Source organism: Chiloscyllium punctatum, chromosome 10 (assembly GCF_047496795.1).
Source record: "Chiloscyllium punctatum isolate Juve2018m chromosome 10, sChiPun1.3, whole genome shotgun sequence".
Classification (NCBI taxonomy): Eukaryota; Metazoa; Chordata; class Chondrichthyes; order Orectolobiformes; family Hemiscylliidae; genus Chiloscyllium; species Chiloscyllium punctatum.
In genome coordinates, this window is record NC_092748.1 from 11,396,459 (window position 1) to 11,465,310 (window position 68,852).

The window sequence follows — 68,852 nt, forward strand, 5'->3', positions numbered from 1 at the left end:
TCTTCTTATTCTTGTTGTAACTCAAAATGGGTCGACAAAACACTTCACTGTATCTTCAAGATTAATGTGACAATAAAGCATGCATAACATTAATTTTTTTTCAAGGAAGTAGCTAATGAATACAGCAGGTAAGGGAAGCACCGCAATTATATAAATAGAAAGATAATGAGGCCATTCTGCCCCTCAAATGTTTTCTGCAATTTAGTCAGATGTTGATATTTGCTATGGGAAGGATGTTATTAAACTGGAAACAGTGGAAAACAGATTTATAAGGATGTTACTGACAGTGGAGTTGTTCAGGTACAAAGAGAGGCTGGATAGGCCAGGATCTTTTTTTCCTGGAGCATAGGAGCCTGAGGGGTGACCTTACAGAGATTCATAAGAACATGACGGGCAGAGATAGAGTGAATAGTCGATATCACTTCCCCAGGGAAGGGGAGTCAAAAACTAGAGGGGATAGGTTTAAGGTGAGAGGGGAAACGTTTTCACTCAAATAGTGGTGCTCATGTGGAACTAGCTGCCAGAGGAAGTGGTGGAGGCAATTACAAGTGCACCATTTAAAAGACATTTAGAAGGTACATGAATAGGAAGAGTTTAGTAAGTTATGGGCTAACGCAGGCAATTGGGACTAGTTCAGTTGAGGAAACCTGGTTGGCATGAAGGAGTTGGACCAAACGGTTTGTTTCCATGTTGTATGACTCTATGACTATATGGTCCCTACCTTGATCCCATCTCCATTTACGCCTCTACTAACAAAAACCTATCCATTGCTGTTCTGAAATTTTCAGTTGATCCCTCAATCTCAACAGTAGTTTTTCAGGTGACAGAGTTCCGGATTTTCACCCTTCCTCTTGGGAAGGAATGTTCCCTGACATTGGCCCTAAATGGTTTTATTTTAAGATTCTGCCCCGGAAGCAGAAGGAGCCACTTCTGTCTCTCTCCACACTACCTAATCTATGAGCACTTCAATGAAGCTCCCTCCCTATTCTCCTACACTGAAGCGAGTACTCTGCCTCTATTACCCAATGCAGTCCTTCAGAAATCCAGGGCTTTGGTACATCAGTGTTGTTAAGGGTAGCAATTTATCGCCTTTCAGCTTGTCCTGAGATTCCAACCATTCTTGGCCACCAGCAATGCAACCTCATCAGATCCTACCAATTACACTGCGATTGCCTCCTCCAGTTAAAGACAGAGGATAACAAGCACATGGCTAGACCAACTATAAGAAACGAATCGTAGCTGCAACATTGTGGACCTGTAGCAGAGCTGGTTGGGGTTTAAATATAGGAAGTCTATTAGCTGTTCCCCACAGCATGGGATCCCAGGCTGATAAGATTCAAAGAGTTTGGTGTTTTGGAATGGCACAGGAATCCTGATGAAAAACTGATGCCTGAAACATCGACTCTCCTGTTCCTCAGATGCTGCCCGACCAGCTCTGCCTTTCCAGCATCACACTCTTCAACTCTGATCTCCAGCCTTCACTGATTAGATCCCAATGCTGTCCATATTCTGCCCCCAAGTTTTCCACATAATTGGCCCTAATTCGCTACCCATTAATTCTGGGTGGGTAACTATCTCCGTTGGATTAGATTAGATTACCTACAGTGTGGAAACAGGCCCTTCGGCCCAGCACATCCACACTAACCCTCTGAAGAGATCCATTTCCCTCTGATTAATGCACCTTGCACTATGGGCAATTTAGCATGGCCAATTCACCTGACCTGCACAAGTTTGGACTGTGGGAGGAAACCGGAGCACCCGGAGGAAACCCACACAGACATATGGAGAATGTGCAAACTCCACAACAGACAGTCGCCAAAGGCTGGAATCGAACCCGGGTCCCTGGTGCTGTGAGACTGTAGTGCTAACCACTGAGCCACCGTGCCGCTATGGGTGGGCTACTTACCCATCCCCAGCCAAGTCAGGAACATATGAAGTGGCCAACCACAACATATCATTTTCAAAAACTCTTCCACCTTCCACTGCCACAACAACTGGTAAGATTCAATCTTCAAGTTTCAGCACGGTGTGACAACCAAATTGCTTGCTCTACTCTGTTCAAATCCTCTGCCGTGTCTTAGTGACTACCAATCTAGCCTGTGAATCAGAAGCTGCAAAATTGACTGCAGACACCAAAAGATGTAGGAGCAAAAGTAGGTCATTTGGCCCATTGGGTCTGCTCTTCCATTTGGTCATGGCTGACATGTTTCTTATACCCATTCGCCTGCCTTCTCCTTGTAACCCTTGGTCCCCTTGCCAATCAAGAATCTAGCTGTCTCTTTCTTAAATAACTTAGTCTCCATAAACTTCTGTGGCAATGAGTTTCATAGATTCTCCACCCTGTGAGAGAACTTCCTCATCATCTTAGTTTTAAAGGGTTGTCCCTTCACTCTAGGGCTGTGTACTTGGAACCTAGCCTCTCCTATTCATGGAAACATCTTCTCCATGTCCACTCAATTGACCCCTCTCAGTATTCTGTAAATTTCAATGAAATCCCCCTTATCCTTCTAAACTCCATTGAGTACAGATTCAGAGGCCAAAAACTGCTCCTCATTTGACAAGGCCTTCAATCGCGGAATCATTTGTGTATACCTCCGCTGGACCCTCCCCAGTGCCAACAGGTCATTCCTTAGATATGGGCCCCAAAACTGCTCACAATATTCCAAATGCGGTTTGACCAGAGCCTTATACAGCCTCAGCACTACCTCTCTGTTCTTGCATTCTAGCCCACTTGAAATTTATCTCTCAGCCTCCAGCCCATAAGCCTCATTCCTGATGAAGGGCTTATACCCAAAATGTCGATTCTCCTGCTCCTCAGATGCTGTGCTTTCCCAGCAACAGATTCTCAACAGCCCACTTGAAATAAATGGTAACTTTTACCTTCCCAACCATCAGCTGAACCCTCCAAGTTAATCTTAAGAGGGTCCTGAACGAGGATTCCTAAGTCCCTTTATGCTTCAGACTTTTGAAGTCTTTCCCTGTTTAGAAGATAATTTACATCATGAATGTATAAGATTAACAGGTCAACACTGTTGTGCTGCACTGCCAGGGGTGCCATTTTCTGGATGGGATGTCCTCTTAGTTGGAACACAAAAAAACCTTCACGCCATTTCACCCAGGCATCCTGGCCAATAAATATCCAACATGACCCAACAAGATCAAGATCTCAAAGCCATTATTGTGACAGTGTGCACACAGCTCGAAGCAAATTGGCTGCTCTGTTTTCCAACAATACAGTGGCTGCAGTTAATTGATCTTGAGGAGCTCTGTGTACGGGAACCCTTACCCCTTACCGATTCAGGAGCATGAGCGTCACCATTGAGTTGGCTCCTATAGTCATGTCACCACAGGCATTCAGATTTTACACAGCTTAGTCCCACCCCAAGAAGCTGGTTTCGGATCCTGGTTAAGTTAGAAAGCATCCTGTAATTTATCGCAATCATGCAATGTCTGATGTCAGACATGCCTCCTCACTTCACTGACCTTAAAGACATGGACCCAATTTGATTTTGATTTGATTTATTGTAGTCACGTGTACCTAATCACAGTGAAAAGCTCTGTTCTGCGAGCAGTACAGGCAGATCATAGCAAACACAGGCAGACAGATCATAGGGTGTTTAGACAGATCGAGGCGTACAAAGTCCCACTGCACAGGAGGTGCACAAAAGCAAGGTAAGTATTAGATTTTGAAATTAGAGAGGTCCGTTCAGCTGTCTAATAACAGCAGAGGTGAAGCTGCTCTTGAACCTCAGTCCCTAAGTTGTGTTCAAGTTTCCAAATCTTCTGCCTGATGGAAGAGGTTGGAAGAGAGCATTACCGGGGTGAGAGGGGTCTTTGACAATGTTGGCAGTCTTACCACAGCAATGAGAAGTGTAGATGAAGTCCATGGAGTGGGAGGTTGGAAAACTCTTCCCACCCAAGTCATACTTTCTTCCAACCTCTTCTGTCAGACAGCAGGTACAGAACTGGGAGAAAGTGAGACAGAACATCTCTGGGACACATCCACCAAACAATCCCAACTGCCCTTTGGCTGACTGCTTCAACTCCCCCTCCCACTCCTCCAAGGACATGCAAGTCCTGGGCCTCCTCCATCGTCATTTCTTAACCATCCGACACCTCGAGGAAGAGCACCTCATCTTCCACCTTGGGACCCTCCAACCACACGGCATCAACGTTGACTTCACTAGTTTCCTCATCTCCCCTCCCCCCACCTCATCGCAGAACCAACCCTCCAACTTGGCACCACCCTCTTGACATGACCTACCTGTCCATCTTCCACCCCACTTATCCGCTCCACCCTCTGCTCTGACCTATCACCTTCACCCCCCCCCCTCCCCACCTGCATCTACCTATCGCCTTTCCAGCTACCTTCCCCCCAATCCCAGACCCCTCTATTTATCTCTCAAGTTCCTGAAGAAGGGCTTTTGCCCAAAACATCAATTCTCCTGCTCCTCGGATGCTGCCTGACCTGCTGTGCCAGCGCCATACTTTTCAACGAAGAAGATAGAGAAACTTGAACACAATCATGGGACTGAGGTTCAAGAACAGCTTCTTCCCTGCTGTTATTAGACTGCTGAATGGACCTCTCTAATTTCAATTCAGATGTTGACCTTGCTTTTGGGCACCTCCTGTGCAGTCTGGGCTGTGCACACAACTTCCTGCGGTTTCTTACAGTCCTGGGCAGAGCAGTGGCTGCACCAGGCCATTATGCGCCCAGATGATATGCTTTCCATGGTACATCTGTAGAAGTTGGTGAGGGCCCTTACGGACATGCTGAATTTCCTAAGCCTTATGAAGAAGAAGAGGCATTGTGCCTTCTTGACTGTTGCATCCACGTGGCAGGTTCAGGACTTTTTGGTGGTTATCATCACTACTAGGAATTTAACGCTGTCAACCCTCTCAATTCTGCTGTGCTCATGTAGTTAGGGGTGTGTCCTCCTCCTTTCTTTCTGAAGTCAATGATCAGCTCTTTAGTTTTGCTGACATTGAGAGAAAGAGAGATTGTTCTCATTGCACCATAACATCAAGCTCTCGATCTGCCTCTTTGACTCATCATCGTTTGATATCCGGACTACAACAGTGGTGTCATCAGCAAATTTGAAGATAGAGTTCATATGAAATTTGGCCACCCAGTTGTGAGTGTACTGGGAGCAGAGTAGGGGGCTGAGTATACATCCTTGCAGGGTGCCAGTGTTGAGGATTATCGTGGAGGAGGTGCTGTTGTCTATCGTCACTATTTGCATTCCAATGTCGGTCCCTGTCGTGATAATGAAGGGTGTTGGGAATTGTAGCAGATCAATGTCAAAAGGACCAGATGACTGAGTTACTTCAGAGCAGATGTCCGGGAATAGTCACCGTGCAAGTGTGTAGTAATCAGTTATGCAATAAAAGGCAAGTTCAATACCTGCCACATCGTAAATCACAGGCACTTCCAACCCACAGGCAAGCTCTTTATCTACTAGGTCTTTACCTTATCCTAAACCATGCCCTAATATAACAATTCGCCATCACCCAGCCTTCCCTCCCTCCCTCCTGCCTGGCATCCAAGCTTTAGTTCATAGGCTCCTCTGAGTGGGAGCTATTGAAAACCAGTGATGGGCACCTCCGCTAGTTAGATAGCTCCCATCTCCCACCCACTCCAACTTCCCAAATCGAAGGCAGTCAGGTTGATCTTAGCATCCCTGCTCCCGGGAATGACTGGCTCTACTCAAACTGTGAATCAAACTTAAGATGACCTGACCTGTCTAGGTTCATTAGGTGGTAAAGTGGGAGGAGGCTGGTAAGATAGTTGCATTGTGGTAATCTCACTGGAATAATCATTCAAAGGCACAGCTTAATGTCCTGTCGACATGGCTTAAAATCCTCTCACAACAACTGGAATCTACATCAAAGGAATAGATAAGGAATTGAAAGCTAGTCTTAGTAATGGTGGCTGTAACAACTCATGGATTGCTGTAAAGACCCATCTAGTTCACTAATGTCCTTTAGGGTAGGGAATCGGTTGTCCTTACTCCGTCTGGCCTACATGTGACTCCAAACCCACAGCAATGTGGTTGGCTCTTAACCACCCTCTGAAATGGCCTAACAAGTCACTGTGTTCAAGTGCAATTGCTATGTATAACAAATGCCAGCCTTGCCAGTGATGCCTACAGCCCATGAAAGTATAAATATAAAGAAACTTTAAGTACTAATACATTAGGTCACAATATTATTTAAAAGGGATTTTGCATGTCTATAAACTTGCAAACCTCAGTTTACATTTTCAGAAATCACTTGCCGAGGCTTTAGTAGCCCAACCAGATTGAGAAGTTAAACTCTTTTGACAGATGGCTAGATGAGATGGTTTGGGCCACTCTGTCTCAATCCCAGAAAGCATTGGTCCTTTTGTTAAATAACTGCACAGAGGCCTGTATCCCATCACCCAAGTCACCCTTCACTTACATGTGCACCGTACATGGGCTCTGACCAGCCAGCTCAAAGTCAGTCATACAGTCATAGAGGTGTACAGCATGGAAACAGACCCTTCAGTCCAACCCGTCCATGCCGACCAGATATCCCAACCCAATCTAGTCCCACCTGCCAGCACCCAGTCCATATCCCTCCAAACCCTTTCCATTCATGTACCCATCTGGATGCCTTTTAAATGTTGTAATTGTACCAACCTCCATCACTTCCTCTGGTAGCTCATTCCATACATGTACCACCCTCTGCATGAAAAAGTTGCCTCTTAGGTCTCTTTTATATCTTTCCCCTTTCACCCTAAATCTTTGCCCTTTAGTTCTGGACTCCCCAACCCCAGGGAAAAGACTTTGTCTATTTATCCTATCCTTGCCCCTCATAATTTTGTAAACCTCTATAAGGTCACCCCTCAACCTCTGATGCTCCAGAGAAAACAGCCCCAGCCTGTTCAGCCTCTCCCTGTAGCTCAGATCCTCCAATCCTGGCAACATCCTTGTCGATCTTTTCTGAATCCTTTCAAGTTTCACAACATCTTTCCGATAGGAAGGAGACCAGAATTGCATGCAACAGTGGCCTAACCAATGTCCTGTACAGGTGCAACATGACCTCTAAACTCCTGTATTCAATACTCTGACCCAATAAAGGAAAGCATACCAAACGCCTTTGTCACTATCCTATCTACCTGCGACTCCACTTTCAAGGAGCTGTGAACCTGCACTCCAAGGTCTCTTTGTGCAGCAACACATCTTAGGACCTTACCATTAAGTGTGTAAGTCCTCCTAAGACTTGCTTTCCCAAAATGTAGCATCTCACATTTATCTAAATTAATCTCCATCTGCCACTTCTCAACCCATTGGCCTATCTGATCAAGATCCTGTTATAATCTCCCTAGATTGAGGAGACCTGCTCAGTCTCCTGTTTATATTTTTTTCCTGTTTTTTTAAAATCCTTTTCATCAGTACAAATTACGAACAAACAATTAACAGTGAACAGCAGTTTATATGAAACAGCAATTTACAGAGGAAAGGGGCAGCAAAGCCAGGCCCCCAAACATCACCATACAACCAGTTCACAGGGAAAAGAGCACAAAGCTCAAATGCCACCTTATTATAATCAAAAGGGAAACAGTAAACACAATCACATACAGACAGTCTGATAGACTGAACAATAAAACAGTGCATATATCACAGATACCCCTGGTAACCCAGCAAGCCACCCGTTCTCCTGTTTCTATCTGTCAGCCAAGGCTCCCTGATTGCACCAGGTTAGCAATCTAATCAACGATCTCATAGGCAATAAGATCCACTTGGCCCTAGTTCTAATCACTACCTCTTTATATCGACTTGTGTCACTTTAAACCTTCTTCCAAATCTGTGATCCGAGAAATTCCTGTTCTAGATCGTTGTCCAGCCACTGGTTACAGGACAGGTGGAGGAATGAATTGAGCACAGTGTGATCCCACAGATTCTTGCAGTTTCACACCCACAAATCCTGGAAATTAGTAAAAAGCGATAGAACAAATGGCCAGTCAACAGGACCACAGTCGAAGGATAATGCCTTCAATTCAGTTCTGTTTACACTCTGCACTATTTAAAATGTGTTTTGAGAATTGTATTGCACAGTTGGTTTGTTTTTCTTTGAGGTTTATCTCTAACATGTAGAAATGAACACATACCAAGATTGCAGAGGAATGGAAGTTTGTTGGACTGCAAACAATGTCAATGTTCCAAGCTTGTTTAATAGGAGCAGAAATGAAATGCACTGTGTGAGCGCAAATATCTGAAATTGAGAATTTGGGCACTCAATCTGCAGATGTGTTCAATCTACAAGTAGGAGATGGTCTGAGATGGGAGGAGCTTGGTCCACACTGGCTTTTCGCCAGGACCAGTGTCTGAGAACAACATTGACTCCATCAAACTGCCCATCTTTCTCTGTGCTTGTGCAATAACAAATCTAAAATATGAGAAACACAAACCTTACTGGCACTACAAACCCTAATTGCCACACAAGTTCATTAAAACGCATACAACTGACCTTGTTGTCTTATCAAAATGGATTTGTAACGTGGAGATGTTCGTGGTTCAGGTCTGTTATGACAATGGCTGGCAATGAGTCCCATGCTCATAAGCTGAAATAGTTAGCACTTTTACTCATATTTTCATCATCCTCATCATCCAAATCCTGGGTAAAACAGTTCTGCTGGCTTCTCAACTGTTGATAGCCAAGTGATTTACATTCACGGTAATAAACACCCAAGTGAGAATTTGAGTCTGTATAAGTCAAGCAATTAGTGCATCAAAAAACACAAGAGAGAATGCAATTATATCCCAGATAATTTGTTCCTAAGTATTGGAGGAGTTATGTGCATGGGAGGGAGAAATTATTTGTGTATGTGTAGCCTGGGGAAAATCCTATGAGTTGAATTGGTTAAAGGAAACAACCTAGCTTTTGGGTGTGCAATTGGGTCAAACACTGCCAAGTGATATGGGCAAATGGGGCAAATACAACCAAGTGATATGGGTAAATGGGGCAAATGCTACCAAGTGATATGGGTAAATGCCAGCTCCCTTACGACACTTAGCTGGGAAGGGAGAGGTAACATCCTGTACACTGCTGGTGAAATACATTGAATTGCAATCTGAAAACATAATGAAACACCAGGCCAAAAAGAATCATAATAAATACAAGCTAACAAAAATCATTATTAAGGGTTTGTTGCTCAAGCAAATGTTATAATGAACTGTACAAGGGTGATGTGAAGATGAATATGGGGGTGGCACGGTGGCTCAGTGGTTAGCACTGCTTCCTCATAGTATTAGAAACCTGGGTTCGATTCCGACCTTGGGCCCTGCCTGCTTGCATGCATTTGTACATTCGCCCTGTGTCTGTGTGGGTTTCCTCCCACGATCCAAAGATGTACAGGTCAGGTGAATTGGTCATGTGAAATTGCCCGTGGTGTTAGGTGCATTAGTCAGAGGGAAATGATCATGTGATCTTGTTCAGCTAGATGGCCTGTTTCCATACTGTAGGGAATCTAATCTAAGAACATGTCTATTTGTCAGCAGTGAACTCACACTTACGGGTGAATATCCCTACTTCTGATCTTATGACAGACGAAATTTCATTGATGAAGCCTTTAAGGATAGTTGGACCGAAGATATTACCCTAAAGAATTTTTGCAGAGATGTCCTGGGAATGAGATGATAGTCCTCCAACAACCGCAACCATTTTCTCTACACTAAGTATGACAGGGCCGTGGACTTCAATGTTATCGGGGCTCCTTGATGCCACACTCAGCCGAATGCCACCTTGATGCAGAGGGCAGTCACTCTCACTTCACCTCTGGAATTCCGCTTGTGCCAATGTTTGGAATAAAAATGCAATGTAGTTTGCAGTTGAGTGCCCTCGGTAGAAACCAAAGTACTCATCAGTGATTAGATCATGGTAAGTAGATGCCATTTAGGTGTCTCAGGGAGAGAGACAAGATGATGAAAAACATCTAGCAAATGCACAGGAAGTATTGTTAATGAACCTGTCCAGGGATGTCCTCTCATATAGATGGGACGTGAACCCAGGTATCCTGGCTCAGTGGGAGGGACACTACCACAGCACCAGAACATATTTACATATTATTTTTAGCCTTGTTCGTGACACCATTCAGCTGATAATTGAAAGTTCTAAATTAGAGAAAGGTCAATTTTGATGGTATTAGGCAAGAACTTTCAAATGTTTTTTGGGTACGGATGTTCACAGGTAAAGGGACAGCTGGAAAATGGGAAGCCTTCAAAAATGAGATAACGTGAGTCCAGAGACAGTATATTCCAGTTAGGGTGAAAGGGAAGGCTGGTAGGTTTAGGGAATGCTGGATGACTATAGAAATAGAGGCTTTGGGCAAGAAGATGAAGCAAGCCTATGTCAGGTATAGACAGGATAGATCAAAAGAATCCTTAAAAAAGTATAAAGGTAGTAGGAGTGCACCCAGGAGGGAAATCAGGAGGGCAGAAAGGGGACATGAGATAGTCTTGGCAAATCGGGTTAAGGAGAATCTGAAGGGATTTTGTAAATACAATAAGGACAAAAGGGTAACCAGGGAGAGAATTGGGCCCCTCAAAGATCAGCAAGGCAGCCTATATGTTGAATCGCAGGAGATGGGGGAGAAACTGAATGAACATTTTGCATCAGTGTTTACTGTGGGGACATGGAAGATATAGAATGTGGGGAAAGAGACATCTTGAAAAATGTCCATATTACAGAGGAGGAGGTGCTGGATGTCCTAAACTGCATAAAGGTGGATAAACCCCAGGACCTTATCAGATGTACCCTAGAACTCTGTGAGAGGTTCGGAAAGTGATTGCTGGGGTCCTTGCTGAGATATTTATATCATCGATAGTCACAGGTGAGGTGCCGAAAGACTGGAGGTTAGTTCACATTTAAGAAAGGTGGTAAGGAAAAGCCAGGGAGCTATAGACCAGTGGCCTGATATCGGTGGTGGGCAAGTTGTTGAGGGAATCCTAAAGGATAGGATTTCCATGTATTTGAAAAGGTAAAGACTGATTAGGGGCAATTAACATGGCAAGGATTGATTAGGGATAGTTGACATGGCTTAATGCGTGGGAGAGCATCTCTCACTAACTTGATTCAATTTCTTTGAAGAAGTAACAAAGAGGATTGATGAGGACAGAGCGGTGAATGTGATCTATATGGACTTTAGTAAGGTATTCAACAACGTTTCTCATGGTAAACTGGTTAGCCAGGTTAGATCACATGGAATACAGGGAGAACTAGCCATTTGGACACAGAACTAGCTCAAAGGTAGAAGACAGAGGGTGGTGTTGGAAGGTTGTTTTTCAGACTGGAGGCCTGTGACCAGTGGAGTGCCACAAGAATCAGTGCTGGGTCCAATATGTTTCATCATGTATATAAATGATTTGGATGTGAGCATAAGAGGTATAATTATTAAGTTTGCAGATGACACCAAAATTGGAGGTGCAGTGGACAGCGAAGAAGGCTACCTCAGGTTACAATGGGATCTTGCTCAGATGGGCCAATGGGCCGAGGAGTGGCAGATGGAGTTTAATTTAGACAAATGTGAGGTGCTGCTTTTTGGAAAGGACTTATACACTTAATGGTAAGGTCCTAGGGAGTGTTGCTGAACAAAGAGGCCTTGAAGTGCAGGTTCATAGCTCCTTGAATGTGGAATCGCAGGTAGATAGGATAGTGAGAAAGGTGTTTGGTATGCTTTCCTTTATTGGTCAGAGGATTGAGTATAGGAGTTGGGAGGTCATGTTGCGACTACACAGGACATTGGTTAGGCCACTGTTGGAATAGTGTGTGCAATTCTGGTGAGCTATAGAGAGAGGCTGAATAGGCTGGGGCTGTTTTCCCTGGAGTGTTGGAGGCTGAGGGGTGACCTTATAGAGGTTTATAAAACCATGAGGGGCACAGATAGGGTAAATAGACAAAGTCTTTTCTCTGGGGTGGGAGAGTCCAAAACTCAACGGCATAGATTTAGGGTGAGAGGGGAAAGATTTAAAAGGGACCTAAGGGAAATCTTTTACATGCAGAGGGTGGTGTATGTATGGAATGAGCTGTCAGAGGAAGTGGTGGAGGCTGGCACAATTACAGCATTCAAAAAAGGCATCTGTGTGGGTATATGAATAGAAAGGATTTAGAGGGATATGGGCGAAGTGTTAGCAAATGGGAATAGATTAGTTTAAGGTATCTGGTTGGCATGGACAAGTTGGACTGAAGGGTCTGTTTCTGTAATGTACATCTTAATGACCGTCTGACTGTTGACTGGTGTGGTGCTGATTGACTAGATTGGATTTGTCCTGCTTTGTCTGGACAGGCCCTACATGGCCAAACATGGGGGATGTGATGGCCTCATGCTATTATCGCTGGACTGTTAATCGACCCAGGGGACCTGGGTTTGAATCCTGCCATGACAGCTGGTGTAATTTGAATTTAATTTTTAAAAATCTGGAATTAAGTGTCGAATGATAATCATGAATCCATTGTTGGTTGTTGGAAAAAACCCATTTGGTTCATTAGTATCCTTTTGTGAAGGAAACTACCATCCTTACTTGGTCTGGTCTAAATGTGACTCCAGCAAAATGGTTTGAATCTGAACTACCCTCTGGGCAATTAGAGATGACAATAAATGCTGGTCTAGCCAGTGATACCCTCGTCCTGAGAATGAATAAAAAAAAAATATCTACTTTTTCAATCCTAATGGCAATGCTATTGGTAACGTATGCCAGGGCTGGAACAGCTTGGCTAGAGGTGTGTTTTAGGAATGCAAACCTTCAACACACAATTGGGCTATTGTCAGGGCCACTGAGTTTGCTGTTTTGCGTGCAGTCAGCCCATGGAGGGGAGAACTGAGCTGTAATAATGGGGTCTTTAAGCAGAGCTGAATATCGTTGGAACCATTTCAGTCCAATGTGCCGTGATCCCCCATTATTGGCCAGCTGGAATGGTGATGTATGTTTCTGTGAGCATGGGCTTTCCAGATTGTTGCTTGCCCAGGCTGTGAGACAGCTCTCCCAATTTTAGCACCAATCTCCACACGTTCCTGAGCAGGCCATCGCAATGTTGGCTGAGCACGGTGGATCGTCATCCTGCCTGGACCTTAGCTCAATGCCCAAGGTTCCATCCAGTTCTATTCTGTCTTGACTTTGTAGCATTTTGACACAACTGAATGACTGTTTTCCCTGGAGCATTGGAGGCTGAGGGGTGACCTTAGAGAGGTTTATAAAATCATGAAGGGCATGGATAGGATAAATCGACAAGGTCTTTTCCCTGGGGTGGGGGAGTCCAGAGCTAGAGGGCATAGGTTTAGGGTGAGAAGGGAAAGATATAAAAGGGACCTAAGAGGCAACGTTTTCACGCAGAGGATGGTACGTGTATGGAATGAGCTGCCAGATGAAGTGGTGGAGGCTGGTACAATTGTAACATTTAAAAGGCATCTGGATGGATACAAATAGGAAAGATTTAGAGGGATATGGGCCAGGTGCTGGCAGATGAGACTAAATTGGGTTGGGATATCTGGTTGGCATGGATGAGTTGGACCGAAGGGTCTGTTTCCATGCTGAACATCTCTATGACCCTATGATTCTATGACTCACCGGGCCATTAAGTTTCAATTCTTTGTTGTGGGTCTGGAGTCACTTACAGGGCTATGGTTGGCAAATTTTCTTCCCCAAGGGACCTTGTGAGTCAATACTTCCATGGTGAATATTATAGATTGTTGTATTTTATTTAATTAACCAGATATGAATTCCTCAACATCTGCAGTGGGATTTGAACTCAAATGATTAGATTCTCTCCAGTGTGGAAACAGGTCCTTCGGCCCAACCAGTCTACACCAACCCTCTGAAGAGTAACCCACCCAGACCCATTTCCTTCTGAATAATTGACCTAACAGTGTGGGCAATTTAGCCTGGCCAAATCACCTAACCTGCACATCTTTGGACTGTGGGAGGGAACCGGAGCACCCGGAGGAAACCCACGCAGACACGGGGAGAATGTGCAAACTCTACACAGTCACCCAAGGCTGGAATTGAACCTGGGACCCTGGTGCTGTGAGGCAGCAGTGCTATCCACTGAGCCATTGTGCCACCCTTTTCTAGGCTATTATTCCAAGCTGCTGGAACAGACAGGAGCATAAGTGCTATGTCACTGTACCTTCAGTCTGAGCCTGTGGTAGCTGGTGAGGGAACCAACACAAGGTTAAAAACCTCTTTCTTGTTCTCAATAACCAAGTTGCAGATGCATCTGTCCACAACAGCGTTTGTTACCACAGGCCTTGAAGACTCTCGTCAATCTCTTATATGTCTTTATTATGGAAAGCCTGCTGCTTTCTAATTACTTCAAAGCTTCCGTCGACACACAAAACCTTGCATTTACAAAGCAGTTTCAATGCAGTGAATCTTCCCAAGTGTTTCACGGGAGAGATATCAGATAAAAGTTGTCACCAAGCCACATTTTGAGAAATTGGCTAAGAATGTTGAGGAAGAGTATTCTAGAGCTCAGGCCTGGATGGCTGAAGGAACAGCCACCAAAGATGGTTATTTTAAGCAACCTGGTTGGACATGTTAAATACATCTCCGTGGCTGTGGGGGTGGAGGGTGGAATTTGAACTCAAACTTGCTGACGCCTCCCAGTGGTAGGAAAGGAGAGATGGCAGAATAAGAATGGTAGGCAATTTAATTGCTCATTCAATCACATGGGCATCGTGTTACTGATTGCTTGTTGATTAATGCATGTTCTATCACTCTCTCCCACCAAGTTTACATCAACCTCATCAGCACATTTCCTCTTGATCGCTTTGCCTCTGAATTATAATTTATGTGACTTGCCTTTATGCTTCAAAGATTTGAAGTACTTCACACACTCTGAGGTGGCTTTTCATTGGGATCCAACAAACAGTGGTCTGGTGCCATGACCTGCACATAAATAGCATGTTCTGAATAGAGTGGTGCTGGAAGAGCACAGCAGTTCAGGCAGCATCCGAGGAGCAGTAAAATCGACATTTCGGGCAAAAGCCCTTCATCAGGAATAAAGGCAGAGAGCCTGAAGCGTGGAGAGATAAGCTAGAGGAGGGTGGGGGTGGGGAGAAAGTAGCATAGAATACAATGGGTGAGTGGGGGAGGGGATGAAGGTGATAGGTCAGGGAGGAGAGGGGAAGGTGGGTAAAGGAACCATCCCACATATAGCAACATGTGTCCTAAAAGCACAAGGGTCCTCCACAACGTTGAGTCACATTAAGATTTTCATTTTGATAATTCGTAAAATTTGACCATTGTTGGCAAAGCCAACATTTATTGACCGTCTCTGATTTACCTTGAGAAGTTGAGATTGTGGACCATCTGCCTGAACCACAAACATTCATGCGGTCTAGGTGCACCCACAGTGATGCTGGGGAGCTGTTTCAGAAATTTGACTCAGTCACAGTGAACGAATAGCAAAGCTCAGATGGCGCACAACTTAGAGGGAAACTTGTAGGGGGTGGCCCCCAGTGTCTATTACCTTTCTCCTTCTATATGGAGGTCTCAGGTTCAGAAGGTGCTTTGGTGAAGCCTTGCCAAGTCGCCATAGTCTGTTTTTTCCGTGATTGTAGCCATCCATGTGTGGTGGAAGAAGCTGATCATGTGACCTCCCCTTGTCCTGGATAGTGTTGAGCTTCCTGAGTGCTGTGCTCTCTATATGGCAGAAATATTTTGGGGAAGACTCTGGAAAAGTCATTTGTCACAGAACTCCAAGTATCAGATCCGCTCTGCAGCCACAGTATTTGACCGGCCAGTCTCATTAGGTTTTTAGTCAATAGTGGCCACCAAGTTATGAATCTTTGGAAATTCAGTGATGAACATCAAAGGGGAATGGTGAGATTCTCTCTTGCTGAAGTCTTGCCTGGCACTTGTCTGGCACTTGTCTGGCACTTGCCTGGCACTTGCCTGGCACTTGTCTGGCACTTGTCTGGCACTTGTCTGGCACAAATGTTATTTGTCACTCATCAGGTCAAGTCTGAATATTGTCCAGGTTTACTCATGCGGATACAGACTGCTTCAACACCCGAGGAGTTACGAATGGTGCTGAATATAGTATCCGGCCTTCCTTTCCCTGACCATATGATGATGGAAGGCCATTGATGAAGCAGCTGAAGATGGTTGGGACGAGGACACCATCCTGAGGAATTCCTGCAGACATATCCTGGAGCTGAGATGACTGACCTCCAACAACCATAACCAACTTTCTTTGTTCTAGATATGACTCTAATGAGCACAAACTTTTCCCACTTATTCCCATGAACTGTTTTGCTCAGACTTCTTGATTATTCAGGTTAAGGGCAGTCACTGCTGAGCACTGCTCTTTTATCCATGTAATGAAGTGAGGACCTGAGTATCTCTGGCTTAACCCAAAGTGAGTGCCCATGAGCAGGTTATTGCTAAGCAAGCATTGTTTATCACTATTGAAGACCCTTTTGATGATTGAGAGTAGATGGACTGGGCAGAAATCAGCTGGGACTGGATTTTTCCTTCTTTCTGTCATTATGACATGCCTGAGCAACTGTCCACATTGTCAGGTAAATTCTAGTGTTATAGCTATACTGGAATAGTTTGACTAAAGGCTGGTTCAAGAGCATGTCTTCATTCTATTCTGGATGTGGTAGCCTATAGTTTTTCCTTGAGTCTGGTGGAGTGTGCTGGGGATAACAGAAATAGAACAGGAAATATTAGAAATATGCAGCAACATTTTTGAAGAAACAAAGATAGCATTTCCAGATCAATGATCTTCCATCAGAAGTCAGTATCTATTTAAAATTTGACCAGAAACTTTGACTTTGTTATACCCTTCAACAATGTAGCCTGAATATTTTTGCTGATTTTTCTGCTTTTACTTCAGATTTTTAGCTTCTGCAGTAGTTTACTTAAACCCACGACTGAGAGCTTGGTTAAAGAGTTTAAAATTGTGCCTTCAAAGAGCACAAAGAGTAAGCAGGGAGAACAATGCTCGATCATATCACATAGGAGTAGAAGTAGGCCATTCTGCCCATCAAGCCTGCTCTGTCATTCAGTGGGAGCATGGCTTTGAATGACTGTCCTCTTCCTGCCTTTTCCCTAGAATCCTTGAGTCCCTTACAGAGTAAAAATCTGTCCATCTCCACTTTGCATTTATTTAACAGCCTTAACAGCCCTCTGTGCTAAAGAATTCCACAAATTCACTACCTTCTGAGAAAAGAAATTCCTCCTCATCTCTGTCTTAAATGTGTGATCCTTTATTCTTAGAATTGTTACAGTGTGGAAACAGGCCATTAGGCCCAACAGGTCCACACTGACCCTCTGAAGAGTAACCCACACAGAGTCATTCCCCTACACCATAACTCTACATTTCCTATGATTTAATGCACCTAACCTACACACCCCTGAGCACTTTGGGCAATTTAGCATGGCTAATTCACTTCACCTGCACATCTTTGGACTGTGGAAGAAAACCAGAGGAAACCCACACAGAAACAGGGAGAATGTGCAAACTCCACACATATAGTTGCCTGAGGTTGGAATCAAACCTGGGTCCCTGGTGCTGTGAGGCAGCAGTGCTAACCACTGAACCACTATGTCACCCCATTTTTCTGAGATCATTCGCTCTACTCTGAGAGTCTCCCACCAGGGGGAAACAACTTTTCCACATGCACTGTCTTGAGTCCTCTAAGAATGTTATATGTTTCAGTAGGGTCTCCCCTCATTCTTCTACACACCAACGAGTACAGGCCTAATCTATTCAACCTCTCCTCATAAAATTGTCACTCTCCACTTGATATCTTCTTTGTACTGCGTCCAATGCCTAGTATATCTTTCCTTAGATAATGGGCCCAAAACTGTTCACAGTATTAAAAGCTGTTGTCTGACTAGTGCTGCATACAGTTTTAGCAAAACCTCCCTACATTTATACTCCATCCTTTTGAAATACATTCCATTTGCCTTCCTTATTGCCCACTGAACTTGAATATGAGCATTTTGTGATTCTTGGATGAGGATTCCCAAGTCCCTCTGTACTTTAGCTTTCTGCAATCTTTCTCCACTTAAATAAAATTCCACTCCTCTGTTTTTTCTGCCAAAGTGCATAACCTCATATTTTTCCTACGTTATATTCCATCTGTTAAGTTGTTGCCCACTACTCGGCAACTGATGATGCGGTCACGGAAATTAAAACTGGGGCATATACAAGTAGCCAGAATTGGAGGACACAGACACTGCTGGAGCTGAACAACTGGGGAACAGTTATCCTGTCATCATGAGTCATTATACTGTGTCCATTGGATAGAAGAATTCAAATGGGTGATGGCCACAGTGTGAACTGGCCGCCTCTGGGAATGGGATATATCAACAAGTGCTCAGCTTCAGAGGTCAATCCTCATCAGCCAGTTTTGGAGGTGACAGAACTCACCAAGAATCTGTGTTTTTTAACTGGTCCGGCAGCATCTGTGGAGAGAAAGCAGAGTTAACATTTCGGGTCCGGTGACCCTTGTTCAGAACTTGATTTTGCTGTATTCCTCCAGCAATCTCTGTTTTAGTTTCTGATTTCCAACATCACCACAGAGTCACAGAGTTATACAACAGAGAAACAGTCGTTTAGTCCAATCAGTCCACACTGACCATGTTCCCAACCTAAACTAGTCTTACCTGCCTACACTTGGCCCATATCCCTCCAAACATTTCCTATTCATGAACTTATCCAAATGACTTCTAAACCTTGTAACTGTACCTGCATCTACCACTGCTTCAGGCATTCATTCCACATACAAACCACCCACTGTGTAAAAAAAAAAGATTGCCCCTCATGTCCTTTTCAAACCTTTCTCCTCTCACCTTAAAAATATGCCCCTAGTTTTGAATGCCCCAACCCTACAGAAAGGACCCTTGCCTTCCACTGTATCTGTGCCCCTCATGATTTCATAAATCTCAATAAGGTCACCCCCTCAGCCCCTTATGCTCTAGTTAAAATAGTCCCAGTCATTCCAGTCGATTTTTATATCTCAAACTCCCCATTCCCAGCAACATCCTGGTAAGTCTTTTATGAACCATCTCCAGTTTAATATCCTTCCTATAACAGGGTGGTCAAAACTACACACACTACTCCAGAATAGGCCTCATCAATATCTTGTACAACATGACTTTCCCAACTCCTATACTCAAAGCTCTGAGCAATGAAGACAAATGTGCTAAATACCTTCTTAACCACCCTGTCTACCTGTGATGCAAAGTTTGGAGAATTATGTACCTGAAACTCCAGGTCTCTCTGTTCTACGACATTTTCTGGGATCCTACCTTTAATTGAATAAATCCTGTCTTTGTTTATTATACCAAAATGCAATACCTCAGATTTTTCCAAATTAAACTCCATCTGCCACTCCTTAGCCCATTGATCCAACTGATCAAGATCTCTTTGTAATCTTAGATAACTTTCTTCACTGTCTCCTATCCCACCTATTTTGGTATAATCTGCAAACTTATTAATCATGCCCTCTATATTCTCATCCTAATCATTTATATAAATGATAAGCAAAAGTGAACCCTGGACCAATTCCTGTGGAATACTGCTGGCCACAGGCCTCCAGTCTAAAAAAAACCCCTCCACCACCAACTTCTGCTTCCTACCATAAAGTGACAATTGACAAGCTCATCTTGCTTCTCCAAATACATGTAGGTCATATCTTTCTGAATCACCTCCAACAACTTATCCACCACTGGTGTCAGACTCACACGTCTATAATTTTGAGGCTTCTCCTTACAGTCTTTCTTAAACAATAGCAGAATATTAGCCACCCTCCAGTCCTCCAGTAATTCACCTGTGTTTATAGATGGAACAAATACCTCTGCTAGGTGCCCTGCAATTTCCTACCTAACTTCCCACAACATCTTGGGATACACTGGATCAGGTCCTGGAGATTTATCCGGGAACAACTGACAAGTGGGAGGCTTTGTAAAACCTCTAGCATTTCCACTTCTATAATGTGAACTATTTTCAAAACATCAATATTAATTCCCCCGAGTTCGCCAGCCTCCATTTCTTTCTCAACAGTAAAATCTGACGTGAAATATTCATTTAATATCTCTTCCACCTCCTGAGATACAACACAAAGATGGCCTTGTTGATCTTTACGGGGTCGGACTCTGTCTCTAGTTGTTCTCTTACTCCTAGTATATTTGTAGAAACTTATTGGATTATCCGTAACCTCAACTGCCAAAGCTATCTCATATACCTTCTGTGTCTTCCTGATTTCCTTTTTAAGAATATCCTTACACATTTTTATACTCTTCAAGAGATTCATTTGAACCCAATTGTCTGTATCTAATATATGGCTCTTTTTATTCTTTACTAGAATTTCAATATCCTTATTTATCCATTGTTCCCTATTATTATTGGGCTTGCCTTTCACTCCGACAGGAACATAATGCTTCTGAACTCCTGTCATCACACTTTTGAAAGCCTCCCACCTGTCAATTGTCCCTTTATCTATGACCAGTCTACTTCAATCAAATTTTGAAAGTTCTTGTTTCATGCCCTTAGAATTTGTTGTATTCCAATTAAGACCTTTAACTTTTATGGAAGACTTATCCTTTTCCGTAACTATTTTAAAACTAATAACATTAGATTAGATTTCCTACAGTTTTGAAATACCCCCTTTGGCCCAACAAGTCCACACACCAACTCTCTGAAGAGTAACCCACCCAGATCCATTCCCCTACATTTACCCCTGACTAATGCACCTAACACAATGTGCAATTTAGCATGGCCAATTCACCTAACCTACAGCTTTGGATTGTGGGAGGAAACCAGAGCACCCAGAGGAAACCCATACAGACACGGGGAGAACGTGGGAACTCCACACAGACAGTCACCCGAGGCCACATTCGAACCTGGATCCCTGGCAGGGTGAGGCAGCAGTGCTAATCACTGAGCCACCGTGCCACCCATGTGGCAAGATCACTAATCCTAAAGTGTCCTCCAACTAATATTCAGTCACTTGCTCCGCCTTATTTCCCAAGAGAAGGTTAAGTTTTGTTTCTTCTCCAGAAGGAACATTTACATATTGATCAAGAAAATTCTTCACCATCCAGAAAATAAAAATCCCATACCTTATTTTTCTTACATATTTGCTTCTCAGTTTCCCTCTGACCACTGGGGAGTCTATAATATCATCCCATCAAGGTGATCATCCCTTCCTTATTTCTAATTTCAACCCATGTATTTTCACTAAATGGTGCCTCAGAAATGTCTTCTCTAATTACAATAGTAATGTTCTCCTTGATCAAAAATGTCACTCCCCCTCTTTTCTTGTCTCTCTTTCTATCCTTCCCATAACATAAAAAACCCAGAACAGTGAACTTCAGTTCCTGTTCTTCCCTCAGCCAAGTTTCTGTAATAACTATGATGTCAGAGTCCCATGTTCCCATACATGCCCTGAGCTCATCAGCTTTGCCTGCGAAACTCCCTTGCATTGAAATAAACGTAGTTTAATTCACCACAATTACTTTGTTCTCTAATTTGCTCTTGTATGTCATTTCTAATTAACTTGCTCTTTTCTGATTCGGAACCACCTCGTCTTTCTTTATATTTTCACTGTTATGGAGGTAGCCCTCTCTCTAACCGTTTACAGGCTCCCAAAATAGAACTAGCAAATCTCCCACCAGGATATTAGTATCTAGAACCTGCTGTTCTTTTTTTTTTGTTCTGTGTTCTTTATATAGAGAGAAGAAGTGATTAGGGCAGATCCAAGGAGGAGTTCCAAAACACTTGGACTAAAGAGCAGGAAGCTGCCTTTATAACTTTAATGAGATTGACACACTGAGTGACAACAGCCTATTTGTCCTCTGGTATTTGTGAACCTTCCTCAATTGTCACATCTTGTACACTCTTCTTTTCCTAATTAGCTAACATATTATAACGAAAATGCAGCTTCTTAAAAAACTTAATAAACTATCTGCAAATTTACTCCAATTGGTTGACTGCCTATTCTTTAAGTAATTGTGGTCACAAACCCTAAAAATCTGATAAGTGCAGTTGCTGAGCGACAGTGGGTTCAGAGGGGAGTGATGGTGTGTGCTGTACTTTCTCAAGTGTATTTGTTGATAGGGTTCAGGGAGGATTTAAGCTTCAAATGTCCAGAATGTTCCAGGAAAAAAAATCGAAAAGGATCATTCGACAGTTTCATGTCTGTGCTTGGGTCACAAGCCAGGGAGGGTTTTTGAATCAATGTATATGACTGCAATCATCGAATCCCTGCAGTGAGAGAGCAGGCCATCAGCCCATCAAGTTCACACTGACCCTCTGAAGCGCAGACTACCCAGGGGCAGCACGGTGGCTCAGTGGTTAGCACTGCTGCCTCACAGCAGCAGGGTCCCAGGTTCGATTCCAGCCTCAGGCAACTGTCTGTGTAGAGTTTGCACATTCTCCCCATGTCTGCGTGGATTTCCTCTGGGTACTCTGGTTTCCTCCCACAGTCCAAAGATATGCAGGCCAGGTGAATTGGCCGTGCTAAATTGCCCATAAGTTAGGTGCGTTAGTCAGAGGGAAATGGGTCTGGGTGGGTTACTCTTCGGAGGGTTGGTGTGGACTTGTTGGGCCAAAGGGCCTGTTTCCACACTGTAGGGAATCTTGAAAAATAGACCCAACCTCATCTTTGTAGCCCTGTTGTTCTTCTGGCATTATAGGTAGGTCAGAGTGGCATTTTCCTTCCCTAAGGGACATTAGTGACCAGATGGGTTTTTCCCCAGCAATTGCCAATGGTGTTGCGGTCATCATTAGACTCTTTATTCCAGATTCCAAACTGCACCATCTGCTGTGGCAGGATTTGAACCGAGATCCCCAGAACATTACCTGGTCTCTGGATTAACGGTCCAGTAATAATACCACAAAGTCATTACCTCCCCCTTAAAAATTGATAAAGTCTAAGATGTTGTAGGCTTTATCAACAAATCTCACAATCCTTTCCTTTATTACTTGGAGGATTATTCTCCCAGGCTGTACCTGTCTGTGACCCTGAGATTCATCCTTTAAAAAGGTATAACACTTGCATTTATGCACAGCAGTGACACTGAGTAGGAAAAATCTTGGGAATGTGGAAAAGGTCAGAGTTGTGGAAATGCAAATACTTTGGAGAGTGTGGGGATTGGGGGAGTTGATGTAAACAGGGGTGAGGTGAAGCCAAGAGCAGCTTGAAAATGAGAATGAGAATTGGAAAATAGGCTTTGCTGGAACAGCAATCAATGTAGTTCGTTGTGCACAGTGGTGACGAGTGAACAGGACTTGATACAAGTTAGGGAAGTGAATGTTTGGCTGGCTTTAATTTCCAGAGATAAAAATATAGCCCAGTCAGATGGTTCCAAAGCGATATCGTTTTCCAATATTCTTATACAGAACAACCCCAAAGAAACTTCTGTATCAGAGCAGAAATAACCCCAAGCTCAGAGCGACTCAGAGACAAACAGAAAGGTCTTTGCCTCCAGGAAGCTGACGGCTTTGTGCACAGCTTTTCATTCCTCTGCAATGTGTGGCACGTTTCTATCATTTGAGCTGCACATTCCACATCACAGAATAGCTTCAGTTTGCAGAAGCTAAACCCAGCAATTTGCTGTGCCCGTCCCTCCGATGGCTGACAAGAGCAAGCAGGGAGAAAGATGCCAGATACAATTGGGGCCTGGCTCCATTCCTGACCACCCTGTTGGATCGAAATTTGTTCAGGATCTAAAGTGCGCCCTTGATCAGCAGGACCAGGAACGGGTGAGCCACCTCCTTCAGCATCGTGTTAAATGCGTGGATGCCATCATCGAACTTTCCAATGATGACTGGATGAAGGATCCATCTGCCCAACTGGACCCTCTCATTTTGCTCGGTCAGCAGTTGTACAGTTCATTTGTGTCTCGGGAATGTTAGATTTTACTGTTTTTAATGAATTTGAACTGCTTCCTGTTTCCCTTCAGCCATTTTGTCTGTTTGTTTGATTGAAAGACTTGGAATTCCTATAATACCCAATACGAGACAGCCAAAGCACTTCATTGCCAATGAAGTGTAGTCACTGTGGTACAGGGGGATATGCAACTTCAAATTTGCAACTCCCACACAATGCAAGCTGATTTTGACCATCTCATCGACTTTATGTTGGTTGAGATATAAAGGGAACCAGGGAAAACATCTCAGGTTGACTCGGAAATAGTACTCTGTGGTTCTTTGCAAGAACCCAAAGGACAGCACTTCCAACAATGCTGCATTCCCTCAGGAATGCACTGGAGTGTCAGAATAAATGAAGTTCTCAGGTTTCTGAAGTGGGATTAGAACTTACAACCTTTGACTCGGAAGTACAAATGTCATCAGTCAGTCATGGCTGACACCAAATTGCTCCCAAACTGTTAATCTCTCCATTTATCTAAATCATCCTTGACTTGTTCACTGACATAGTATTGTTGAAATGTCCACCTTTTATATATGCGTGTCGCTGATAAATCTGGGTCAGAACAGAACAGCATTGGAATCTCTCCACCTGTCCCTCCACCTTAAAGATGCTCCCCACTGTTTTTTGAGCAAGGCTTTCTTCACTTGCCCTGATATCTTTACTTGTGACTTGGCATAGTGTTTGCCTAGATCATGTCCTTGCTATGTAGCTTGGAGGGCATTTTACTATGTTAAAGGTGCTACATAAATGCAGGTCACTTTCGTAAATCAAGAAAAAAAATGATTTACAAACATGAGCTGGCAATGGCTTCCCAGTCAATTCACTGGGGCACAGTACACAAGGCACAAATGATAACCCTCACCACCCCAGATTACTGAGAAGCCCCCAAAAGAGAATCCAAGGGCCCCCATTTCAGGATATTATATGCTGAAAAAGGTAGCTAAGCAAGATGACCAAGACTCATCTTCTTCTCAAGACCTCAACTGTTCCTTTGTTACCACTAGACAAGCCTATTTAAATGCTGTCAGAACCTGTCTCCCAACTTGGCTGTAAGCAATGCCAGTGGAATGTCTATAGATGTTGCCTATATTGACTTTCAGTGAGCAATGCTGGGTGCACTGCTTTTTTTCAATTATATAAGTGATGGTGGCACAGTGGCTCAGTGGTTAGCACTGCTGCCTCACAGGTCCAGGGATCCAGGTTCGATTCCAGCCTCCGGTGATTGTCTGTGTGGAGTTTGCACATTCTCCCTGTGTCTGTGTGGGTTTCCTCCCACAGACCAAAGATGTGTAAGGTAGGCGAATTGGCCATGCTAAATTGGCCATTGTGCCCAGGGATGTGCAGGCTAGGTGGGTTAGCCATGAGAAATGCAAGGTTACAGGGATACGGTAGTGGGGTGGGTTTGGCTGGGTTGCTCTTCAGAGGGTCGGTGTGGACTCAATGATCCAAAAGGCCTGCTTCCACACTGTAGGGATTTTACGATACTATAAAATGATTTGGATGTGAATATCGGAGGAGTGGTTAGTAAGTTTGTAGATGACACCAATATTGTTGGTGTAGTGGACAATGAAGGAGATTATCTCAGAGAACAATGGGCCAAGGGATGGCAGATGGAGTTTAATTTAGGTAAATGTGAGTTGTTACATTTTAGAATGGCAAATCAAGGCAGGACTTACACACTTAATGGCAAGGTCTTGGGGAGTGTTGCTGAACAAAGAGACATAGGGGGCAGGTTCATCTTGAAGGTGGAATTACAGGTAGACAGGGTGGTGAAGAAGGCATTTGGCATTTTTGCCTTCATTAGTTAGAACATTGAGTAAAGGGGTTAGGATGTCATGTTGCGGCTGTACAGGACATTGGTGAAGCCACTTTTAAAATTCTGCATTCAATTCTGATCTCCCTGCTATAGGAAAGATGTTAAATTTGAAAGAGATCAGAAAAGATTTACAAGAATGTTGCTGGGAATGGAGGTGTAGGGAGCTATAGGGAGAGGCTGGTTAGGCTGGGGCTATTTTCTCTGAAGTGTCGGAGGCTGAGGAGTGAGCTCATAGACCTCAAAGATAAAATCATGATGGACATGGATAGGGTGAATACCCAAGGTCTTTTTTCCCAGGGTGCGAGAGTCCAAAACTAGAGAGCATGGGTTTGAGGTGAAAGGGGAACAATTTAAAAAAGGGATCTGAAGGGCAACTTTTTCATGCAGAGGATGTTATGTGTATTGAATGAACAGTCAGAGGAAGTGTGGAGGATGGTACAATTACAACATTTAAAAGGCATCTGGATGGGTATATGAATAGGAAGGGTTGAGAGGGATGTGGGCCAGGTGCTGGCAAATGGGACTAGATCAGTTTAGGATGTCTGGTTCAAATAGATGAGTTGAATCAAAGGTTCTGCTTCTGTGCTGTACATGTCTATGATAGAATGTGATTAATGGTGGCCTGTGAGCATCTACATTAAGATTGAAACTATTCACTGGATTATTCGTGATGGAGATGATGGGAGAGAAAGATGTACAAGTTTGCCAGTGACACAAAGTTGGGAGTCGTTGTGAGTAGTGTAGATGGAAATATAAAATTGCAGAGGTCTTAATAAATTAACTGCTGAATGAGCAAAAGTGTGGCAAAACGATTTCAATAGATTCAAATTTAATGTCATCTATTTTGCAACTAAAAAAAGATTTGAAAGAAGGTACTTTCTAAATGGTGAAATGTTGGAAACAATGGATGTACAATGAATAATCAAGTGGCAGACAATTATCAAACCAGAGAGAGAGATTCCAGGAAAATGCAGCACAGGGGAATTTGGGTATTGTGAATGAAACACTAACATTTAGATCGCAGGTACATCGGGAATTAAGTTGACAAAGTGGAATTGTGGACTTTATTGATTGGGTATTGGAGTTTGAAAATGGTAAAGACTTGTTACCACTGTCCAGGATGATGGTGAGGCTGCACCTAGAGTGCAGTGTGTAGTTTCAATCCCTATATTTACGAAAGGATGCCTTGGCATTGGAGACAGTTCAAAAGAGACTCGCTTGGCTGGTTGCTGGGATGAATAGGTTGACCCATCAAGTACAGCTAAACAGATCAGAGTATACAAGGATAAGGGATAATGTTATTGAAAGGTTCTGAAGGAGCTAAAAAGGGTAGATATTGAGAAGATCTTGAGGCCAGAGAGAGAATCTCGAACTAGGGGACATAGTTTCAGACTCAGGGGACATTCATTTAACACTGAGATACAAAGGAATTTCATTTCCCAGAGGATATTAAATGCCTGGAAATCTCTACACCAAAGAATCGTGGAGGCCACCTGGTTAGAAGTAGGTAGGTTTATAGATTGTTGAAATAATGGGGAGCTAAGGATTCTGATAAGGAGTTGAGGCCTGGGACAGATCAGCATGCTGCATGGCTGGACAGGCTTGAAGGATCAAACGGTCTCCTCATGCTCCTTTTTCTTTTGTTGCTATGTTCTCAGAGGGTCATGTGTCTTTAGAATCATCTTCCTGAGAAAGTGGTGAAAGCAGAGTGCGGCAGCGGTAGTTAGAAGGTTGGCGGGATTGCGAATTTGCAGTTTCAGTCGGCCATGAGCTCAGCATGAATGGTGGTGCAGGCTTGAGGGGTTGAATGGTCTCCTTCTGCCCTCAGATTCAGATGTTCACATGCCCAGGCCATGTTGGAGAAGCAAGTCCAGAACCAACTTGGCACAGCACTCAGCTGAAGTCATGCAAGTTGTCTGCTGCTATCAGTAATATGTTACAGTTTTTTTTTAGATTAGATTACTTACAGTGTGGAAACAGGCCCTTCGGCCCAACAAGTCCACACCGCCCCGCCGAAGCGTAACCCACCCATACCCCTACATCTACATCTACCCCTTACCTAACACTACGGGCAATTTAGCATGGCCAATTCACCTGACCTGCACATCTTTGGACTGTGGGAGGAAACCGGAGCACCCGGAGGAAACCCACGCAGACACGGGGAGAACGTGCAAACTCCACACAGTCAGTCGCCTGAGGCGGGAATTGAACCCGGGTCTCCGGCGCTGCGAAGCAGCAGTGCTAACCACTGTGCCACCGTGCCGCCCACTCAGGGAATCCAAGCTGTTGTGGTGCCAGGCAGTCTTACCTGCATGATGTAGCCCAGTGCTACAGACAGTGATAGTATCATCTTGCCATCATGTGGCTGACAACGTATCTCACCTGCTCTTACTGCCTGCCATTGGTGTGTGTTGGAAGGATTTGCAGGTTGATGCTCCCCTGGTTTTTCCTCGCTATGGGTCATAGTTTCCATGGTCAGCCAGTCTAGGCGTGGGTCCCAATGCCAGAGCCCCTGATTCAGAGGCAAGGAGTACTGCACCCGGCTCAGTGTACCTCCTTCACTGGTCCTGGATACTGGTGTGCACAATATTTCCAGGCTCTCATGGCAGCTGGGTAATCTGTTATCCAATCAGATTGGTGAGGGGGGAGGGGGGGGCAAGTGCCGGGAGTTGCAGTAGTTGCAGAGAGTGCAAACCACTTGTTAGCTGGGGAAGGAGCTGTATGCGTGTTGAGCTGCAGGAGACTAAGAGAAGGAATTGACACTATATCAGTGTTGCACACTGATAAACAATACCATCTGCCCCGTCCACAATCTTCTGGGCACACTTACCAAAATGGTGTCAGGTGTGGCTCCCATTGGAAAGATCAGAGTACAATTAGGGTGCCATTTTGGAGGGAAAACAGTAACCAGAACACTGAAATCATAGGTGTAAAGGAATCAACTTCCACTGCCTGCATCCTTCTTATGCACAAACATAATAAGAGCTGCAGCAGGTGATTAAAAGGGTCAAATCACATACTCAGGGGCAATTAGTGATGGCTAATAAATGTCTGCCTTGCTGCCAATGTACACATCCACGGAATTATATTGTTTTAAAAGTAAGATTGATTATAGTCCTTTGAGTAAATCAAATAAACAACTAACCATAGCCATGAAAAAAAAGCAGGCAGTCAGGGTGAATGACCCACTGTTCATGCCCAACTTATCCTGGAATAATGTGGAATATTTGTTACCAGCTCAATACAGATCCTGATTGAAGCTTCCTACAGCAATGACACTGGTTTAACTTCTAGCCAAGGGTTCTTTGCTTGTCTTACTGTTCCTTTATTCAGGATCAGAAATCGACAGACATAAACCTGTCAAAACCTCACATACCTAATGTTCTATTTTCAGCCACTTACAACACTGGCATCACGGGGCTGCAAATACATTCAACCCTTGCTGCCAGACGGATTGAGGGAACCTGGGAATGGCTTGCATGGAAATAAAATACACAGATATATGATTGATAGCACAGCTCAAAGTGAGAGCTTGTGACCCAGCTACTCATTCCAAGTTCGATGGTACCTAATAAGGTCGGAATGAGATGTAAGTGCCTGTAGACTTTCACAGCTCCGGAAGTGTAGAGGCTGTACAGTTCTATGCTTTGGAAGTACACTGCAGTGTTTTAGTTGAGGCTGGAGTAAGAGTTCATTGCCTTCGGGCCCTTTGAGTCAAACTTGACCAGCTCAATCCTCCCTCTCACCCTCCACCAAACCGCCAAACAGCAGTGGTCACACTCCAGTCTGGATGTCCCAAGAGCTGAGGGTATGCTTTGTGTTGTAGAGGTCAGGCAGGAAACTTCATCCATATGCACTCAAATATTGCTCAGGAAGCAGCTTCTGAATCTCATGAACTTGGATGCAGAAAACTCTGCTCCTGAGTGCAAAAGACGAGTGTCTACATTGGAAAATCAAAGGTGTAAAATAAGTAACAGAACACCTGATTGTGACTGTGAGACATGATCAAGGGTTGTGCAGAAAAGGAGAAGGCAGCACTGATTGTAGCTGAGCGAAGTGAAAATATTGCAATTTAAATGAGCAAAGAATAAACTGCAGCTGCCCTCCCTTAAGGACTCTGGCAAGATTGTTGAATTTCTTCCGGCATTGCAGTCATGTCCTGAGTGCAGAGCACCTAGCAATCACTCACACTGCAATGTCTCCCCGTGCAGAGCAGCAGCAGTAACCCAGTGTGGAGTGTGCAGTGGCCAGCAGTCAGAACCACATGAAAGCCCCTGCGCTGGCCTACTGCAGAGATCCCTCGGAGAGAGACTGTGATTTCTTCTTAGCTTTGCTTCTTGTTTTTCTGACCTATGGTTACACAGTGCATGGCTGTAATCTAACTGAAGAAGCTGTACTTAGGCAGAAGACAGCAAATGCTGGAGATTACAGCAGGTCAGGCAGCATCCATGGAGAGAGAGCAAGCTAACATTTTGAGTCCAGATGACTCTCCATCAGAGTTGCAATGCTCAGCTCTGGCGAAGAATTATCTAGACTCAAAACATTAGCTTGCTCTATCTCCATGGATGCTGCCTGACCTGCTGTGATCTCCAGCATTTGTTATTATCAGTACAGATTCCAGCATGTGCAGTAATTTGCTCCTAAGCTGTACCCTGGCACTTTGTACCTAAAATGGCGACTTATAAACCTTTCACTGCACTCATTTGAGTACATGTGACAATAAAGCTAATTCAATGACTATATTCTCATCCCCTCCTCAGTCATCTCTTCAATCAGAGGTCTTCCTCTGATATCTAGGCTCAGAACAACCCTCCCCTTTAAGAAATAGCAAAGCAGATGGTGCTGGAGAAACTCAACAGGTTTGGCAGGATCTATGGAGAGAGAAACAGATTTGATGACTCTTCACTGGAGAATTCTAACATTGGATTTCTAAAGCAAGGTATTTTTAAGACTAGCCAATTCAATAATTAGAACAAAATTTCTGATGGATAGGAAACTCAGACAAAAATACTCCTCAATCTGATTTTAACAAAAGACTGTTCAACAAGAGGTGTTTTACGTGGATATTTGTAAGAATACAATGTCCACTGTAATGGCTTATCCATAAAAGGACACGAAAGGGTCCAGAATTTCTCCGGTCCTAGGGATTAAGCTGGATCATCATCTCACTCATCAGGAATGGTCAGTTGGAATCACCAGCAAGAAGCAGAGCTCCATACAGAGAAATTAATTAAATGTAAGATGATGAAAGAGGCACTACAGAAGGTCAGCCTGGGCAGATACTGCCCCGGAGCAAATTTAAATCTCTTGGTTTGCAGCTAGAAAGTCGACTGCTTGAAAATGTTCACATTTAGCCGTGTGGTACTGCATCTGCCATGTGTTTGGCCTGTCACCCGACTAGCCTAAATCACCTTGAAACTTCCAAAAATTCCTCGTCACAAACTTGCCCAATTTTATGTCAAAAAGCACTCTTGGTCCAAGCCATTTATATATGTTATACATAGTTCAGCTCACCACTTCCTTCAATATGCTGAAATGGAGATTATCAGGCACTGAATATTTGTCAGCCTTTATATCCATTGGTTTCTCCAGCATACTTTCTTACTAAGATTGCATTTCTTCAATTCCACTCTCTCACTAGATCATTGATTCCCCAACTTCTGGGAGGTTCCCTTTTTTGTGTGGACAGAAGCAATGTATGTGTTCAATTCTGCTGCCATTTCTTTGTTCCCAATTATAATTTCCACAATTTCTGGCTGTAACAATCCCTGCTCCAAATTCCAGTACAGAATCCCAGTACTGTAGTGCGGTACTGTGCCTCAGTATAGAATCCCAGCCCTGTATCCTGGTACCTTGTCGTAGAACAAATCCCAGAACTATGTCTCAGTACAGAATCCTAGTAAAAAATAAAATTCCCAGTACTGTATCCCAGCACAGCAACAGTACCATATCCAGTATGGTGTTCCAATACCCCATCCTATATCTTTGTATTGTATTCTAGCACAGTACCCCAGTCTTGTATCTCAGTGCAATATCCTTGAAGTATTCGGTCCTGCATCCCTGTGGTATCATGGAAATTTGGTTTAAAGACTGGCAAGGATAGCAGCTTAACATCTCCGGCTTTCCAGTGGAATAGAGAAGGGATTAAAAAAGACGTGGCATAGCATTATTGGTTAAAGTTTCAATTATGCTTATGAGGAGAGATGATATAGCAATTAAGTATCGAAAGGGGGGACAGGAATAGAAAAGGAGCAGTAACTGTTGGGTATGTTCTATTGGCCCCCCCCCAAAAAATTAGCAAAGAGACAGAGAGGTGAACTTGTATTTGAGCCAAAACTAGAGGGCAGAGGTTTAAGGTGAGAGGGGAAAGACTTAAAAGAGACATAAGGGGGCAACTTTTTCACACAAAGGGTGGTACTAGAGAAAGTGGTGGAGGCTGGTACAATTACAACATTTAAAAGGCATCTGGATGGGTACATGATTAGGAAAGGTTTCGAGGGATATAAGCCAAATGCTGGCAAATGGGACTAGATTAATGTAGGATATCAGGTCTGATTGGACTGAAGGGTCTGATTCCATGCTATATAATTCTATAATTCTATGACTCTAGTTATGGACTTCAACTACCAAATATCAGTTGAAATGCATACAGCATGAAAGACGCAGAAGGCACAATATTTTTGGATTGATTTCAAGAGAGCTTTTCAACCACCTGTTCCAAGCCTAATGAGAAAGGGGACAATTTAGATTTGGCCTTAGGAAATGAAGCTGAGCAGATGAATGAAGTAGCAGTGGGTGACCCTTTTGGAGACAGTGATCATAATAGTTATGTTTAGCATCATTATGGTAAGGGACCAAGATAGAACGGGGCAAAAATTGTAAATTGAGCAAAGGTAAACTTTACAAAGCTGAGAAATGTGATTCAAGTGAAGTTGTTATTGCTACCTGAAGGAAAATCATCAGCTAATCACACAGTGTAAACATGTCCCCACACAAAAAACATGGATGATACTGTCAAATCTAGAAATCCCTATTCTCCCTAGCCTCCCATTCAGAAACATATGAGTTGAGATAAAGCAGAAAAATAGAGCTTAAGTCAATCTCAAAATAAACAATGCTTTGGAGGCTTAGGGTCAAGAAAATATAGCGTAAAGTAAGAAAGGAACTTTGGAAAACAAGAAGAGGATATGAAAAAATGTTGACCAGTAAAATTGAGGAGACTCTGGAGATATTTTATCAGTACATTAGAGCAAGAGGATGATGAAGGAAGGGGTAGGGACTATCAGAAATATACATGGTTCCTCATGGCAACTTTGCCTTGTCTTCACAGAGGGCTGATAGAGACCTTCTAGTTAAAGAGGAAGAGTGAATATACCAGACAAATACAGTACTAAATACAGTATCAGATAAAATAAACGCAATGAAAAGAGAGTCCTGAAAGGATTGATCTTCTTGAACCACAAGGGCTGGATGAATTATATCCTCAGCTGCAAAAGGAAGTCACAGGAGAGATAGTAGTGGGGAACAAGGAAATGAATAATTATTTTGCATTAGTCTTCACAGTGGAAGACACGAGTAATTTCCCAAAGATTTTAGAGAGTAAAGAGGCAGAGCTGAGTATGGTGGCCATAACCAAGGAGGAAGTGCTAGAAAAACTGAATGGCCTGAAGGTGGATAAGTCACCTGGACCAGATGGACTATACACCAGAGTTCATAGAAGATCATAGAATCCCTACTGTGTGCGGATCCCTATAGTTGTAAGCGAGAGAGATGGAGATAGTGGGGGCGTTAGTGGTAATCTTTCAGGAATCACTAGAATCAGGGAGGGTCCCAGATGACTGGAAAATAGCTAATGTAACACTCCTGTTTAAAAGGGCAGTATGGCAGAATATGGAAATTTACAGACTGATTAGCCTAACCTTGGTCGTAGATAAGATTCTGGAATTCATTGTGAAAGATGAGATTTCTGAAAATCTTGGAAGTGCATGGTAAAATAGGGCAATGTCAGCATGGTTTCATCAAGGGGAGGTCCTGTCTGACAAATCTCTTAGAATTCTTTGAGGAAGTAACGAGCAGGTTAGATCAAGGAGAGCCAATGGATGTTATTTACCTGGACTTCAAGCCACACAGGAGGCTACTGAGTAAGATAAGGACCCATAGTGTCAGAGGCAAAGTGCTAGCATGGATGGATGATTGGCTGTCTGGCAGAAAGCAGAGAGTGCTGATAAAAGGGTCCTTCTCAGCCTGTGACAAGTGGTGTTCCGCAAGGCTCAGTCTTGGGACTTTTCACTTTATACATTAATGATCTAGATGAAGGAACTGAGGGCATTCTGACTAAGCTTGCAGATGATACAAAGATAGGTAGAGAGACAGGTAGCATTGAAGAGGCAAAGGAGGCTGCAGAAAGACTTGGACAGGTGAGGAGAATGGGCAAAGAACTGACAGATGGAGTACAACGTGGGAAAGTCTGAGGTCATGCACTTTGAGAGGAAGAATAGAGGCATGGACTATTTTCCAAATGGGGAGAAAATTCAGGAGTCTGAACTGCAAAGAGACTTGAGAGTTCTGGTCCAGGATTCTCTCAAGGTAAACTTACCGGTTAAGTCAGTAGTTAGGAAAGCAAATGCAATGATGACATTTATTTCAAGAGGACTTGAATATAAAAGCAGGGATGTACTTCTGAGGCTTTATAAGGTTTATAAGGCCCTGGCACGTGATCAGAGGAGATTCACGAGAATGGTCCCAGGAATGAACAACTTAACATATGAAGAATATTTGAGGACTCCGGGGTTTAGAAGGATGGTGGGGGGATCTAATTGAAACTTATAGAATACTGAATGGCCTGGACAGAGTGGATGTTGGGAGATGTTTCCATTGGTACGAGAGACTAGGACCCAAGGCCTTAGAGAAAAGGGAAGACTCGATGGATTGAATGGCCTAATTCTGCTCCTATGTCTCATGGTCTAAGTTGAAGATGGGACAACGATTGCTATGAAAATCATTTTGCAAACCACATTCAAAACAGACAGGTACCAGAGATTGGAGTTCTGCAAACATTATACCATTATTCAAAAAGGATGTGAGGGATAGGCTCAATAATTAGAGACTGGTCATTCTGACTTCGATGGTGGGCAAATTATTAGAATCAAGACTGAGAGATAGAATAAATTACTTAGAAAGGCACAGATTAATCAGGGATAGTTAGCATGGCTTTGTTAGGGGGAGGTTGAGTCTTACAGACTGAATTGAATCGATCAGATTGATGAAGTAGTGTAGTGTATGTTGTCTACCTGGATTTTAGGAAAGTATTTGACAAGGTCTTATGTGGAAGACTGGTCAAAACAATTAAAGCCAAGTGGATATGGGAAAATATGACAAATTGGATCCAAAATTGGCTCAGCAACAAGGACCTTTTGACGATGCTTTTGCAAGCAAAGTGATTTCCAATATTGCTCCACGGAGCTCCATGTTGGATCCCCTGCTGTCTGTGGTATGTATGTGGTGCAGTGGTAATAACCTTTGACCCAGGAGGCCTGGGTTCAAACTCCAAATGTTCCAGAGGTGTATAATAATATCTCTGAACAAGTTGATGAGAAAATAGTTAAGATTTAAATACGAGAAGTGTGATTTGGAAATTTGCACACAACACAAAAATTAGTCATATAGTGACAGTGATGAGAATGGCTGTCAACTGTAGAAAGGTGTCAAAGGTTTGGTTGAGAGGGTGATAATGTGGCAAATGGAATTCAAGCTGGAGGAGTGCAAGGCTATGTATTTGGGGATGGAAACAAATTAAGGGAATACATAATAAATGGAGAGTATTGAGAGGGGAAGAGGAAGTGAGACACTTTGTAGTGCATGCTTACAGGTCCATGGAGGTACATTTCAGGTAGATACAATAAAAAAAGCTTCCTATAAGATGCTTTCCTTCATTGCATGATGAACTGAATACAGTAGCAGAGGTGTCGTGCTGAAACTGTATCAGACCCTGGTTAGGTAACAGTTGCATTTTGTGTAAAGTTCTGGTCACCACATTATAGTCAGGACAGAATTGCTTGAGGGAATGTACAGAGGAGAATTACAAGAACATAGCCAGGGTTTGAAAATTGCAGCTTTGAGGGAAGATTGGAAGGCCAGGACTTTTATTTCCCCTTTAGAACAGAGGAGGCTGAGGGGCTAATGTGATTGCAGCACATTAAATATGAGGAACAAGGATAGAGTGGACAGAAAATTCCTATTTCCCCTCGTGAAGACATTAGTTACCGGGGAACAGAGTTGATGTGATTGGTAGAAGGATGAGTGGGGATATGAGGAGGAACATTTCCACCTGGAGGGAGTGGGTGTCTGGAATTCTCTACCCAGTTTGGTAGTCGAGGTGGAAACCCTGAACTTTTTAATCGGAACCTGGAGCTGCAACTGAAGCACTGAAACCTGCAAGGCTCCAGACAAGATACTGGAGCATAAGATTACAGTAATTTATTCAGCTGGCACACTCATGATGGGCCGATTGGCATCATCCTATGCTGTTCAATGGTTCCAAGTTGTCTTTCCCTGTCCTACATCCTGATACAGAATTCCAATACTGTATCCCAATATTGAATCACAGCACTATATCCCAGTATTTTATACTGATATTCTATCCAGGTACTTTATCCCTGTGTGGTAGCTCAGTCCCATATCCTATGTTACTCTAATGCTGCGTGCCACTATTGTAACTTAGCACCCTATCTGATATTGTATCCTAATCTGATACCCTGTATAGTGTCCCAGAGTTACAGCCTTTTTGTTTTCCAATCATCGGACATTGCTGAGTTGGCTGGATACGCACTTATTACCAGTCCCTCACTGACCATGAGAAGGTGGCAGTGAGTTGAATTTCCTATGATGTAGGTCTATGCACAACCCATTCAGGGAAGCAGTTCCAGGATATTGACACAGAAACAGTGAAGGGACGGTGATATAGTTCCAAGCCAGCTTGGAGGGGTATTTTCAGTGGTGGTGATGCTCCCATGTATTAGCTTCCCTCGTCCTACGGGATGGGACAGATCACGGATTTGGAAGGGATTGCGAAAAGACTCCTTGCAAGTTTCTGTGGTCCATTGTACATATGATGCACACTGCCTGCATTGTGGGCCAGTTGTAAGAGATGGAATGTCTTTGGCAATGCAGGGTACCAAACAAAAGGGCTGCTTTGCCCTGAATAGACATTTACCTACATGTCTATTATTGCAGCTGCATTTGTCCAGACAAATATTCCATTATAAGACCTGTGTTTTGTAGCTGGTAGAATGATTTTGGGGAGTTAGGAGGTGAGTTAGCACTACAGAATCCCCAGCCTCTGGCATAGTTCAGTAGTCTCAGTATTCAACATGGCAGGCCCAGTTCAGTCTATGGCCAATGTTAGCCTTCTGTGTGTCGATAGTGGGGGATTCAGCAATGGTAATGCCATGGAACGGTTAGGGGAGATTAATGGATTCCCTCCTTTTGGAGAGTTGCTGACCGGCATTTGTGCTGTGTAAAATTTACTTGTGCTGTGTAAAATTTACTGTGTAAAATCACCTCAAGTCTGAATGCTCTTGTCAAATGTAATCATGGAGTGTTTTAGTATCAGAGGAGTAACCTGTCCCTGTGTTCTGGAACCGTATCTCAGTGCGTGCTGCTCCTACATTGCAGCCTGGACACTGAGTGTCTATTAACTGGGAGGGAGGCAGACAGAATGACCCAGCCTGATTGATTCCTCAGCTGACATTCACACCAGCTTAAACCAGCAGAAAATGGCTGGACAGCGGTCAGGGGTCTAAAGGTCAGCCTCGTTGGACAGATTTAAGACCAATCCCTTCACAGCTGACAAAACACAATTACCCTGTCAAAGCAATTGAAGAGAGGAGCTGTCAACATATGAGCACACGGCAGACAGAACCTTCCAGTAGCCTTCAGTGAAATCCACTTGACTATTATAAATCAGTCAATGAAACAAGTCATGCACCATCTTGAACTCTGCCAATAATGAGATCGCTGCTTAACCTTAAGTATTTATAGAGACACAATGGATGGTGAGATCAGTAATTGCTCAACAGGGGTATATTTATAGAACAACAATAGCCTGTGTCCTTGTGTATAAAATAAGGCATCCAGGGCTAAAATAAACTACAGACACAACTCTCTCCAGGCAATGGACAGAGACTGTGTGCAGCGATCACAGATATTCCTGGACTCTGAACAACACCAGTACACCGGGCCCTCTCATAACATGAAACGTCGGGGTCCAGAGGCCTTCCACCAGGCGCTGGTGCACGGTGACCTGAGGCTTCTCAAGGTCATGGTCAGTGAGTATCGTGAAGATGTCAACATGGTCTTCGAGGTCCGCAGCAAGGAAATGGAGTGGCAGGCAAAACCGGTGGCCCTGGGGGTTTCAGGTAACCACTGGCTGTGATCTCCTTGGTTTTAGTACGGCTCAGTGTTGAATTCTCAATATGGAAGTTAGACTGATGCCTTGTTGCCTGTGTATAATATTGGCACCTCGTATAATATTGGCATTGTGTCGATTGAGTGGTCATTGTAGCAGTTTTAAAATTTGAATGTGGTGTGTGAGTCTTTATTGGCTATGATTAATTGCCCGTGAGAAAATGATGGGGAGCCACCTTTTTGAATCACTGCAGCTCGTTTGGTGTAGATACACCCACAGTGCTATCAAGACAAAGGTTTATGTTTTTGACCCAGTGACAGTGAAGGAACGATAATATATTCCCGCATCAGAATGTTGTGTGTCTTAAATAGATGGTGATGTTTCTATGTATCTACTTTCCTTGTAAATAGAAGTCACAGGTTTAGAAAGTGCTTGCTGAGTTGCTGCCCTACATCTTATAGGTGGCACACACTGCTGAGACTGCACTGTTGGCGGAGAGGATTTAATGCTGAAGGTAATGGATGAGTGCCCACTAAACAGAATACTTTATGGTATGTACTTTTTAAGTTTTGTTGGAGCTGCATTCCTCCAGGTTAATAAGGGGTACGCCATCACATTCCTGACTTACCTCTTCAAGGATTTGTGGAGTCAGAAGGGGAGACCTACTCTTATCGGTAATGGGGGATTTAGCAACGGTAATACCATTGAATTTCATGTGGGAATGATTAGAATCACTCTTGCTGGAGATTGTTGCTGTTAATGTTCCTTTTCTCACATCCATCCAAGCCTCAATGTTCAGGTCTTGCTACATTGTCTCAGAAGCACAATCATCAATGAACATCCCAACTTCTGACCTAATGATGGATGCGATAGCGTTAGTAAAGCAGATGAAGATGTCATTTGGACGCTACTCTGAAGAATGTTTGCATTGCTGGGGCTGAGATGATTCCAACAACCAAAACCATTTTCCTTTGTAGTAGGTACGATTCTAGCCAGTGAAGAGATTTCCCTTGAGTCCCATTGACTTCGCTTTTGCTTGGGAACCAATAAATTAGTTCATTAGTTTGTTGTTTTCCAATGCTTCATCCTGAATTTGTCAGTGGTGACTTGCCATTGCCTTCCACTCTCAGGGGTAGGATGAGGAAGCAGGTCCTAAGTCTACTGCAGCTGAAATGGAAATCGAACCTCTGCTTTTGCCACTATTCTGAACTACATGCTAGTCATTTGGCCACCATTATCCCCCATTTAAGCCACACTCAATCAAAGGCTGCCTTCATTTCAATGGCAGTCACACTCAAATCACCTTTGGAATGCAGTTCTTTTGTCCATTTGAATCAAATCTCTAGTGATGTCAAGAGCTGAGTGTCCTTGCTTGAAGCCAAAAGGTGTGGCGCTAGAAAAACACAAGAGGTCAGGCAGCATCCGAGAAGCAGGAGAGTTGATGTTTCAGGCATAAGGCCTTCATCAAAGGTCCTGCAATAGTCAGCTGGTGTGATCTCTTTGGAGATTTGATTGAACACGGGGAGGCAGAGTGAAGAACACAAGAGAGGGGAAAATGTTTGAGCAGAATGGTGGAGAATGATGGCTGCGGATGGGGCTAAGGGGCAAACTCATAGGGAGCTCTCCACAGTGTTTGGCAACAGATAATCAGAACAGGAGTATTTCCTTGTCCTTTATTCCTCACTGTGCTTTGCTTCTCATTATCATTAAGTGTAGCAAAGATGTTTCCTCATGCAAGAGAGTTCAAATCACAGGATCGTAGACTATAAATTAGTTATCAATAAATCTGATTGGGAATCCAAGAGAAACTCCTTTATCCAGAGGGTGGTGGGAATGTGAAATTTGCGACCATGTGGGGATGGCATGATGGCTCAGTGGTTGGCACTGATTCCTCACAGCTCCATCACCCGGGTTCGGTTCCAGCCTCAGGCAACTGTCTATGTGGAGTTTGCACATTCTCCCCGTGTCTGCGTGGGTTTCCGCCAGGTGCTCAGGTTTCCTCCCACAGTCCAAAGATGTGCAGATTAGGTGGATTGGCCACTCTAAATTGCCCATAGTGTGCAGAGGTCTGTAGGCTAGTTGGGTTAGCCATGGGGAACACAGGGTTATGGGGATACAGTAGGTGGGTCTGGGTAGGATTTTCTTTGGAGGGTTAGTGTGGACTCAATGGGCTGAACGGCCTGTTTCCACACAGTAGAGATTATATGATTTGTGGTGGACGTCAAGGCATTTAAGGGAATTACATGGAAGAAAACAATATGTTAGCAGGTCAAATGCAGAGATGTGGGAGCAGTGGAGTGAAGGATGGACACCAGCATGGACCAATTGAATGGCCTGTTTTAGTCTAGTTAATGCTGCAGAATGGCTTGTTGTAGTCTAGTTAATGCTAATGAATGTGTTCATGTGTATATAGAGAAAGAGAGAGAGAGAGAGAGAAAGCAACTGAAGCCACTGCATTAAAACCTTAACTGGAGTCTGCCTGTCTTCAACAGAAGAGCTTAAAAGCTTGTTCTAATAAAGTAATAAACATTTATTTGACATTTACACTATTTACAAGATAGACATTTGCAGGATTTCATGAGAAGTTCTCCCTCACCGGTTCCAGTTGCATGTGATCTGACCTCACTGATGTTAATCTCCACCAATTAGCATAATAGTTACTAACCCTTTACAGTGCAACCATGATCACCAACAGGACAGCAAGGACAATCAGAGAGTGCAAAAGGTCAGAAACGGAGGAGCACAGAGATCTCAAAGAGATTTCGGGTCGGAGGTCTGAAGGAGATGACATAGTTTGAGAAAAAAGTTCAAATTGAGGCCTTGTTGGACTGGAATCCAATGTAGGCCAGAGGTGATGGGTGAATGGGAATGAGTATGGCCATGGAGATTTGGACTCATGACTCCATAGAGGGTGCAAGGTGGGAATAACCATAGTCTGTAATAATTATAGCCAAGCACAATATAATGCCACTGCTGCACCAAAGGTAAAACCGATGTCCAAGTTTACCATGTATTCAGGCATATACATTTCAGAGGTGACAGCAGAAACAGAGACTGAAGTCTTATAAGATATGAGAAACCCTTTTTTAATTCTATCATGGGACATGGGCATCACTGGCTGACCAGGATTTATTGCCCATTCCTAGTTGCCCTTGAGAGGGTGGTGGTGAACTGCTTTCTTGAGCCACAGCAGTCCATGTGCTAAAGTGTGGGCATCATCGATCACCATCCAGGCACTGACCAATAACCCAATGGCATAGTTTAATAGGAAGGGCTAGGATTCCATCAATCTAACTGACACTGTATATTCATTACATAATTGTATCAACCACATTCCCATCTTTTCTTCTCGTTTAGTGGCTCATTAGATGCTTGCAAAGTATGAAATGGGCTTGGAGACACACAATGACTGGCAATTTTTCTAAAGCTTCCATTACCGCATTCACATCACACAAAATCAGATGTTATTAAATCAGTAGCATTTTCCTTTGGTTGGGAGTCATTAAAGACAAAGTTAGGATTAATTGGACTAAATGATGACAGCTCCCCCTCCCCACTCCCGTAAGTGCAAAGCCTGTGCCTCTCGTCAGTGCTCACTTGCCGTCTTGGCCGTTATATCTGAGCTGGCACCGTTCACAAAGGGTTGAAGATGGCCGCAAAAGAAAATAACAAAAAAGTGAAGACCAACAGGAAGGCAAGAAAGCAGACTCACTCCTCCCAGAGCCTGCAGAGTACCCAGGTCAGACTGTGCAACCATTTTGACCTGAGAAGTATTTTTTTTCAAAGAAAAAAACTTAAAATAAAAACTTTTGCCATCTGCAAAACAAATATTCAACAGTTCTAAGTTGGCAAATTACCAAGTGTCTCTTGTGGAATACATAATTTGCTTACGTAATAAATGGGTGTTCAATTAATGTATCAAATTGAAACTAAAACTGACCTCAATATTTGGTTTTTACCATTCGATTTGTTTTGCTTTTGATCTCCAGTGTATGCATTTCCAGATGACCATTACAGTTGTCTTTACTCTTTCATGGGATGTGGGTGTCACTGGCAAGGCTAGTATTTGTTGCTTATCCCTAATTTCTCTTCAACTGAATGACTTGCTGGGCAATTTCGGAGTTCGATCGCTATGGGGTTGGAGTCAGATGTAGACCAGACTGGCTAAGGACGACAGATTCCCTTCCTAAAGGATTTTAGTGAAACGGTTGGGATTGTATGATAATCAATGATGGTTTCATGGTCACCCATCCCTGAGACTTATTTTCAATTCCGGGTTTTATGAACTGAATTTCAATCCACCAGCTGGTGTTTGAGCCCAAGTCCCCAAAGAATTAGCCTGGGCTTCTGAATTATTAACACACTGCCCCCTGCTGCCGGTTTGTCTACACACCTCTTATTTTTCCTGACTGACATTTTTAAACCTTTTCATGGTAATACCAGAAAATAGTTGGGAGAAATATAAGGTGTTAGAGTCACATACAACTCTGGAACTACAGATTGCTGACTAAGGACCTCAAGATCAACAGATTCAGCAAATGTATTGGGTAGAGAATCCACATTTAAAATATGGCAACCCAACACTAACTTGAACTTCTGCCCTCCAGTCCCCAGGAATCCCCAGCAGCATCGCATGGGTTTGATTTTGTCACGCTGTCCCTGTTTTAACATCACTGAAGGTAGGAGACAATGGGAATTAATTGTCACTGCCACACAGCGCTACTGGTTTAGATCAGTTAGTGAGGCAAACTGAAGCCTGCAGCCTACTCCTGGTCCAGACAAAATCCTTTTCCAAAAGGAATTGGTGCTCAGATAGAATCGTGCTCGAACCTCTAAAACTACTCCAGTGTGAGAAAAATCTGCACAGACAAATGCTAAACTTTTTCATCAGGAATGTCCGAAATGTCAATTCTCCTGCTCCTCCTGCTGCCCGACCTGCTGTGTGCTTTTCCAGCACCACTCTCTCGACTCTGATCGCCAGCATCTGCAGTCCTCGCTTTCTCTAAACGCTAAAATTTCCACTCACAACTTTGTCAAACATAGATCCTTGTTTCAAAAATCACACAAAATTCCGAAGCCAAAACCACCGAGGGTACTGGTAATGTCCCTGGATTAGGAGAGCCAACATTTTGGGGGTTTAAGTTCATATCATATCGTGGAAGCTGGCGGACTTTGAAATAATCTATTAAATCTAAAATATCGTGGTGACCATAACAACTACAGTCAGTTCTGCTACAATGTGATAGCTCCAGTCTCGTGCAATCCGTGTTATAAGAAAATCGCGTAATAGCCACACCATTTAAACTAATGCGCGCATTGACGAAATGCGCGCTATAGCAGAATGACCTGTATCATTGATTATTTCTAAAGCCCGTCTGCTTCACTGATGTCTGTCTCCAAGAGGTAATCTTTACTCACCTAGTCTGGCTGCCATGTGACTCCAGGCATGCAGTGTTGTTGAGTTTTTCCTTAAGTAACCTGGAAAAAGCCACCCAACTCTCAAGATAGTGCCAGAGCAGGTATTCATAAGTTTGGTCAAGCAGTTAAGTATTGAGGATGGCATCAAAGCAGGAGAGAGAGTGGGGGGGGGAATCTGGAACTCTGCTGCATCTGATGACAGGAACACCCATGGTGATGTTAAGGACATTGGAGATACACAAGGGGACAGATTGAAGGGCAATGACTATCTCAGAGCATCAGAAAGCTGAAAGAGGAACAAGATTCAAAAGAGGACAAACTGTCAAAATAGTAGAATTATCACCTTGGCCTTATCCTTTCCACTCTCTGATACACCAGGTGAATGTTGATATTGTAAATTGTTGACATCTCCTGTTGTAAAATTACATCTGTCTACCATAGCTCACACTACAACATATTTTCCTATGCAGCAAGGAGCCTGTTATAGTGTTAAATTGCGACGTAATTAATTTACTTAAAATTGGCGAGTGCCCCAGGGCTGTATATCATAATAATTAAAAAGTGTTCATGATAATGAGCTGGAGGATTATTCGAGGCAGGCACTTACACTAATCCTGGTGTGTTTAATTACCATTAGTGCGCACTATCCCATTTTTTATGAGCAAAGCAGCAGATCCTCCCATTCGCAAAGCTAACTGAGTCAAGCACTGTGTTCGATACTGGAACTGTCAAATGGAAATGCTAAACCATATGATTAGACTGTGAGGTACGTTAAAGCATTTGCAGTTCTGGGACCAGATGTTATAGTTGCCCATTTGAAAAGCAGTGGAAATCTGGGACTATCTTTCCCATGTCTGTTGCTGTTGAGGTGAAAGGTGGTTGGGTTTTAAGGATTATGGATCAAGGTAGGCAAATGTGGCTAATAGGCAAATACAATTTATTTGAACTTACAGAACTGAAAATAAATTCACCAAAGACTCTCAAACAGCACCTTCCAAACCCACAACCACTTCCATCTAGAAGGACAAGGGCAACAGAAACATGGGAACACCAGCCCTGCAAGATCCCCTCCTAGCCACTCACCATCCTGACTTGGAAAGATATTGTCATTCCTTCACTGTCGCTGGATAAAACTCCTGGAATTCCCTCCCTAATGTCATTGTGGATTGAACTACAGCAGGTGGACTGCAATGGTTCCAGACGGCAGCTCACCACCACCTTCTTAAGGGCAACTGGGAATGGGCAATAAATGCCGGCCCAGCCAGTGACATCCATCACCCACAAATGAATAAATAAATAATAGAATGACGGAGTAGGCTTGAGAAGTTGATTAGCTCACTCCTGGTCCCTTTGTGCAGATATTCAGGACCTGTCCAATGGCTGTCTCACAGGATTGATCTCCAGTGTGCAGTAACACATCTAGGACTGGGATTGTTGGTACTAGCACAGGTTTCCCTCTGGTTTGGCACCACACAAAGCTCTTGGAAGATTATTAAGGTGGGAGCGGCTGCAGAGATAAGGGGAGTTGGGGCTATGGGGGTGGAGGGGTGGTATTAACCATCAAGGGATTTGATCACAAGGATGAGAGTTGTAATATCATGGAATTACTGAACTAGCCACAATCTACCTGCTTAACAATCATTGCCTAGACTCTCATATTCAGGCACTTGGGTGAGTCAAATAGAGGGCACCTGATCTCTTGAAACAGTGAGAGCGTACCCTGCTGTGAGTAATCACATATGTGAAAGTTGTAGGGTTGGTGACCACTCATTCTCACGGGTGCTGTCCTTTTCACTCTCTCGTAACACTGCAGGTCTCTGGTCTCTGGAGTACAAGCAAGAGCTGACCAGCCCCCTGTGCATCGCTGCGGGACATGGCTACACTGACTGCCTGCTGTACCTGCTCCAACGAGGGGCCAAGCCCAACATGATTGTGGGGACCAAGAATGCCCTCCATGCAGCCTGTGAGAATGCACACACGGAGTGTACGCAGCATCTGCTAGAACACGGGGCTAACCCCAGACTGCTGACAGAGGACGGACTGTCAGCCCTGCACCTCTGCAACACCGCGCAGACCTTTCAGTGAGTGCAACAGGGTGGCAGCTAAAGGGCTGGCAGAGAAAAGAAATTACATTTATATAGCACCGCGCACTACTTTATGGTGTCCCAATGAGTTTTATAAGCAATTAAACGCTTTTGAATTAGTCACTGATGGCCTCTTGTACAGACTGCTTAAAATACTAAAGACCCATTGGATCCAGGGCGATGTGACAAATTGAATCTAAAACTGGCTTCGTGGCAGGAAGCAGAGGATGATGTTCGAATGGTGTTTTTGTTACTGGAAGCCTGTATTCAGTGGCATAACTATAGGGTTTGGTGCTGGGTCCTTGCTGTTTGCAGTGTACAGTAATAAATACAGGAGGTTTGATTCTTCAGTTCACAGATAACAAAATTTGGTGGGGTAGATAGCAAGGAGGAAAGCCTTAGACTAGAGGACAATATAGATCAACTAGTCAGGTGGACTGAACAGTGGCAAATAGAATTTAATTCGGAAAAGTGAAAGGTGATACATTTTTGGGAGGACCAACAAGACAAGGGAGTACATGTTGAATAGTAGGGCCCTAGGAAGTCCAGAGAATCAGAAAGACCTTGGTGGACATGTTTATGGGTCCTTGAAGGGAGCAGGACAGGTATATAGTATAGCTAAGACAACCAATGGGATATCTTCCTTTATTCATTGTGGTGTTGAATACAAGAGCAAAGATATAATATCAGTTAGGTCACAGTGGGATACTGTGTGCTGTTCTGTTTGTCATACTATAGGAAGGATATCACGGCAAGGAGAGGGTGTGAAGAGATTCACCCAGATGTTACCTGGGTTGGAGCGATTCAGCAATGAAGAGAGACGACACACATCAGGGATATTTTCCTTAGAGCAGAGAAGGCTAAGGGTGGAGTCCGAATGGCACATACAAAGTTATGAGAGGCTCGAAAGGGAGAACCTTCCCCCTTATAGAGGGATCAATAGACAGGTCCCAGATGGTTAGAGAGGTTTAGAGGGAAAAGGGTTCATGCACAGTGCGGTGGCACCTGGAATTCACTGCCTCAAGAACCCTCAAGACATTGAGGAATGATTTAGATCACACCCAGGGAAGGTGATGGCTTGATGATATTAGCACTAAACCTATCAATCCAGAGAACCAGGTCTTACTGTGTGGAAACAGGCCATTCGGCCCAACTAGTCCACACCGACCCTCCGAAGAGCAACCCACCCAGACCCATTCCCTTACATTTACCCCTTCACCTAACACTATGGGCAATTTAGCATGGCCAATTCACCTAACCTCACATTTTTGGACTGTGGGAGGAAACCAGAGCACCCGGAGAAAACCCACGCAGACACAGGGAGAATGTGCAAACTCCACACAGACAGTTGCCTGAGGCTGGAATTGAACCTGGGTCTCTGGCGTTGTGAAGCAGCAGTGCTAACCACTGTGTCCAAATGTTCTGGGGACTTAGGTTGGAATCCCTCTTGGGCAGATGGTGGCATTTTAAAAATCTGGAATTGATAATCTACTAATGACCATGAAATAATTGTCAGTAAAAACCCATTTGGGTCACTAATGTCCTTGAGGGTAGGAAACTGCCATCTTTACCTGGTTTGGCCTACTCAAGGCCTACAGCAATGTGGGCAATTAGTGATGGACAACAAACGCCAGGCCAGTAACGCTCGCATCTTGCAAATGAATATAAAAAGATAAACAGTCCAAACACCAAAGCATATAAGGCCAAGTGCTAGAAAATGGGATTAGAATAAATAGATGTTTGAAGACCAGGATGATGGGCCAAAAGATTCTTCATAAGAACCACAGCATCCAAACTGAATGGAACCACTCCCACAACTAACATTGTGATACTGGGCAGAAAGTCTGTGTTAATTGAGAAGTAAATATTATCCAGAATATCAGAGAGAACGTACGAGTTCTGTTCAGACATGGAATCATTTACGTGAGAGAGAAGGTAGGGCCTCAGTTCAACATCTCATTGGAAAGCTGGTATTTCCAACAGTCCAGCAATTCCTGCACCTCTGCAACACCGCGCAGACCTTTCGGTGAGTGCAACAGGGTGGCAGCTAAAGGGCTGGCAGAGAAAAGAAATTACATTTATATAGCACTGCATTTATATAGCACCGCGCACTACTTTATGGTGTCCCAATGAGTTTTATAAGCAATTAAACGCTTTTGTATAGGAAGTATATGCCAAAGATTTATGCTCTAGTTTCTGGAGTTAATCCTAATCCCTTCCATAATTAAAACTGCATGAGTGAGCAGGATATAATTTAAAAGGATGTGCAGTAATTTTGAAGATTCATTTTTGGAAAACACAACATTTCGAGACAATGCCACACAGGGTGGGTGGGCAGGGCGACCTAGATACAAATCTCCCATTTGTAGAATGTAGGTTGGATCAGTCTCAACCCAGCGAGTACCTAGTAAATATATGCCCACAGTACAAATAACCTCTATAAATCAATATAGCATTTTCCCTGACGTGTGAATGACAATAAATCTCTCCAGTAGTTGTATCATCATGGGGTTAATTTTCATTCTCAAAAATAGAGAAGTTTACTTGCTATCTTTCCCCACTATAAGTACTGAAATCTAGTATTAAGGAAATAATGGAAAGTCTTGTATTAGAAAGAACTAATCAATTTGTCCCACTCCCATGTGTCTCCTCCATTATCCTGCATATTTTTCTTTTTCAAGTATATACGCAATTCTCTTCTGGAAGTTCCTAGTGAATTTGCTTCCAACGTCCTTTTGCACAGTGCAATCCAGACACCAACACCTCAATCACCCCAGTCTCTGATTCTTTTTGTCAAATATCTTAAGTCCATGTTCATTGGTTGTCTGTTCTCAGCTTGCAGTTGAAGATTGTTAATAGGGCCGTGTGGAAGGATTGCTGCTCTGCAAATTGTCTAGGATAAGCTTGACCTGTGGGGATTTAAAAGTGCCTTTCAAATGGTGCTCAGATTGTCGACCATTCAGGATTGGGCTGGAAACTCCCAGAAGCAACAAGCAAACCTGAGAAAAAAAGAAGAAATGAATTCTCAATGATCACTTTCACTGACTAAGTTTTTGAAGAAAATTGGAACTAATTTGACTGACAATCAAGAATAAGCCAATCAATTAAGAGAGGAGACAGTGAGGTCTGCAGATGCTGGAGATCAGAGTTGAGAGTGTGGTGCTGGAAAAGCATCCGAGAAGCAGGAAAATCGATGTTTCAGGCCGGAGCCCTTCATCCAGCCTGAAATGTCGATTGTCCTGCTCCTCGGATGTTGCCTGACGTGTTGTGCTTTTCCAGCACCACACTCTCAATCAAGTAACAGCCTACTGGCTTTCCGTACAGGTGATTTCAATGGTTGAGAGAGTATGAAAGAATGGAGGCTTTGCTAAAACTATAGAAGACATTAGTCAGATCACATATAGATACTGTGAAGAGTTTTGGGTCCCTTATCTTTGGAAAGATATACTGCCATTGGAAGCAGCCCTGAGAAGGTTCACTCGACTGGTTCCAGTTTTGGAGAGAGTGTCTTATGAGGTGGGGTTGATTAGATTGGACCTGTACTTATTAGATTGCAGAAAAATGAAAGGAGACCATATCAAAACATGTAAGATTCTTCAGGGAGTTGACAGGGGAGATGTGGAAAGGTTGTTTCCCTTCGTGCAAGAGTCTCGGACTCGAGGACATAATCTCAGAATAAGCCCATTTCAAACAGAGAGGAGGAAAAAAATGTCCTTCTCTCAGAGGGCAGTGAGGCTGTTGTGAGCAATTTGTTCCTGCAGAGGGCTGTTGTTAAATATATGCAAGGCTGAGACTGTGGTCAGGTTTGGAGAAAAAGCAGAAAAGTGGAGTTGAGGAATGATCCTCAACTCAGGGATCATGAGCCATGATCTTAAAGAATGGTGACATGGACTTGATGGGCCAAATGGCCTATGTCTACGCCTATTTCCTATGGTCTTCTATGAAAGAACACCAGAGGCACTGAGTTAAGGTCACTGGCAGAGGAAGCAAGCGCAAAATGATAAGAAATATTTTCCAAAACAGCAAAAAAATCCCCTTCTGTGTGGACCTATTCTACAAATGCCCTCCAACAATCAGACAGGGTTCAAAAGTTCAAACCAGGACCTGCCCCAGCTCAGCAGCACAATGGGAGCACATGTTATGTGTGTGGTTAATCCATCAAAAAACAACAACTTACATTGATTTAGTACCAATTTTCCAAGAGACTTCACAGGAATCCATTAAAGGTTTACATTACGTCACACAAAAGAAATTAGGATGGGGATCAATAAAATGAGTCAACAACCTAAGTTTTAAGAAGCTTTATGGGTGGCCGGACCTGGGTTTGATTCCAGCCTCGAGCGACTGTTTGTGTGGAGTTTGCACATTCTCATCGTGTCGGCGTGGGTTTCCTCCGGGTGCTCCGGTTTCCTCCCACAGTCCAAAGATGTGCAGGTCAGGTGAATTGGCCATGAGAAATGTAGGATCACTGGGATAGGTCTGGGTGAGACTCTCTTTGGAGGGTCGGTGTGGATTTGGTGAGCCAAGAGCCCTGCTTCCACACTGTAGACGTTTAGGGGCTTTGGAGCTTGCTGAGAATGAAGCAGGTTAGTAATCCACTCTCGATTTCCTTCCCTCCTTCTAGGTGTGCAAAGCTGCTGCTGAAATACCGTGCGGATGTCAACCAGTTGTCCGAGGATCTGGAGACCCCCTTGCATGTGGCAGCCAAGCAGGGCCTTCACAATCACGTCCACCTCTATCTAAGATACGGGGCCACGGTGAACACCATGAATGGCCACCGGGAATCCCCGTTGGGCTGCGCCTGCAGCAGTGCATGGAGCCTGGCGAGTCAGGAGGACTACCTCCGAGTGTGCCAGGTCCTCATCTTGAGTGGCGCCGACGTGAACTCTGTGGATGATGAGAACCGCAGCCCACTGCACAAGGCCTCCAAGAACGCCAGCTTCCAGCTGGTCCAGCTGCTGCTGAAACACAAGGCGGATGTCAATGCCATTGACTACAATGGGTGCTCACCCCTCGCCAACGTGATCCAGACAGCACCTTTTAAGGGAGAACTGAATCCCCACCACACCGTCCAAACCTTACTCAACCATGGCTCCCACAGGGTGTGGCCTGCTGCCTTCCCCAAGGTAAAAAGCCTTACACCACATAAAATGGAGCCTACTCAGAGATAGGTGTCTATGAAATGGAAGCTTAAACTAGGGTGAGCCTGGGTTTCAACTAATACCTCTCCCATAAATGTCTCATCATGACAAGTCCAAAACATCAACTTAAATTTCTATAGTGCCTTTATTATAATAAAATGTCCCAAAGCTGCAATCAAATAAACTTTGTCACCAGGAGGTATTAGGGCAGGTGTGAAAACACTTAGTAAAGGACATGGGTTTTAAAGAGTGAGGGATGGAGAGCTTTAAGGAGAGAATTTCTGAGCTAAGGGCCTAGGAAGTCGGAGTCTCAGCCACCATTGTTGGAACGATTAAAGTCGGAGACTCTCCAGAGGCCAGAATCAGAGGAGCATCTCAGAGGATTGTAGAGCTGGAAAAGGTTAGAAAAATGGGGAAGTACAGGACCAGGGAGGGATTTGAAATCAAGGAAGAGAATTTTAAAACTGAGGCATTACCAGACCAGAAGTCAACAAAGGTCAGCAAGCACAGGGGTGAGGGGTCAACATAACTTCATGTGAGTTAGGTACAGGCGATGGTGCATTTATTCCCAATGCGTTTCGCTTTGCACTTCATTTGGCAATGCATTTCTTGCACTGTAATTTACACCAAAGCTGTTTCACTCTTCAGTGTCTTCTCTGTGTCTCAAACTTTACTTTGCAAAACAGGTCCCAGATCTTGGCCCCGTTATCAGCAGTTGGCTTGGCAAAGCATGCATTCAAGTGGTTATGGTCTTTAGGTTATTCCAAACTGGCTCCTGCTGTAGTCACCATCAGCTCATACCAAGAATCATCGTACATGTTCAAATCACTTGGAATTTAAGCCTTGAGTGCTATTGAATTTCTCTTAAGGCACCTTGTCCAAATTAAGTAGATGAGGAAAGAAGCTATAGACTAGAATATGGGGAGAGGCCAGGAACAATAACCGTGGCCTCGTTTCTTTCTCATTAACATTGATCATTAGGCCATGATGTGGAGGTGCTGGTGTTGGACTGGGGTGGAGAAAGTTAAAAATCACATGACACCAGGTTATAGTCCAACAGGTTCATTTGGAAGTACAGGCTTTTGGAGCGCTGCTCTGAGTCCTGTGATCCTGTCCCACTAGCTACCTGCTGAAGGAGCACTGCACCAAAAGCTTGTACTTTAAACCTGTTGGAGTATAACCTGGTGTTGTGTGATTTTTAATTTTGGCCATTAAGGTTACTGTAGTGCTCCAACTGTAAAGGTAAAGTTGTCAGACCATAGGGCTGTTCTCTCATTAGAGAGAGGCAACTAGTGGTGGTTTAAACTGAGGGTCACCATGCCTCAGGTGAGGGGTGAGGGTGAGAAGGAAAATCCTTCATGGTAATTCCAGCTGGTACAGGAATTGAACCCACACTGTTGACGTCACTCTAAGTTGCAAACCAGGTATGCTGTTGCAATTATTGCTTTGACAAAGGCCAATCCACCCAACGTCAACCACCCTACTGAACCCTTTCTCAAGTGATAAGCCATTATTAATTCCACAATTATGCATCAAAAATAAAGTCATGGCTCAAAGCCAAATGAGCCCATGGTTTGAATTTTGCCATTTCCTAACATGCTGTCCCCTCCATGTGATTTTTCCTGAGGCAATGGCTCAGGGAACAAGGCTGCCAACCAGGAAGAAAGGGGCATCAGATAAACTCATTATTTTATTGTACTTATTTTCTCACACCTCCAATATTCCCAATAGTGCTCAGGTCCCACACTATGTCAAGGCCTCTTCCAAGCAGTTGAATTGGCTATGCCCTGGGAGGACATTGAATGATGTTTCCGTGGAGCAGTGAGTAAAGAGGACCAATGGATGGCTACAAACATCCAGCGCTGTCATACTGAGAGTGCTGAAAGAGAGCGGGGATGGGGAGGCTAAATGGTTCTGTGATTAATCATGGTCACATTTGAGGTGCCAGGGTATCTCAGCATCAAAGGAGCTTGCTCCTGTGGGTGTATTGGGAGGTGGGGGCTAGTAATCAGAACTAGTCTGGAGCAGTGATAAGGAGCAACATCCACAGCAACACAGCCAGCACCATGGCACTGAAGGAAGCAGCAGTGCTTCCTCTTTGGCCAAGGCTCCTCAGATTTGCCAGCTGACTTCCTCCTGCTGCTGTATAGCAATGGACCACATTGTTGGCTCTCACTGCCTCTGGCATGACCTACAGGTGCAGAGAGATAGGGGGGCCTGTGGGTGTCTGGAGAGTGTCGCTTGATCGTGGAGTCACCATACCTCAGCAAATGACCACCTTTAATGTGCTGACAGCCCACTCACTCAGGCCTGACACTTACTCCATCCATTTCGAAGACGCACAGACCCCTTTTTCAACAGGCCCCCACCGCCACCACCAGTAGCTCCCATCTCCTGACCATATTTGGCCTTTCCAAGTGGAACAGATGTTGTGGAAGTTGCCCAGTAATTGGTCACCTCCCACAAAATGCTGGAGCCCTCCGACCTCCAGTGGGGTCGACAACTGGGAATGGACCCAAAGGTCAAGAATCTGAAGGATTCATCAAGGTCCAGTGCCCATAAGCGGATAATAAAACAAAATCTTACATTTCAATAGCACCTTGTCAGGATGTCCTAGAGTGCTTTACAGTCAATTATATCCTTTGGAAACACAGTGCCTGGTGTAATTTGAGTATAGCAAGCTCCCACCAACAGCAATGTGATTGTAACCACGTATTCTGCTTTTTAGGGATCTTGGTTAACATCAGCCCAGGGATAAAGTTATTGCTCTTCTTTGACATATTGCCTTGATTTAACATAGGATGGTGACTCCCATGTTGCAGCACTCTTTCAGTGCTCCACTGATGGTGCTAGCCTGAAAGATATACTCCCATCCCTCAGAAAAGGATTTGAACCCAATGTTTTGTCTCCAAGGCAAGAGATCTATCCACTCAGCCAGGGATTCTTTGTGCAAGCCTGAAGTCAGGCTCAGTAATATTATCTGCCAGCATTTAATATTCAGCCAATGTTCATTACCTTGGTTTACACAGAAGGGCAGAAAGGGGTGACAATCTGAACTGCCCAGCATAGCTCAGCATCCTGTGTCTCATGGGACAGTAGGCTCACAGAATCACAGAGGTGGTACAGTGGAAAAGATGCCATTTGGCCCATTATGCCTCCAACACCAGTCTGTTAAATGAGAATAATTACCTAGCGCCAAGTTCCTGCTTTTTCCTCGTACCCACACACATCATTTTTTAATCCAAATGATCATCAGTGCTCTCTTGAATACCTCGATTGAACGTGCCTCCACCACACATCCAGACAGTGTATTCCACACCCTAATTACTCACTGAGTGAAAAAGCTTTTTCTCACTTCACTCTTGCTTCTTTTGCAGATCAGAGAGATGTGTAGAGAAGTCATGCACCAGGATGTTTGAATTTGGCGAAGAAATGGGTGAATCGGTGGTTGTTAAGTTTCCCAAATCACTTTCAGGATGCTGTTTTGCTCCCTAGGTGCTGAAAAGCTGTGCAGACTCTCCCAAGACAATCGAAGTTTTGTTTAATTCATATCAACAAATCCAGGTGACTGAAGAATGGATGGAGGCTGTCCCAGAAGAGTTATTCCAGGTAGCAGCTCATGCAGATCAGGCTCCCCAACAGACTCTGGTGAAATAAGATGGGCTTGTACAATGGCGGAGGGACCACTGTTTCTGTGTTGTTTCTCTCAAGGAGTTATCCAATTTGCCTTGTCCAAATGTATGCTGGTTTTGGACCTTGCATTAACAGCACAGAAACACACTGGTTGGCCTTAACTATTATAACTCCTCACCCCACCCACCCCCACCCCCATCCTTCCTCCCCTAGGTATTGATGTGGTATCAATGCATCAATGCAATCCTCCTCAACTACTTTTTGAATTCCACGTTCTCACCACACCCTGAGGAAGGAAATTTCCCATTGGATTTTTAGTAATTCTCTGATATTTGTAGCCTTCAGTTTCCATACAAATGGAAGCAGCATCTCTTCACTGACTAGATTAACCTCCCTCCCACTTAGTAATTCAACAGACCTCAATCAACTCACCCCTCAGTCTCCTCTTTTCTAAAGAAAGTTGTCCATAATTTATCCATGTCTTTTTGAACAGAGATGTTAAACTGGCAAATTTCCCAATATGTAGATTTGATGTAGCTCATTCAATGTTTAATGAGATAATTAATTCATTGATGCAACCCTTTTCACCCCTTCTATGCATTGCATCCCAACATAGGGAAGTCAGGGTCAATCTGAACGGAATCCATTGTCCTTCTCTACCTCGGCCCAAAATTAATATCCTGCGTTTTCTTTACAAAGAATTGTAACTGTTATTATTTTGTTATTGCACCAGAACATCTGTTTTCTTTCCTTTCTGTCACACCCGTTTCAGAAAGTTTTACCTCCCAAGGGGTCTGGATAGATCTTAATAAACCAAATTATATATTGTTCCATACGAGGGCTGGGGTTCACACTGAGCTGCTGTGATAACACAAGCTACATTCATTTCAAACCAAATTCCAAGAGTCAAGAGAGTGGAGCAAATGTTATTCCATGGTCTGGATCAGAAGCCAACTTAAGTCATCCAAATTAAAGGACAATATATGATCTTATCAGTGTAAAATGCATTAATGATGTTTGGTATATCCTGGATACAAACGGGAGTTGGGGCTTCAAAGCTGCTCCTGCCTGATACAGGAGCTGGAACAATCCAAGATGCCCCAGTAACAGTAGCAACTTCACTTCAATGAATAGACTATCTTGTGTGTCTGTTTAATTCTAACTCATTCCACTTTTGTATATCTCCAGTTAAATGATGGCAACAAGTCTATCAGCTGCATGTAACAGTCTATCAGCTCATCACCTCTTGCTTGTCAGCCCTCACTCTTGGCCAGCAGTACAAATATAGTGTAAAACAGAACTTAGTCTGTAAGCCACTGTCACCAGTAAACGGTCTCTTCACTCGTGCCTCCCCATGGTAAAGTCTATAACTTTGTCAATCTGGGCTAAACCACAGGGGTGTCAGAGCGTGGGGTCACCACAAACTCAATTTCCAGCTATGGATGAGTAGCCCTATTGCCCGGGGCACCTCTGGGGAGGAGATGGCTCAGAGAATAAATTCTGAGAAAAAAAATCCAGACTGGAATCCCACTGAGTAACCAGTTATCTAACAAACAACTGTCCAGCAGCTCTTTCACACAGCTGGTGCCAAACAGTATTTTTAACAATTCTTTTAGTGATGTGGATGTATGGCCAGCTTTTGTTACCTTTTCTTATTGCCCCAGAGCAGAATGGCTTGCTCAGTCACTTAGAGAGTGGCTGAGACTTAACCACATCACTGTGGCCTGGAGTCATATGCAGGCCAGACCAGGTAAAAATGGCAGACTTCCTTCCCTAAAGTACATCAGTGATTGATGATTGATGGATGATACATGTACCTCAGTACAGTGAAATGTGTTGTTTTGCATACTATACAGGCTGATTGTACCATAAAAAGTGCATCAGGGTAAGAAGAGTGCAGAATACAGCCACAGAGGAGGTGCGGGTTAAATCGGTTGATTTGTACAAAAATAATGATAGCCATCTTGAACATCACTATAGCTAACTTTATGCTTCACATGTTATGAATTGTATTTAAATTCAACAAGATGCCGCGATAGAGATTAAATTCGTGTCCAGAGCACTCGCCTGGATTCGGAATTATAGGTCAATTGATAGTACCAATGCGCTGCCCTCTCTCCCAGGACTTTATTGGTTATCCTTCCCTGTTGAGAGTATGTGGGAGACTCCAATGATTGGATTGTGATGCAGAGAGGACACTCCAACGAGGTTCACCACCTCCCGCTGAAGTGCAGATTGATCAAGTTTGCAGGAGACCGTAGAGCTTTAGTTTCGGTTTCTGTTTACGCAGGATTCAAGGGCGAACACTGACAAATGCTTGTTTTGTTTCTCTCTCTGCACTTAGCTTCACCGGCCATTCTATGAGTCTCTCTTTGCTCTGGCCTGCAGTCCCCGCTCCTTGCAACACCTGTGCCGCTTCGCTGCCCGGAAACTGTTTGGTGCCCAATGCCACGCCCTCACCCCCAGGCTGCCACTGCCAAAGTGCTTGCGTGCATACCTACTCTTGGAGCCAGAGGGCCTGGTGTGTTAATGTCCTGCCTTGGTGAAGCATTCTTCCATCATCCGTTTCAAAACAAAACATAGCACCAACCGCAAAGTGTTTAAAGGACCGTCTGGAGTCTCCAACATTGGAACCGGAACAAAAAGGGTTATACCAACAAAGTTGCGCAGACTAGACCTGTATTCCCTTCAGTATATGACAATTATGGGGTGATCTCATTTAGGTGCTTAAGATGATTAAGGGAGTTGATATGTTAATGGAAACTATCGCCCCCTGGTGAGTGACTCTAGAACAATGGGTCACAGACACAAAATCAGAACCATGGAGTGAACTGCTGTGCTCTTCCAGCACCACTAATCCAGTATTTGGTTTTCAGCATCTGCAGTCATTGTTTTTACCTTGGTGAATGGAGTTGACCTTTGCAGTAACACTATTGTACTGACTGGCAGAACAGGCTTAAGGGGTTGAATGGTTTTCTCCCATTCCTAACTGCAGAAGACGTCACTAATTCCAGCAGAATAGTTGGAATCACAAAGTATTGGAGAGATCTTTGACTTAATGGAAGATTCTTCCAGGTGCAATTGGCAGGAATAATTTCGAATGGTACTCAAACTATCACCACCCAAGCGTTTCTGTGGTTGCAAATAACTTTATTTTTAGCCCGGTTCCTGCACCTCTTCCTCAGGTCCGTTTATCCATTCACCTGCACAACTCCAAGGGCTGGAATCCCTCACTCAAGGTCAGCAGGAACCTCTCCAGCAGCAAGTGATTGTCCCTCAAACTGCAGGTTAAATATGAACATTTCGTATCAACACAGTTTGTGTCTACACCAGAGATTTAAAGTAAGATTTGCATTTATAAATATTTTTAAACAGCTAATTCAGGTATGGTCTGCCACACCTCTGGCGCAGTTGGGATTTGAATTTAGGCCTCCAAGCCCAGACGTAAGGACGCTACCACTCCACCACTAGAACCCTAATACGTGCATTTATATAGCACCTTTTACAGGTTCACAGCTTCCCAAAGTATTTAAAGCCAATGAAACACAATTGTTGTTGGAATTGCAACAGCCAGTTTGTAAACTCTCACAAACAGCAATGCGATAATGATCAGATCATCTGCTTTAGCAACATTGATTGAAACATACGTTTTGGTCACGACATCAGGGAGAGCAGTCCTAACCTCTTTTTTTTTCGAAATTGTGCGGCAGGAAGTTTCATGTGCACTTGAGAGAGCTTATGGACCTTATTAATGAGCTCATTAGAGAGCAGTGCAGCATTCACTCAGTGTTGCATAAGCTACGATTATTTACGCCAGTCTCAGGAATGGAGATTGAAGCAGCTACCTGTTGGCTCAAAAGCAAGTGTTAACCACTGAGCAAGATCTGACACAGCTCCATCTTACGGCACCACCCTCAGATACAGTACCATTAAGACTAACAGAATGGCTCTCCAGTGGAGGTCATTAAGGTGACAATTCAGTCACGTAAAAGTTAGAGTTCTTCTTCCTGCTGCTAAAGTTCCGGTACTTTTGTTTTAAGCAGATGTGTAGGTAGCTGTATTCTGTATTCAATTCTTCCAATGGAACTGCATGGCTGGGTTTGATGTGATCTCCCAAATGGAAAGAGGAAACTATTTCAACCTTGCAAAATAAACACCAGATCAAATCACAATGTTGCAGTGTGACATATTTGAGTGTATATATATAATACATACATGTACTGTTTGTAATGTCTGTGCACACACATATGGCAATTTAGGAGCTGAGAAGATATCAGTGTTGAAGTTATTTTTTTCATTTACAATATGAATGTAGACATTTGTACTGTGTGATCCCAAACAACATAAGATTTTTGACCCATGTTTTCGTCTCAGTAAATTTAAGAATAAAAGAAAATACTGTTTCATTTTCAGTGACTATCTTGTTGTTGTCACTAAACAAAACCTTGGCAATTATAACGTTGTCATGTTGCGAAGATTTGTTCATGCTTCTCCCGTTATTGAACTGCGCACTGTACCGAGCTCGAACATTCATTCCGTGGTGTCCTTGCCTTGCCACGATCTGCCCTGCAGAGGGCAATGAAGCCACGGGATTTCGATCGCTCCCGGCTGACCCTTGGAGAAGTCCCTTTGAAGAAATGCAGGTCGATGCACCGGGTCATTGGCGCAATTAAGGATATTTCACAGCCTTTACAAGACAAAAATTCAGAGATTTCCTCCATTCTTGACACATGGCAACGACCTGTTTGAATTACCATGAATTTAATCCTTCTAAAATCATATATAAACGCCGCAGAAAAAAACAAGTTTTGTTGGATATTTGGAAGAAACCACAAAACAAGTTATTACTACCCATCTCCGTATAGATATGCGAAATATAGATAGGTTTGCACCGTATAAACAATGAGAATACATCATTTTTTGTTATGATGAGGATGAGCGGATGATGCGTCAATGAAAAGTCTCTCACAACCAGGACTCATTAATATAGGGCTTAGCTCAAACCTTGATGGGGAGGTGATCCCGCGTGTCAGACAGGGGGAAGTTAACGGAATGGGATCCAAGGGCTCGTGCTCCAATCTTTATATATTATGGACATTTTGTTGTTCTTGTGTAAGTACCAGGTGCCACTGTACCTGCTAAAGGAACTCTGCGGCAGCATCTGTGGAGAGAGAGAGAGAGCAGAGTTCACATTGCAGGTCCAGTGACCCTTCTTTGACCCTTCTTCAGACCTGAAGTCCAGAAAAATGACTGGACTCGAAACGTCAACTCTTTTGTTTTTCTCTCTCTCCAGATGCTGCCGGACCCTACCGGGTTTCCACAGCAATTTCAATCAAAATGGGTCCTGCTTTTTTTTTAAAAAAAAAATTCGGAACATGTTGTCGAACTCCCGGATATTTCGGTGTCAATCTCAGACAATACCTGAAAAAAAGAGCTTCAGCCTCCTGTATGTTTCTGCAAACGATTTCAAACAGTTGACAAAGAACTGTGTGGCCACAACTTTCCAAAACGAGTCTAATTAAACTGGAAGGGTGGGGTGGGGAGGGGGTGGTGTTGGGTGTAAGGGGATAGCGGGGGAAATGTAAAACATTAATAAGACGATGTATTTAATTGGCATGGGGATTTGCAGGATAATGACACGAATCGACGGGCAGTTTTATATGAAAGAAATCATTTCTGTTTCATCCTCCGCATCTCATCTTTCTAATAATATTTAACACACCAAGTAAGAGGCAAAACACTTTGTCGATTTAAAATGCATTAACATTAATATAAATTCGTGGCATTGCACGGAATGCGGCAAATTGCAAATATTTTGAGAGAGAATTTTTGATGAGGGGAAAAAATGGTATATTCTCTCTGAACGGTCTCTAATGTTATCATAAATCATTAAGACTCCGTTTTCTATATTGATGCGTTTGGGGTAATGATTTACAATTTCACAAATGTCTGGTACACTATTTGTCTAATGACTGTGCGATTAAATTCACTTTTTAAATGACCCATGACTCATTTCATGGTAATATGTGAAGTCTATGTGTTTCAATCCGTCATATGTAATTGAATAACACTGCGTTTAGGATGTCTCAGATTGAATGGAGTACAGCTTTTAAAAAAGTTAATGCCTAACTTGGGAGTTTGCCACTTTCTATCGCTTCAAACTTGCATCAATTCCCCAGGCGAGATCCAAAGGTGACAGGGCAGAGGTAATGACACACTTTATGTGTCCTAGCCACTCTATAACCGAGGGAGGGGACGGGGGAGGACCGAATAACAATGAACCCATCTTGCAATAGTAGCATAAAGGAAACAACTGTTTATGATTTTGTTTTAAAGTTACAAACAAAATTCAACCTCAAATCTCCACATTATTTAATTAAAGGGTTCCGTAGCTTCGGTGCTGTCTCTCGCCGGTTTGGGAGCCCCGGTTGGTTTGGTATAACACAGAAAGAGAAAACCTAGCCCCCTGTTCCCTACAGCAAGCTACCCCCATCACGAAATCCCGTTGTAATCTCCGGTTTTCCCTCAGTTCCGGATAATGCACATGACATTCTGATCGGCACCACCCCACAGAATGCTCACTTGGCTATCAATGTCGGGAACGCGCTGCGCAGATGCGTGCTTTCGAATATTTGCATAAACTTGAAACTTTGGAAATCTGGTGGTGGCAACTAGAAACGAAAGAGGATTTGTGCTGCTGTTTTGAAAACGGGCTTTTTCGTTTGGTTCAGAAAACTATTTGATTTGGCCAAGAAAAAAATTGGACCGCCGCGATTTCAAACACGGTTTTGTGTCAAGGAATAGCACTAATTACTGGAACACGTTTGCCTGATTGTAAAACCTCGCCAACATGCTGGGAGATCAGCGTCCCTAAGTCGAGGATGGACGGTTTTAATGTCTTTGAGAAGCTCATTCAAGGCAGCAGCTGTAATGTAACTGAAATGTAACTCCCCTACATTTTTTAAAAAAGTACATTACCCAGGTGGGGAACAGGAGTGGGCAGCTGAGACCCAATTTGAATTCCAACATGGTTAATATTTTACCCATCTGTGGAGTTTCTTTTCCCCGCAATGAACAAGTCAGGTGGCGACTGATAGTTGGATCAACTCTCTAGGTTAGATTAGATTCCCTATAGTGTGGAAACAGGCCCTTCGGCCCAACAAGTCCACACCGACCCATTTCCCTCTAACTAATGTACCTTACACAATGGATAATTTAGCATGGCCAAGTCACCTGACCTGCACACCTTTGGACTGTGGGAGGAAACCGGAGCACCCCGAGGAAACCCACGCAGACATGGGGAGAATGTGCAAACTCTGCACAGGCCGAGGCTGGAACCGAACCTGTCCCCCTAGTGCTGTGAGGCAGCAGTGCTAACCACTGAGCTCTACTCCTCGTTTACGGGAGATTTTTTTTTGCGGGGGGGGGCGGTGGGACGGTGCTGTTTATTCAGTGATCGCTGGCTATGTATTTCTACATAGTCACTATCCGGATTCTCAAATCAGATTCCGTTAAAAACTCAGCCCCAACAACCACACACACACACGCACAAAAACCGGGAAATAAATTGTCACGATTGATCACGCCTTCACATTAGGCAAAATGAGAAATCTGTTCTGAGACTGAGCTGCTAACTTCTTATTGAATATGTATTTCACCAAATACTTTTGGACAATTGACATGGATTTAAGTTAACGCGTTACTCTGGTCTGTAAGGATAAATGCACAGGGCATTGTTCCGGGGGTCGTGTTGGGGTCCAACAAATGCCCTTAAAATGTGGTTGCTTCTGATGGCAATATTCTGGTATGGACTCTGCTTGATGCGCGTCGAAGTTCAAAATGATATTGAATTCTCTGGCAACGACTGTGCACTACTTTAACCCTCATAACTCTAACTTTTAACTCGGGGACGAATCTTTGACAAAAAAATACTCAGGGTTGTTTAAAACTGGGATTTTTTTTTGTATTTGTTGTTTGTTTTGTAAATTGAGCCGCAGTGTGCCCTTCAAGGATATGATTAACGATTGAAGCCATGATCTATACTGACCTGAGACATTGTTGCTGCAGTCCTCACTATCTCCTCAGAGCTAAACATCTGAAGGGCTTCTGCCCGAAACGTCGATTCTCTTGCTCCTCGGTTGCTGCCTGACCTGCTGTGCTTTTCCGGCCTCGACAGAATTCATATCTGTCCGTCACACTTCACCCCAGGTATATCTGTCACTAACTCCCTCTTGGAGTGCCCCCCCCCCGCCCCCGCCCTGCTAAAGCACACCATATAAGTACAACATTTTTCTTAACCGTGCCTATGGAGATACCTGTCCGGTGTCCTTTAGCTAGTGACCGTTGGACTCCAAACATTAACTCTTTTTTTTCCGCCACAGAATACTTCCAGAGACCTGGCAAGTTTACCCAGCACTTTCTGCTTTTGATTCCTTGAAGCGAGAACCCTTTTTAAAATGAATTCAACCCGACAGACGCTGTTTAAAAAATTCCTTTAAGCTGTGCTTTGCTGTCTTCTCTCAAAGTGGGTGCAGTCGGGTTTCGTTTCAGAGCCGAGAGCCCTGGGATTCCGTACTCTCTTTCAATCCCGCGCTTGTTGGTTGACGCGGGGCTGCCTCTAAAAACAGCCGGGAGGATTTTTACTTGAAACGCTATCGAAAGCGAACATAGAGTGAGTGCTTCAACTGGTTGCGGACATCAGTTTGTTCCCTATGTCTGTGTGTGTGTGTTTGTGTGTTTATTTGGGGAGTGGGGGAACTCCACCCTCTCTTGTTTCTTACTCTTTAACTTGGCCACTCTCCTTTTTTTCACAGTTGGCTATAGAATTTGCATTGCTCTGATGTGCCTAAATAATGAAGAATAGAAAATCAGGTAAAGGCTGAAACCCACAACTTCAAGGTGCTGAAGAGGAACTTCAATGGGATACATGAATCGGCGAGGGGCTGGCCGGTTAGGAGATAATTAGATTTTTTTTTCTGCCCACCTCCCCCCTTGCCCCAACTTTTCCCTGTTAACCCACAGCCTTTTTATGTAACCTTTCGCTCATTCTCTCAGCGATATGCCGTCCGCATGGAAACTTGCAAAGGGGCCCTTTCAAAACATTTCACTAACAGCTACGAACCTTCTCCTCAAATCTACCCCATACACACACATAGAGAGAAACACACACAAATACATAAACACATACACACACACACTCAGACACACAAACACATAGAGAGAAACACACACACAGAGAAACACACTCAGACACAGAGAAACACACGCAGAGAAACACACACAAATACATACACAGAGAAACACAGACACACAAACACACATATGCAAACGCGCACACAAACACTCACACACATGCACACACGCAGACACACACACAAAACACACACATACACCCCACACATATTCAACCCACCACACATGCCTAAACCTCACACATACACTCCACTACGCATATACCTCAACACGCATACCCATACACACCGCACACCCCACACACATACACCCCACAACACATACACAAGCCCCATACACACACCCCACCACACATTCACACAAACCCCGCACATATTCAACCCACCACACATACACATCCCACACATATGCACTGCACATGCATACACCTCATCACACACACCCCACACACATACCCCTCACCACATATACACACCACATACATAAACACCCCATACACATAGACCTCGCCACACATACACACTGCACATGCATAGATCTCACCACACACACCCCACACACATACACCTCACCACATATACACACCACATACATACACACCCCACACACATACCCCTCACCACACATACACATCACACACATACCCCTCACCACACATACACACCACACACATACCCCTCACCACACATACACACCACACACATACCCCTCACCACACACACCCCACACACATAGACCTCATCGCACATACACACTGCACATGCATACACCTCACCACACACACACCCCACACACATACACCTCACCACACATATACATCACACACATACACACTGCACATGCATAGATCTCACCACACACACCCCACACACATACCCCTCACCACATATACACGCCACATACATACACACCCCACACACATACACCTCACCACACATACACACTGCACATGCATACACCTCATCACACACACCCCACACACATACCCCTCACCACATATACACACCACACACATACACCTCACCGCACATACACACCACATACATACACACTGCACATGCATATGCCTCACCACACACACACCCCACACACATACACCTCACCGCACATACACACACCCCACTACACATAACCTCGCCACAAACACATACACCTCACCACACACACAGACACTTCACACATAAATTCACCACACACACTTCACCGCCACACATACACAAAACCTTACAACACACAATCCCCCACAGGTACATACACGCACATACACACCACACCAGACATACACACACCCCACCACTCACATACCCACAGACAGCCGACCACACATATACACACGCATACCACACATACATACTTACCACAGCACAGAGACTTAGTCTCCTTCTCGGTATCCTCCTGCTTGAACCGTTTGCTGGCTCTGTCAGTACAGTAAAGGCGCAACCCCAGCATCCTAGCCCGCGGGGATGAGTTCGATTACGGCCCTCCGCTGGGTGGCCTGAAGCTCTGGCTCTGTTTTGCTGCCAATCCCACCCCTTCCCCTGTTCCTCGGGCCTTATCCTTCTTAATACCACCTCACCGAACTGCACTGTTAACGATCACTTCAACAAAGAGATGTACCTTCCGCGCCGCCACCTCGGGACGGTGGCAATCCCCCCGGGAGTTTGCCTCATTACAGAGGAGGGGGCTGGGGGAGGTTCAGGGTGGGATGGGGTGGGGGGTGGTGGTGATGGAGAGAAAACCAAGTGGTCTCTAATTGATTGCACCGATTAATAAGGGCCCTGTCAAAGATCATGAGCGACTGAGAATTCAGTTCATTCACGTCCAACGTGTGACATGGTTTAAATCCAAATGGGATTAAGGGCGGGGGGGTGGGGGGACAAGGAATTGCTCAGCTGGTGAACTAGTCAGAGGGGAGAGAACTATTTCCAAACAGCGATCTGCAACTCGCCTCGTCAACTCTCCAAAAGGGAGTTGGTAAATACTGGGACACGTGCGGATACCATTGTACACGTGCTGTTGGGCAAAGGATACTGGGGTTGTGGAACTCATTGGATGGCTTGTTGCAAAGGGCCAGCAGGGGGACGATGGGCCGAACCGGCATCCTCTCCTTGCGCTGTCCCACCCCTTGCATTTGTATGAGGTCCTTGTGGAAAGGCCGCAGGGCCGCGGCCGATAAAGATGTACCCACGAAGGCGCGCCGTTCACAACAAAAGGGGAGGGCTGGGCAACAAAGTGTTTAAATGTGCAAAACTTCCGCCGCCGCTTTGCCCACGAAAGGGGGAATTGGGCGGCGAGACAAAAGCGGCCAGACTGTGGATAGCGAAATCCTCCCAGAACCGAGAGAGGAAAACTGAGATGTCTCAAAACAGCACTTGTACGAATGGTTAGTGACAAAACTGTCAACTCCCTGAATCCCACACATTGATAGCTCCGTTTGACCCATTCTGACGGATCACTCTGTGATCTGAATTACCGCCTGACTCCACCCCTGTCATTAGAGACCTGCACCAGAATCACAGAAAGCTGGACATCGGAGCGGGTGGCGCGTAGGGTTCAAATCCTGAGAGTACAGAAGTTTGGTGTGTTTTATTCCTCAAAGTCTGTCTAGTTGGTAAAAGGTCGACGCTTCCGGGGGAATAAAACAGCTGTACTTTTTGCTTTTTAAAAAAAATACGATTTTCAAACTGCCTGCCTGCTAATGGTTAGCTGAGGTGTTTAGATCCAGTCTGACAATTCAGTCCAGTCAATTTATTTTTAATTCCTGAGAGACTGCTTAAAGTGCATGACCAAAAATATCAAGCCAGGTATGGGGCAGGTTTCTTTTTTAAAAAGTATATTTTGAAATGTGTTCATTACGTCCAGCAATTGTTTGGTAACAATTTCCAGTTTCATTCCCTTCGGGGCTTTCACAGTCAGAGCTGGAAGTAGTGATGGTGAATCCCAAAACGGTGAACTCCGGCAATGTTCGACGGCATGAAGGGGACTTGGTCTCTTTCACGTGACTCCATGTTCCCTCTCTACTCTTTGGAATCTCTTCTCCTTCCACGCTTTAACACACTGCTTCCTTTCCGCGTCTTTTCTGGTAAATGTCGACTTTCCCCACGTACTCTCTCTCTTCCCAAGGATCCGGTCCACTCGGTTTTCTCCATCCTCACTCTCCTAACCCGCTTAAATCTATGTTCTCGCTCAAGCGGCTTCGTTTCCTCCACCTTTTTAACTATCCACTCTCACCCTCTGTTCTATCCCTTCATTCTTTATTTTCGTTCAACGTCTCTGTTTTAAAATCCTCACCTGCCCCCCTTTCTCCCTCCCTCACTTTAAAAAGTTAACATCTGTGTGTGTGTGTCTCTCTCTCTCTCTCACACACACACACAGAAACTCTCTCATTCCCACGTGCCGTTTTGTTTTAAATCTCCGGTTTTAGCGTCGCACACTCAGGATTCAGCAATTTATCTGGCGGTATAGATCACATATTTTATATATATAATATACATATTCATTTCCTCTCTCTTCTTTTACTCGCTTTTCTGTGCTGGAGAAATACACGGTGTTGCATCTGCCTTGGAAGCAACTTGAAACAGACGCAGAGAAAAGAGCAGCCCCTTATCGATTTAATGCTATCACGTTAGTGAATAACTCGTTTACATAATCGCTGGCCAGGGGCTGACTTAGAACCACATGGAGTCTATTCTCCCCTTGAGTTGAAAAAAAAATGCAATGAATAAAAAGTTTAACTCAGTGGTCCGCGTCTCGCAAATTAGTGTGTCTGAAGATTGAACCAACGCACAACAAGCCCTTTGTAATCCCAATATCCAGGACACTAAAGCGATTCTTCTCGACCAGGGCTGAATGGCGGTCCCTTTGCCTTCTCCCTCAAATAAAATCAACAAAATAAAACCTGACCAGCCTCCCCCCTCCCCCCCCCCCCAAACACACACACACACACACACCGACTGTGATAAAGCCCACGACACCGGGATGTCAATAACTAGAGAGAGAGCCCGTACAGTGTCCCTGGCACCAGCTAACCTGAGATTTCACTCATGGCACATGGTGCACTAAGTTCCAGGTCGGACTTCCTTGCCTTCTACGGTTGCTGCGGGGATGGGAAGGGAGGCTTAAATGAGGACATTCCATTCCCCCCCACCCCCCGCCTTCTCTGGGTGATCTGACGGAATGTGTGAAACCTTTGGTTTATAATTATACTCAGTACTAACAGTTTGGCAATCCCCAACACCCCCCTCCCCTTCCCCCCCACCCCCAACCACAACCGCCACACACCCCCCCACCCAATCCCAGTTTCACATGTTAACGGAGGGATGTGTAACCGTGCCCAGAAATGCAGAAGCCGCTCCAACTCACAGAGAGAGAGAGAGAGTGAGAGCTCCCAAGGACTTTTCGATCGATTGTGCCCATTAAGCCGCGACTTACGGTTACTGGCCGTCAGCTCAGCTCCCAGTCCTGCGAGCTTTCAGACTAATTTCTGAGCTCCCAGCTTATACTTTTGCGATGTATATTTAATGCAGGTCCTGAATAAATAAAGTATATGAAGAGGTCACTTATTAAAGTTATCTTTGTTGCTAATGTGGTTGCATCTGGGCAGAAAAGGTTTGTCTGTCAGCGTGCCAGCCCCGGATCAGTGAGTGGGGTCTGACTCCAATCATCTTCCCCCCCACCCCCCACCCCAAAAAAAAAGACCCTGTGTCGTGGGCTTGCATGTCCTCCCGGTGTTTGGAGGCAGTTGTAGTTCGTCTGAGGGCCCCAAAGATTGGTGTGTGCGCGGCTTCGGGCTACAGATTCTGCCACACTTTTGCATCCCACCCTTACCCACAGTTAAAACTTTGCACTGAGATATGTGTCTGCGGTTGCAACATTTAAAAATAGACCAGATATCGTTGTGTAGCGCTCCCGCTGCAAGGAATAGCATACACATGTAAATACATATAATTGCTTGCAAGGTACATCCAGTAGGACCACAGCGGAATGAGTCAGGCTAACTGACTCGATTGTCTGGACAGCTAGCAGGAGCCAGAAAGGCCGAATGGCCTGTGAAAGGTCATCGACCTGAAACGCCAGCTGTGTTTCTCCCCGCAGAAGCTGCCTGACCTCCTGAGATTTTTCATTCGTTAGTTCAGAGATTCCCAGATTCCGCGGTTTCCCTCTCTGGCCCGGGTGTACCATTCTGAAGGTGTGTCTGAATTAAAATCAACGACTAAAAGTTTGAGACACATTTGAGGAAGGTGCCGGGCGC

At 44.1% G+C, this 68,852-nt stretch overlaps 1 protein-coding gene across 1 annotated transcript; it reads left to right on the forward strand.

Annotated features, from left to right (window-relative positions):
- The first annotated feature begins 23,515 nt into the window (after positions 1-23,515).
- Positions 23,516-59,584, forward strand: asb18 (ankyrin repeat and SOCS box containing 18). The gene is made up of 7 exons (XM_072578283.1): positions 23,516-23,864; positions 35,079-35,217; positions 37,855-38,143; positions 45,365-45,632; positions 50,260-50,761; positions 54,272-54,385; positions 56,754-59,584. The coding sequence occupies exons 1-7, from the start codon at positions 23,611-23,613 to the stop codon at positions 56,937-56,939; spliced, it is 1,752 nt and encodes a 583-aa protein (XP_072434384.1). The 5' UTR covers positions 23,516-23,610; the 3' UTR covers positions 56,940-59,584.
- The last annotated feature ends 9,268 nt before the right edge of the window (positions 59,585-68,852 follow it).

Coding starts and splice junctions, on each gene's coding strand:
- asb18 (XM_072578283.1), top strand. CDS start 23,611: ATGGCTGACAAGAGCAAGCAGGGAGAAAGATGCCAGATACAATTGGGG. Junction 38,144..45,364: donor GGTGGCCCTGGGGGTTTCAG/GTAACCACTGGC, acceptor GTAACACTGCAG/GTCTCTGGTCTCTGGAGTAC. Junction 50,762..54,271: donor GGCCTGCTGCCTTCCCCAAG/GTAAAAAGCCTT, acceptor TTTGCTCCCTAG/GTGCTGAAAAGCTGTGCAGA.